Source organism: Coenobita brevimanus, chromosome 45, assembly GCF_032717465.1.
Source record: "Coenobita brevimanus isolate Jiangsu-jjx chromosome 45, ASM3271746v2, whole genome shotgun sequence".
NCBI classification, from domain to species: domain Eukaryota; kingdom Metazoa; phylum Arthropoda; class Malacostraca; order Decapoda; family Coenobitidae; genus Coenobita; species Coenobita brevimanus.
Window position 1 is genome coordinate 31051031 of NC_136998.1, and position 61466 is coordinate 31112496.

Here is a 61466-nt window from a genome sequence, read left to right on the forward strand (position 1 = left end):
TCCACCCGTTTTCCCTCCTGCAATCTCTCTACTTTCTTCGCAACATTATGCCCCCTCCACTTGTTTCTCTATTGCTTTTTTACTTTTTCACACTTTTGTAGGCGCTGCCTAGCATGAACTGCAGTTATCCTTTTATGTTTATTCCTGATAAATTTACATAATCATCAATTATGCTGCTCCTCAATGCCCAAAACACCTTAGTTATCACGTTCAGTCATCTGCACGGTCAACCAGAGTGACATTTTCATCCTACATGTACTGTATACCTGTGGATCAGTTGTGTCTGAAGAGAGTACTGACTATTACCAAGCCTTCCCGGAAATATCACTCACCAGAGGGACTTCCATTCCCATCCACTAAGTGGGTACACCATATTTACTCACTTTCACATTCATATTTCAAACAAGAAGCTCACTGTCAAACTTCTCCAAGCAGTCTCTAAATTTTTTTCACAACTCCTCCTTTACTCTACCCATCTGGTGGTAGGAGGTGGCGATCATCATCCACTCAGTTCACGTAGTGCTGCCTACTTCTTCCTCATCTGCATCATTCTATCTCAATGTTTGCGCTCCTCTCTTCCTGCTTCCCATTCCTTCTTGTCTTTCTCTTCTTTCCGCTTCAGGGGGCTCTCACTAGTGACAAACCTAATGGGGTGATGTGAAGCCTGCAATGGTACCGTACCCTGTAAATGTGTCGTCCATCCAGGAAACAAACCACACTTTTCCCCGTGCCTGCCTCACTGCCTCGAGGCATTGTCAGCCACAAGGATCCAGCGGTTTACTGCATTGGGTGGCCCTGCAGGGACAGTTGCTTGCCAACAGTTGATGGGTCTGCTCAGTCAGACTAGAGTTGATCAACAACTCAAGCCAACCAGTCCTGTCAGAGCATAATGTACACACAATCACCCATGCTTCTATTGTTATTTGCAGTCTTACTCTTACAATCCTTGATGGTTTAAACTCCCAAGTATTTCCCATCTATCTTCTACACACAGCATTGCTGGTGGTAGGTGGCAGCACCCACCAATCCACACACTTAGGGTGCGTGAAGGTCACAGCCTTGCCTTTAGATCGGACTATATGAGCTCTCAGCTCCCTTCCGGGAGGGTAAAATGCTGACGATCACGACCATCAAGTGATCCTGACCGACCCGGTGAATTACACTTGATGTGGTGTTACCTACGTCTTCCTTTCCCTTTCTCATTCGCTCTTCTTTCTTGCTCTTCTCAGCTTCAGGTGGTTCTACACTGAGTGACATGCCTAATGATTTCATGTAACTCAGAAAACCAGCGACAATGGTGGGGGATAATCATAATTCATAAGCAGTTATGGCATAAAGTGCAGCTTGCTATAGTGTCCATGCTAATTGGGTGGACGCAAATGCTGCATCCACCCAGGAACCAAACCTCCACACTTTTCCTCATGCCTCATTGTCATGAAGCGTTGAGCAACAAGGAAAAGTTGGTTCACTGCACGAGATGGACCTGCAGGAGCAGTTGCTTACCTGCAGTTGATGAGTCTGCTCAGCCAGAAAAACTGGGACTGACAACAGCACCCATGCACTCTGTCTCATTATCGTCCAGTCCAGCACAGACATCTAGTCCACATTCCCTTTCTCTAACTTCGCCTTTCCTTTGGTCTGTCAACCTGTATCATATCCACACTATAATTTCAAATACATGCATTCCGGCCCTTCATTATTTTATTCATGACCCTTACTTTGCAAGCTGCTACCCACAAAATATCCTGCCTGGTCCATGGCCATTATCTTGTCTTGTCTGACTCCCCCCCCCCCATAATAGATCACAAACATTTTTTATTGCCTCTGCAACATACAAAAAACTAGTGGTATAATGCAATCTGCTCTTTTTACCCAAATTTCTCCAGTTTGCCTCGCCACAAAAACAGTAAGTTACAGCTCTACCCACAAACTGCATATAATGTTCACTTCCTCATCCCTTTTTCTTAACCTACCCTCATTACCTGGTGAAACAACTTCAAATCCCAAAGGCTCCCAGTTATATGAATCTCCCTTCCCAGTAAAAAGTAGACATCCAAAATCATTTTCAGTTAATCATCCAGCCACATCTTATTTTGCATGTGGCACTTGTTTTCTATTCATATCCTCAGCCCTAAATCACCTGGATGTATGGATCCTGTGCAGGTATAGCTGTGCCTGTTATGCCTGTTCATCAACATTCTATTGATCTCCAAGCTATGGATGGGGTGAGATCACAAAAAAGAATGTACAGTAGATGATTATACAGGACCTGTAACTGGATACTGGGTCACTGCACTATAGTAGGACTCGCGCACGTTTGCGGCTGTGGTGTGGTCCGCACCTGTGTACAGTGTTGCCACGTTTTCTATACCGTTATCTCTCTCTCTCTCTCTCTCTTTCTCTCCTGGCGGGAAATGTGAGCCACCCTGAGTACTTTTGATTCTTTTATAAGTTATTTATAATTGTGCTTTCATCTGTTAATTTGGTTTTGTTATATTTAGTAGTAGATGGAGTGTCAAAGTTACTGTCTGCTGAGAGGTTTGTTACGTTACTGATTCATACACCCCGACGTAGTGGGGTGTGGGTGTAGGTGTGGGTGGGAGTGTGGATGTGGGTTTGTTGGGGTGGTGGTCCAGGGGGGAGGGGAAGTGTGAAGGGGGATTTGACCTGAGACACCCAGGAGGGATTAAGAAGGGAGGGAAGGGTAAGGGGGGGCTGGATTCACCTACCACATGGCGGGAAATGTGAGCCACCCTGAGTACTTTTGATTCTTTTATAAGTTATTTATAATTGTGCTTTCATTTGTTAATTTGGTTTTGTTATATTTAGTGATGCCGACAATGCATTCAATGCATGCCCCTCTCTCTCTCTGTAGGGAAGCTATCTGTCAGTGCTGCCACTCACAAGAATTATATGAATTATTTCTTTTACTTTGGATATTGGCATATTTCTTCTTTTTTCAGGCTCATTCTATTATATCCATAACTGTAATATTATTAACCACCCTAAAACTACGCTAAAAAACATTAAAAGTGACTGCTATTTCTTTTAGCAACACTGTACAATATGTATGCCATGTTTCTGTTACTGTATAAATATTTTATGCATAATTAGATTACTGTTGATTCATCCATCAAAATACACAAGTGTAAGTTTTATTCATCTGAATTTATCGAATTTGTGATGCCTTGTACATAAATAGCTTCCGTTTCACATCGCAAGTTGAGGAAGCGTGGCACCATTGTAAACAGGTGCGAGCCACACCACAGGCGCTTACGGGCGCAAGGCCGACTATAGTCACCATTAACTATTGGGGGGGGGGGGGGATCACTTTACAATAAGTTAACACCCATTTAATAAACTCCTCCATACCTCCCACTCCATATGCAGGAAAATATATTGAATTAGGATGATGACACGTATGTTCAGTACAGTATATTATCAGAACCAACATACATAGCACATTAAAGGATCCTTAAAATTAAGTAGTTGTAGGATAAATAATTCATGTTAAAAACCAACTTTCACTTTATTATTGCACTCTAAAAATCATTTGTGCCCATCAGTGATCAGTACAATACAGCAAGTTACACAAAACCAAAATGTAAACCTTTAAATTTACTCCACATGTTGACAATGACTTCTCAGCTGCCTAGGGTATACTACTCAACTTAATTCACTTGCAAGTGCACTACAAAAAATAAATTATAATAGAGTGGAAAAACTTTTTACTGGAGAAGGAATTTGAAACTGTCGTTGCTTTGCATCAATACCAGTCACACTCAGTGCTTAGGAAGCAGATCAATCTGTTAACCCTTGCTGAGCTGCAAACCTCATATGCAACACAATGAAGGCCTGCACAGACCAAGCTGCAAGCCTCATATGAGGTACAGGTTACCTATACCTATACTGGTTTTAAAACAGACTCAGAGGAGGCAAATCACCTTAAATAGAGTGTGTGTGTGTGTGTGTGTGTGTGTTGTGTGATATGAAAAACAGACTATGTTGGAAACTAATATTAACCTCAGTATAACTTACAGAAAGGCAATCGTACAATTCTTTTATACTGTACTGAGAAATTTGTTGGAAAACACTTGCAACACTTGCTACTAGAACAGAAACTTACAGAAGCTTCCACATGAGTCGGTCAACTGACCTTGACGCCACTGCACATCATCGGTGACTGAAACAGCAACACAGTGTGGTTAACAGGGTTTTATTGCCTAAATGGTGTTAGCAATTAAAACTAACCGCTCAGCTCTCATAATCAATGCACATGTGGCCCACATCCCTGAGGGTTGGTGATGCAGGAACTTGGCGGTACAGAATAGTCTGAATTGAGTTATGACCAGATTGGCCACCTTGCTCATCACACTTAACTAAGCTAGACACAAGAACTTCCCAACCAAAGTTGAGGCAAGTCTCTGCCAGCGGTGAAGCAGGCATCCTTGACGTATCCTCAACCAGGGTCCCTAGGGTTGTCTGGTGTTCTGCTCCTCCTCACGAAGGTTGCCCGTCTAGAGCATGCATGTCCCTTCTCTCAGACCTTCCCAGGGGCAGCCCACACGACCACCCCTAGAGCAAGCTTGTGCTGCCTTGTCACCTCGCATCACCTCACCCCAGGATTGCCTTCGCACAAGCTTTTGTCATCACGGCTCTTAAAATGGGTGATATTGAATAATAAATATCCTGATGAAAAAGAGAGATTTAATGTTACTTAATGTTCCAAATGGAATTTCACATCCTAGATTTTTATCCATCCACCCATCATCCAATCCTAGGTCACCCCACACTAAGCACAGGGACCCAGGGCTAGGGAAGTTGGTCCTGACAGTTGAGAATGACCAGCAACACTCATCCCTGAGTGGCATTACATGAGCAATAAACCCTAACCATTCCTTTGATATAAACCTACACAGGCTCAATCCAATTGGAGCACCTTAATTACCCACTAAACCACCAGGTGCCATAATTTGGTTATATGGTTACCAACTAGCATAGTTAATGGTTTCCTGGTGTACAGGAAACCATTTGGCTTGTCACTCAGTGTAGAGTTACCTATAGGCAGAAGGAAGAGGAAAGAAATTTATTACATTGTTCAAGTTACTGCACCAATAATTTCTTCGGTTTAAGAGAATTCTTGAAGGGAGTTTGGACACTATTAAGCCTTTCAGTATTACATCTTTGTACTTCATTCTGGTTACTGTCACACTTCATAATGCCTTGGCCACTCCCAGGAAATTCATCTAACACTACCATTTGAAAGGTAAAGCAAATAATAATCGAGACTTGGAAACTTTCCAAAAGGAAAATAGCTTACCAATGCAAGTGCACAAACTTCAACAGGAGTCATCCCTCTGACCCTGGCACAACACCGTCAACATCTGAAACAGTAACACGTGGCTACTAATTATTGTAACTTTTTTTTTCAGCACATAAACATGAAAACCAAGAACTAACCACTCAGCTCTCATAATCAATGCACATATGGCCCACATCCCTGAGGGTTGGTGATACAGGAACTTGGCAGTACAGAATAGTCTGAATTGAGTTATGGCCAGATTGGCCACCTTGCTCATCACACTTAACTAAGCTGGACACAAGAACTTCCCAACCAAAGTTGAGGCAAGTCTCTGCCTGCGGTGAAGCAGGCATCCTTGACATATCTTCAACCAGGGTCCCTAGGGTTGTCTGGTGTTCTGCTCCTCCTCACAAAGGTTGCCCATCTAGAGCATGTATGTCCCTTCTCTCAGACCTTCCCAGGGGCAGCCCACATGACCACTCCTAGAGCAAGCTTGTGCTGCCTTGTCACCTCACATCACCTCACCTCAGGGTTGCCTTCACACCAGCTTTTGTCATCACAGCTCTTATAGCAAATACTAAAAATCACCTTCCCAATCATTTGTGGGGGAGTGGGAGATCCAGAAATAAGGAAAAGCATAAAAATTTGGAAATGTCTATTGAGGTAGTCTTCACACATTCTTTCTCACTGAAACCTTTAGTCCTCACAACACCACTTCAAATGCATTTAGAAGTCCACATATATAATATTTCTTTCAATGCAGATGCACTTTACTAATGCCATTCCACTGACTATCCTGTTAAAAAGGGAGCACAACACTTGTCAACTGAAACTTCAAACTCTATACCATAATTCATTCGCTTCTCTGCCAATTAGTTTGCTTCCTTAACATCCACACCTCACTTTACCAAGTCCATTTTTCTTATCCAACCATCCTCTTGGCTTTGTACATCTTTCCTCTTATTCATACACCTTTTCACCAACTACTTGATGGTGGAAGGTGGTGGTGACCATCATCCACTCACCTTATGTTCAACTAAATGCACACCATACTAAACACTACAGTAATTCATTTAATTAAATGCACTCAGCAAATGTTTGGCAGAAGAGCAAAGTTCCTGGCAGTATGTACATGCTGTTAATATCCAGGTATTTCATTACAGAAAAATTACTATATAATTTCAGTCCACCTATTGCCATACTGTACTCTTTTCTTCTGGCTGAGATCTACATAAAGGGCTTGGGAATAATACCCATTTTCTCTTTCTGGTTTTACTTACTATATATTCTATCTAGAGCCTGACAATGAAACCTAACCATTTTCTATACATAGAAAGTGGCAAAATAAGATGGCTCTTACCAGTGAAAACACTAGCAGGAACTAAAGCAGAAGTCTGCCTTTTGACCATGACACTACACCATCAGCAGCTGAAAGAGCAACATAAGTGGTTATTAATTTTTTCTTTTAGAACTTACACATAACTGACCAAAAACTAACAGCTCAGCTCTCATAATCAATGCACATGTGGCCCACATCCCTGAGGGTTGGTGATACAGGAACTTGGCAGTACAGAATAGTCTGAATTGAGTTATGACCAGATTGGCCACCTTGCTCATCACACTTAACTAAGCTAGACACAAGAACTTCCCAACCAAAGATGAGGCAAGTCTCTGCCTGCGGTGAAGCAGGCATCCTTGACGTATCCTCATCCAGGGTCCCTAGGGTTGTCTGGTGTTCTGCTCCTCCTCACGAAGGTTGCCCGTCTAGAGCATGTATGTCCCTTTTCTCAGACCTTCCCAGGGGCAGCCCACATGACCATCCCTAGAGCAAGCTTGTGCTGCCTTGTCACCTCACATCACCTCACCTCAGGGCTGCCTTCGCATAGGCTTTTGTCATCACAGCTTTCATCATAGGAAATGTTTACTCCAATAAATCATAAGTTCTCACCTCAAGGCTTTAATATGCAGTCAGCTGCCCAAGGACTCCTGGTCTCTGATCCATACCCATGCCCTGTCGAAGTAAATTACTTTTCACTGGGACTGAAAAATAAACAAAACACTATTATCACTAAAAAAATGGCTGGATAGCACGCACACAATAGAAAATGAATGTACTACCACAGCTAGTGTACTTCAGTGCAAAAAGAATGGTCTATTTATGCAGTACACTTGTTAGCTATTACTGACTCCACCCCACAATTAAAGATTGCATTCAAATGAATTTTGAACAAATCTGTCAAACCCACAAGGCTGACAGGGTTGAAGACATTTTAACAACAGGCAAATTTTAAACTGGGGGTCAAAACTGTAACCTTTTTACTAACTTGGCCCAGATTTTCATCCTCTTGCAGCTTATTTCACAAAGTTTAGTGACAGAAAAAGACAATGCTATGGCTCTACATCCTTTCCATGGCAATTCTTTGTGACTAGCTCTGCATTATGGTGTTAATCTATTGTTACAACTGCATTTAAGATGGAGAGACTGCAATCTTAGGTCGTTCGAGTGAAATCAATATAGGCATATGCTTCATCATTATAATTTTATCATAACTTCCTTCCTCAAATGACAACAAACACCATTTTTGCACACATTAATACCATATTTAACTATCACCATCTCTGCATCCCACACTGCCTCCTACCCACAAACTTGTGCACAAATATCTGTATTCATAAACACCTATGTGCCCCTTTTAATCAAGAGTCCACTAACACAAATTCAAGCAGTCTTACTTTAAGTCAGGGATGTCTGATAATATGAAACACGTACTGTACTGCATACTGGAGGAAACTGGCATATCAACATTATAGGAAGCGAAAGGACTCTATACAGGCAATTTTTTGTTCTTCACTGTGGACTTCAAGGTACAAAAGAATGCTAACGACATGACATTCAATGAAGACTTAGACACTGTCCTTACACACTCAAAATGGCATACCAACTCACTAGTGCTGCTGAATGAACCACTGAAGCTCATCTGTATCTGCAAAAGTGTGAAACCTTTTTCACCACTATACTTAGTTATGTGCAGCTGTGACTGATCATATTTATCCCTCAGTTGGTAGTGCATGTCAATATTATCACGAGTCAATGAGTCGGTTTCATCATACAAAACTAAAGAGAGATTTCATTGTACAGAATATACACAAATAATGAGCTTGGTGAGTACACAAGCTGAAATAATGTGTGCCAACTTACCATGACTGTAGAAAGAGCTACTGATGTTCCATTCTATAATGGTAACAGCTGATCATTAAGTATCCCTTTGGAGACTCAAGAGGGTTTCAGGCTAGACTGCTGTACTCAAAGCAAATCTGCAACACAAATAGCAACTCAGAACTAAAGAAATTATTCCATATTCAGTACAGCTGTTATTGATCATCAGAAGACCTCAGTCAGTAGTGCATACTGTTATCATGGATGTCAAACAGCCTGTTACATCATCAAAATACATGTTTTTATGCTATAAAAATATACACATGGAGTCTTATCCTGACTCTAACTTCAATACAATATGCCAGCTTACCATGACTACTGAAAGAGCCACCGAGGTTTAACTCCAAATGTACAACACCACCACATCATCTGCAAAAGAGGAATAACAATTAAGAAGGAAACTCAGCAATTTATTCAGCTGAAACAATTCTGTCATCCCTCAGTTGGTGATGCATGTAAACATTATCATCAATGTCAAACAGTTTAGTTTCATCATATAATGAAAAATATTTTATTTACTACAATACTGTAAACCCCTCAGTATCAGACTAATCCACCGCACTCAAGCTGATTGTGGCAAAACCAATTTGGTCTGCATCAATCAAAACTGTAAAATAATCTGAAACTGTCCTAGACATCTTGCTAATTACATCACACAAGAAAAGTGAGCTACTGCCACAATTATTTCCTGGTAGAAATATAGCCAAAAATCTACCTTATTCATACTTCAATGGAGGAAATTCTGTAAGGGGCAAATAACACAATATTCAATAAAATTCTGGTCCATTAAGGCATAACCCCGTTCAATTTCCTTACTCACAATGGATGGGAAGCTTGCCAACTTCACCCTTTTTGGATGACAGTTCATAATGCTGAACCTCCAAGCAATACAGTGTAGAATTAGCACCAGAACAGTTATAAATTGACAAAAATTTCAACGAAATATGGAAAAGGATATGCCAACATCTTCCTTTTGTGAAAAACAAAACCAAAGTGCCATGTTGCTGGGAGGTTCGGCATTATAACCTGTCGCCCAAAAAAGGTCCAGTTGGCAAGATTGCCATCCACTGGGAATGTCTCAGGAAATTCTGAGTATGGTTATACAAGGGAGGGAGGGGAGTTGGTTAAGACCTGGAAAAATCACATTGTTATTCAGATGTACTGCTCTAGTTGCTCAAAAGAATAACTCTCAAGTCACAGCTGCAATAATGGTATCACTTCTGATGTGGTAACAATGCAGAAATAAAAGATTTACCACCTCCCTATTCTCCACATCAGATACACTGTTAGCAGATCTGAACTTCCGTATGTAACTGTAGACAGAATCTGAAACTCAAGTATTACTGTACACATATACTGAAACAGTCACAAAAACCAATGTCTACTCACCAATATTTTTGAATGAATCACTGAAGCTCAACTCAACATCTGCAACACAAAATTTAGAAAAATATTAACTAAAAGACATAATCAGTATTACATGCAGGTGTACCTGTACATTATCAGACCTCCGTCGGTAATGCATGTAAATATCATGAGTGTCAAACCATTTATTTCATCATATAAAAGCAAAAAGGTTTTCATGTTACAAAATATACATAAATATCAAGTCCTAATTTAACTATAACTGCAATAATATACAGCAACTTACCACGAGTACTGAGTGAACCACAGAGGCTCAACTAACTTTGCAACATAACCTTCACTACCTGCAATGCAAAGTGCAAAACTGTTAGGCACAACACCAGGGACTCTCATCCTTAAGTAAATACTGTCATCCTCCTCAGTTGGTAGTGCATGTAAAAATTATCATTAATGTCAAACAGTTTGTTTCATCATATCAAAATAAGATTTCATGTTGTACAATATACACATACATCTCATCATTACACAAACTGCAGTAACGTATGCCAACTTACTCTGACTACTGTATGTAATGCAGCTCAACACTCTGCAAAATATGAAAAACTGTTGAGATTTTATAGTGTGGTATATACTGCTGTAACAAATACCACCCCTCAGTTGGTAGTGCATGTAAATACTGTATATCATGAACGTCAAACCTTCAATTTCATCATATCACAACAGACAAGACTACGTGATACAACATAAAAGTTAGAGAAAATCGGTTTTATGTATCAATAAAACACAACAATATCTTTGTGGACTTAACAGGAAAAAAAAAAAAGGGGGGGGGAGGGGGGGATCAATAGACAACAACCCAAGTAAAGAGAGGGGGAGGAGGGGAGGAGCTTCTTAGTGAATCACATTTCCAAATTACAACAACGCATACTGAGCAAACATTCTGGATAGCTGCAAATACTGAACTGTGATGCTTCAAGTACTAAACAGTATACAATGGTTCTGCTGTACGAAAAATTAAGGCATACCTTTCTTTCAAAGCCAGCTGCCAAGCTTGTGATCCAATACTCCAATTCAAGTTTTGTACTACACTTCAGCCTGTGGAAAGAAAGGAATTTATAACAGGTATCAATTCCATGGAGGTATAAAATCATCAGTTCTAAGCAAGTGATTAGTTAACTCACATAAATTTATATCTAAAACAATTTTCATTACCTTTAAGGGTGTCAATAACAAGAATAGGGAATATCAAATCACTGCACACTGCCAAGAACAAGGAACCAGTGTACAACTCAGCCAATATGCTAACTCCCTGAAAGCCGAGTAGAATTACTCAAGAGCTAAACCAAGTTTCAGGACAGACTACAATTGTTTTTAGCTGGGCAAACGTTTTTTCCGGATTCTGACCACTCTCATCTTAAACGTCAGGACCAACCCGCCTAGCCCCAGGCTTCTGCGCTCCTCAAGGGGCAACATAGGATTGGATGATGGATGGACTATATTAATTCATCTGGGGTTAATAATAACTGAGATAAGGCAGTATGCTATGCTTAGGTGCCTATCTAGTAGTAACCAGAATAAACTCCTAAAAGCCAACCAGTCATTAAAAGTTAAAAACATACATACCTTACAATTGATGCAGATGATTATTTTGTAGTGCTGTATAAATTGTGTGTACTGATGGAATTTCAACTGCAATATAACTCAAGCTATTTTTAATTCTGACAAAACATTATACAAAATCTCAGCTTTTATAATAAAAAATATGCACTGACAGTTGTTACAAGCACTGTGTATGTAACATTTTACAGAAACGCTTGGACATTAAAAGAGTAATGCAGACACAAGGTTTATTAGCTTTCAACACCATATGACACCATGACCTTGGTGTGAGGCTCAACTTTCTTGGCAACCTTTTTCATAGCGATTTTCCTCAGCGTCTGAAAATGAAAGTTACATCATTAGCACCTTGTTCCCATCACTACTTGTCATTCTCATTATACAGAGAACCATACGGGAAAGGTACGTGAAAGTACACGACTGCGTACTGGGGGGAGGGGGGTGGGAGAATGAGGAAAGCTTTGATATTCAGAGGAATAATGCAGGCACTTTTAAATAATCCAGAAATCACTTAATGTAACACAATTTTAAAATGCTCCACATTTATCTTTTACACTTTTCTTCTACTTCACTTTTTCTCTACTATACTAATAACCTAAGATGAGACTCAGAGTGAAATGAAATTTATATGGTGGAGCTACATAGCACAATACTTGACAATTAGCGTAACAGTACACCTTATTCAACAAGACTATAATGAAGATTCTGATGGAGTAACTGAGTGAACCTAATAACTTACAGCAACGACACAGTATGTTAATGATTATGAAAATGCAAGACATATAAATCTGAGCACTGAGAGCAAACCAAAGATATGGTAATTTGCACAGCTAGAAGAAATTTGCAGACTGGTTACAACAGGTAAACCATGTTCATCCAGCAGTGGATGAATTATGTTTTTGCTGCTCTTCACTGTAATTCATCTTTAATAATGTTCTTTGATACTAAGTCCTCCACAATTTTCAGAAAAACTGCCAAAGTTCCACTGCTAGTAACATAGTTGATTAGTCAGTTTTGTCTAATTTACAAATAACTGTAAAGAAAAAGTTATACTCTGGAATATAACTGACAAAATGTCTAGTCAGTATTAGGCTGACAGGTGATTCACACTTGACAACTATAAATAATTAACTTACATTTTCTGCCTTTCTCTCCCTGAAGGCGACAGCATTCTTGACCTTTCTGCGAGCTTCCAGAGTGGCTACAATACCCTTGTACTTCCAGCCAACCTCATGAGACAGACGGTCCAGGAAGCAGTACTGGACGGGGGAAGAAAACACCCATGGTACAACTGATTCCCTACATAACTATTATTTTTTGCAAGACCTCGAAACAAGGGAAGAGTCTGCAATACTCTTTCCTATTCCTTCCAGCAAAAACAAACATATAACCCGATAATAATTTTCCCATCATAACCAAAATCTGTTTTCAACGAAGCAATTCTGCTATCTCTGTTCTGGGGAAGTTATAAGAAATCAGTATGTGTGCTTTTGGATCTGACTCCAGACCTCAACTTCCAACCCAACATAATACACTTGATTATACACAGTGTACTAAGAAGGGTTTCATTCAACTTTGGCAATGATTATGAAATTAGCATTGTTTTTATCCAACAAAGTACACGTAAATTTAAAAAAAAATTTAATACAGCTTCCTGATACCTGTTTATTATATACACAGATTTCTACTGCAGTACGCACATATTAACTATTTCACTCTTAGTTAACACAGTTCCTGTACTCAACTAAATGAATGACGGTTTCGGCAGCAGATGTTCGTATCATTTATAACGGCTCCAACAAGCTTGCACGTCAGTGAAACTATCAAGTGACTGTGTCGTGTAGAGAATAAGCATGTATGCACAATCTCTACACTCTAATGTGAGCGTATCTGTGTGTTCACCGGTGTTGCAGTGTGTAATGATCAATGAAAGTTTATCAGGTAAATGAGGATGGAAGCGAGTCAGAGACAGAAGTCAGTCCAGTATCACAGTGACCACTGAACATGTCATAGATCAAACACACCCACCCTTATATTAACCCATTCATGTACCAACGATGGCTTTGGCCATCATCCGAAGATTAGGATTTACAGGTGAGTGTGACCCATTATTTTTCATGTTTTAAATATGCTACAACAGTGTACACAGTACAACTACTCAATTTCAAAATGAGCCCTGACTGAGGTTATTATGATGACAAATAAGCTTGCTATACACATTTCAGGTAAAACAGTGCTGTGGTCAAGCCAGTTTTTCCCTTCCAGTTCATTTTCATTTGTCTGCAGTATTACTGCTCCAAATACAATAAATTATACATCAGTGGAAAGGAAATTTATTCAGCTACATAATGGGGCAAAAAATATTATTCTGTCAGAGAAATTACCAATATGCCGGGAATCGAACCCGGGACTCTCAGGTGAGAGCCAGGCAGCATACCACTACACCACGACCAGGTAAAAGTTAACTCACGTTGTCACAATCTTGTAACCAACGTCCCTCCGCCCCCACTGTGGGCATGAAGAGGTGTAGTGGTATGCTGCCTGGCTCTCACCTGAGAGTCCCGGGTTCGATTCCCGGCATATTGGTAATTTCTCTGACGATTTTTCCTGTGAAAAAAATACAGGTTCTCTCTTCATATTATTCTGTCTTGAATGTTTTTTGGGGGGCAGAATTTTTGTGAAATTTTTTTTACCCCATTTTATTTTGCATACATTACTTTTTTTGTTTGTTTGTTTTAGCATATTATGATAAAGTAAAATTACAAAACTTTAAAATGAGACCAAATTGAGCTCTCCATGATGAACAGTAACTCTCCTAGATGTGGTAGTAGTAAAACGTCTCTATGCGGCTGTTTGCACAGCATTTCAGCTAAAGTCACATGCCACAGCAATATTTTACAAGCACCCTTGAAAGGAAGGGTCAACATCTTTCACTAAAATCCTTACATAAAGATATATTACACAGATCTGTTTAGCTGTCAGTGGAGCAGCTCAGCAGAGCTCTCTATCTATGACCACAAGCATAGTTAACCAATACTGTATTTTCTCCCACCAGTGAGCACTGTCTTTCTTTTTCCTCATCAAACAGCAGAGTATTCTACATTCGTATACTACCTTGTGTAATTCATAACGACAAAAACAGCTTATGCAACACTGGACACTCTCAGCTGGTCTTGATATCAAGATTTTGCTCATGGTTGTACACATGTAATGACAGATGGCACTCAGCTGAGTAAATGTTGACATATGTTGATTTCGTCCCAATAAAACTCTTCTGCTGTTGTCACGTGCAATATATTGATGCTCTTTCATTCTTGCTATTACAGTAATCCCGCATATTTCGCGGTAGTTACGTTCTTGTAACCCCCGCGAAAATTCAATTCCGCGAATACTCTATTAACAATTGAATCTTACACTTGTGTCCACCATGCTGCCCATCACACAGTCCATGTCCATACTGATTGCGAGACAATTCGCCGTCAGACAATTCCCCGTCAAAACATGGACGATTCCCCTTCAGAACAATTCGCACCCTGGACGATTCCCCGCCATTCTATAAATATACTAATTAATACTTTTATCAATATACTTATTAATTAATCAATACTTTAATAACTATATTTCAGGGGGATCCAGCAAAGTCTATGTTCAGTAGCGTAGGTTCTGGATATTATTTATTAGTTGCTCCTTTTGTCAATAATTAACTTGTTTCTTCCTCGCTGTAGTTGCCTTTGAATTATATTCTAGCGTCACCCATAGCTATCTTCATTAATGAAGGCGAATTGTTTTGTGTTTGTTGTGACTGCGAATTGTCCCGAAACCTCCATACTCATCCCGAAATACCTTCTTACAAGATTGAAAGCACATACTCCATTATGAAGGAAAAACATAAACACCGTACTGTAATACACAATTATCTACACATTTATTCACAAAACAGTACAAAATAAAAAGATGCATTAACTGGTGATAGCACACACTCCCACGGTCGTTTCTTAGCTTGTCCAGTAACACAATTTTCTCTGCTAAGGTCATAACTTTTCTTGATCGTTTTGTCACTTTGGAGTTCTTACTAATTGTATTATTAGCCTTTGGTGAGGCTGGCTTACGTCCTGGGGCCATGTGGAAAGCAAGTGGGAGGCAAGAGGCTCGTATCATACTGCAGTTAAAAGTACACCAGACACGTGAGGCAGTCAGGCGTGGACTGAGGAATGCGGGGCAGAGCAGTGTTGCCATATCCAAACAACGAAATTATGCTAGGGCAATGAAAAAATTATGCTAGATTGAGCAAATTTGTTCCAAGTAAAAAATGAATTATGCTAACTTGAAGCTAAATGATAAAATTCTATACATATTCGTGCAACATATTAATTATGTATTGTTTACTATGAAAATATTTAAGAGGGTAAATATCGGTTTTCTGCCCATACTGCTTTTTCCCACGAAACTTACATTTTTCTGATGGATTTTGATGTGATTCATTCGATTTTGAGCATCATTTCCGTCAGAAATAACCAGATTTTGAGATATGACCCCCCCCCATCCCCCTGCAATAATGGGGGATCTTTGGGGAATCGGAGGTTATAGGGAGGGGAGGAAACACAGAAAATGGTCATTTCCGACTGAAATGAAGCTGAAAATCGAATGAATCATACCAAAATCCATCGGAAAAATCTAGGTTTCATGGGTAAAGTACAAAGCTCAAACTTATCCTAACCTAACCTAACCGAACCAAACCGAACCTAATCCAACCCAACCAAGCCCAAACTGAAAGTAACCAACTATTCAAACATCTTCTTACCTTATTCATCTCTCCCTCTCTCTCTCTCTGATTTGTAGCTTTTATAAAATTATTCCAAAAATATTCCATTCCATTCTATATTATGCTAGAATGATTCTAAAACTTCTAATATGCTAAAAAATATTCCAGACTCGAAAATTTGATCAAAATTATGCTAAAAGAATAAAATTATGCTAGATATGGTAACACTGGCAGAGGGGCCGCGGGAAAGGGACAGAGGGTGGCGTGAGTTTACCGCGCTACAATTGGAAGCTGCGGGAATTTCAAATTTTTTGTTTTCTTTATATTCAAGGATATTTTAGTTGAACTTATTAATGCTAAGAAAATCCGCGAGAAGGCAAAACCGTAGACAAAAAATCCGCAAAAAATGCGGGATTACTGTACAGGTAACTCGCACGGAACACGATCTCACGGAACGCGCTCGCAATTATACACGGTAAGGGCTGGGATACATATAAGTCAACGTAAGATTAAAAAACCATTATGAAAACCACAAATTAATGCAGGAGAGGCCTTTGAAAGATCAAATCCTCGAACATCACCGCAGAGCGCGGTTTGTTTTGATTACGTGACGATCTAGGCAGGAGATTATCCAGTCAGTGAGACATTCCCGAGTACAGTGGCACAGTATTTGTAAGTTAAATATTTACAGTACTGTACTGTTCTGGTAAGTTTATGTGCAACTTAAAGTACTATTAAATAACGTTAAAGCAAGAAATAAAGTCTTATAACCAGTTTACCTGATAGGCGTCAGAATATTGCCTTTTTTATTTGTTCGTTTTTTCCACAGTACTGTACAGTATTTGTAAGTTAAATATTTACTGTTCTCGTATGTACTGTACTTGTAAGCACTTAAATAAAGTTAAATCATTGAATAAAGCCTTGTAAACCAGTTAACCCGAATTATATGATTACCCATGATCAGCGTCGGAATATTGCCTTTTTTGTTTGTTCGTTAAACTCTTACTGTACTGCTTTTCTACAGTACTGTATTTATAAGTTTAATATTTACTGTTCTGGTATGTACTTGTAAGCAATTAAACCATTAAATAAAGCCTTGTAACCAGTTAACCTGATTTATATGATTACCCATGATCGGCGTCGGAATATTGCCATTTTTGTTTGTTCGTTAAAGACTTATAATCAGAGAAAAATACATTTTTGTCTGGGTATCTTTAACTATTTGCTCAGGTTTGCTGTAATGGTCTGGATCATTTGATGCAATGTAACTTGTAGAAAACTGTGAAAACTTTCGGGAAGTGAACGAAAATCTGGGACATGAAACTGACCTTGACTTCACCCTCTCATGTATCATCTGTCAGTTCACCACCTGCTATTGTGATGAGTGGATGTACGATTTTTACGCTCGTGGCCATGCCTAACCACACATAGTTACACCCATTATCTCGACCCAGACAGAAAATACAACCTTTTTCCTCCCTTGCAAAACACAATCAACCACCCTGTTTACGAGACAGCAATATATACTGCGAAAATAACAAGGTAAAATGATAAAGATGAATGTAAAATGATGGAGAAAGATGAACATGTTATGACGGAAGAAGTATGTTTTCCCCGTCTGTAAACGTATTTATTTCTGCTTTGTATCTGTATTCGTAATAATTAGACTTATTGTTAGTTCTGAAACTGCATTACGATTCTATTCTTAGCCATCCTCGCGGTGTGGGAGCTGGAAGTTGTGACACAACTTCCTTATTGCTAATCGGACTGACCCTCCACTTTATTCTCCCGTGGCAGAGTCTAGCCTTGGAGGACGTGCAGTTTTCTCATTTAGGACTGAAAATTCAACTCTTTCGCTCCCTTTTCCAAGCATGGGCACAACGATAACATAAAAAATAACTCGAAACTACCATAAACATATATCAAAAAGGTGAAAATGTATTCATAACATTTTTTTCCCCCCCAGCCATTCCTAACAGATTATGTACTGAAATCATTCAGTATCACAGTACTGCATTTCTAAGTTAACTATGTACTGTTCTGGTATGTACTTATAAGTTAAAGCACAGGTACCAGTTAACCTGATTTATATGATTACCTATGAACGGCGTCGGAATGTTTCCTTGTGTTTACGTACAGTATTTGTGTGTTGAAGTTTTGCTGTGGAGTACTGTGAGTTATAACATTAAATAAACCTTCTAACCACTTAAAGTGCTTTCTAGTGATTACCAGTGACAGATAACAGCAAAACAACACATTTGGGGGGTCTAGGGAGCAAAATACGGAGTAGTTTAAATATACGCGATTTCGCACCTAACACGGCACGGTAGGAACGAAACCCACGTGTTCCGTGCGAGTTACCTGTACTAGGAATGAAAGAACTTAGAATCTTTAATTTAAGGAACTCACCTATTAAGTCAGAAGATGTGGTTTTCATTTTCATTCAGCACTGTACCACCAGATATTTATCAACCACTCCCCCAACACAACCCCATTTGAGAAGTAACCCCTTAGTTTTATTCAAACTGCCTGGACGGGAGGGAGCAGTAAAGTTAACACTAGAAATCACTGGAACCTGATCTTGCCCTACCTTGCGGCCAGGTCTAAGCCGAAGAACTCTCAATGCCTCAGGAACCACCTTGCGTGCTCTCTTGTTGAATGGAGGTGGAATGCCCTCAAAGCTCTTCAAGCGCCTCAGCGCAATCCGTCCACGAGTTGTCTTGTATGGTAGCATTCCTTAATTAAAAATAAGGCAAGATACATTAATCTGACTACTGTAACTTTTTTTTTTTTTTTTTTTTTTTTTTTACTCCTTCAATCTGTAGACACATTCTATACAGAAATTCTTTTCAACACAGTCGCATGCATCCTGTTAAGGTGGACAATTTCTGTGCATGATGATGGAAAAGGTTAACAACCTTGAAATTCCAAGTGACAGGATGGCAATCAAGTGGAATTGGCATAGAGAGGTGAGGATGAGGTGGACAGATGCATGGGTTGGGATTTTGGTGGTGGGGTAACCCTATGATGATAAAAGTGCACTTAATGTCTGAATCAAAACATCCTCCTAGAATCAAGATCAATACCTGAGGTCTTGCAATGACAAAAATATAACAGACTTTTTACTGATTATTCAATACATTCTACCCATGTCATCAAATTATCTACTCTCTAAGCTTCCTCTTTATTAAAGGCTAAGATCAGCTAAAACACTTTTGAATCCAGCATCTCAATACTGTATTCAATTTCACAGTGATATACAGTTGTTATAAAACACCTTACTACTGGTGGCCATCAATATTCTTACCTAGCTATAGTCTGTTGGTATTTACTAGCAAGAAGGAAATAAGCAGAAAAAATAAAACAGTATAATTGGTAATGAGCATTAATAATCTGCTATTCACATAACAATACAAATTACAGTTTATAATATACTGATAATAGTTTTGCAGAACCATGAACTACGATACAATGCATGCAAAACAGATTATGGGTTGTGACTTGAAATTACTCTACAAACAATATTCACTGAAGTCAGGAATATGTCCCAGATATCATACCGGTAAATATTCCATGCAACCAATAATGTCTATCTATCTATCTATTGCCAGATGCCATAATCCCATAAGGTGTGCCATTTGACTCTGAGTTATTGGTTTTACGGGGAGGGGCACTAACCCTCTACCAACCCACTTGTTGACACGTAGGGAGCATGTATGGTTTGGTTATATGGTTACCACCCAGCGTTGATAATATAAATGGAACAAAACTGGCATATCAGCTTGACAGGTATATATACCATAGGACTTCAACTGGCAAGCTTTCTGTAATCTACTGTGGACTTCCCAAAAATAAATAAATAACATGAACTTTTAACAGCCCTAAACAAAACAAAGATAATACTCACCCCTGACAGTTCTCTCGAAGATCTTGGCTGGGGCACGGTGATGGAAGGGGCCTCGTTTGGGATTGACATTACACCGCTTTCGCAGGAAGGCCAGGTATTTCAACTTGTTACGGTAGAATGAACCTGAGATGTTGATCTTCTCACATCTGCAACATATGGACCAAAAGTTATGATGTAGTGACCCTAGGCTCATCTGAATGTGAGCCCAGACTGCGCAAGTTGCCACAACTAAAAATTATTAACCCTTTAAAAGCGGCCGTGAACAGTTGACCCCCCCCCCCAGAGTGGCGGGGTTGTATCGCGGTCTGAGTACCTGTAGGAAAATATTAGCCAAAAATCAGAGATTAACCCTAGAACATTATACTTGGTAAGGCAGATAGTACTTAGATTCAGCTTTCTCCAGAGACAGTGTTGAGCCTTCGTGGACTACCCAAGGACTTGTGGAGACTTGCAAAGTTGGGTAACCAAATCTTCACTTTCACACCTCCAGTAACCCGGTTTCCCCTCTACCACAGCCTCATTCTGTCACAGTAAACTTTATACTACAACGTAAAGGTAGTTTGGAATTCGTATTTGTACAATAAGCACTGAAAATAAGGCTAAAATCAACGGAGCGTACGGCCGACATGCAGCGGGGCGGCGGTCTTCCCGTCACTCAGCAAACATTTCCATTTTCACAGCTAAAAACATGTATACTACATTATTTTCAATCATATTACTTCCCAAAAGATCACCGCAGCGCGCTTTTTATTCTGCCTTACGCCCGTCACTTTATTCTCGTTCCTGTTGGCCGCTTGCACTGACTCGGAAGAGCTAGAACTCGCCATAATGTCACTTTGAAAGCCTGCGGTAAACTGACGCTAAACAGGGGCAAACCGTGCGAAAAAAAGCTAGTGTTACAACTGGGGAAACAAGCGTTTCCTATTAGCATAAACTGCTTGTGAGAGGAGAGCGCAGATTTACAGTTCTGAGAAGTCAGAGCGCTGCCATGTATCACAGCCAGGCTGGCCGGGCCGTGGTGGGGGGGGGGGGGGGGGGAAACGCGATACTTGGCAATAACGGAGGTCAGTAGTACAAAGTTAAAGTATGCTAATTGTAGCTAAAGGGTGGTGGTACTGATAGACAATACCAGCTGGAGCCTGCTTGCCCGCGGTTATTCAAAATTTACTACGAGGGGTGATTAGAAAGAAATGACAGTGAGTCCATAAACTTTTATTAGCATGAAGAACTATCAAACTATGACTCACATTCCTTCAAAGTACTCCCCTCCAACCTCTATGCAGCGTTCCATTCTCTTTCTCCAGTTCATGAAGCAAGCGTGGTACTCTGAAGACGGTATACTTCGGAGTTCTGAATTGACGGTCCGTGCCAAGTCTTGGATGCGATGAAATTGCTTCCCAGCGATGGCAGATTTAATTTTTGGAAACAACCAAAAGTCACAGGGAGCCAGGTCAGGGGAATAGGGTGGGTGGGGGAGCAGAGTTATACCTTGTTGTTCCAGGTACTGCATAGTGAGGCGAGCTTTGTGGGGTGCAGCATTGTCGTGGTGCAGCAAAAGGCGAGACCGACGGCGGGTTGGTGCGGTGTTGGCCTTGTGTTCCAAGACTTGTGGAAGGACCTGGTCTGTGTAGTACTGGGCTGTGATAGTGGACTTTTCAGGCATCACATCCACGCATATTGGTCCTTGAGAATTGAAAAAGATGGTGAAAAGGCGCTTCCGGCTGCGAAATCCTTCCTTCAAAATCTGAGGTCGAGGGTCTTCATCGCCCAACCACACCATGTTTGACTGCTTGTCACGGGTTGTGAAGAATGAAATCCAACACTCATCTCCAGTAGCAACATCTGAGAACCGTTTTGGACCATTTGGTTCAAATTCAGCAAGCCAGACACGACAAATCCTCACCCGTTCAGCCTTTTGCTCATCAGTCAACAAATGGGGTATCCATCGACAACACTTCTTCCTCAGGTGTAATTGTTCATGCACGATGTCATATGCACTCCCATAACTGATATCAAGCTCCAAGGCTAAGAACCTAAGAGTTACAGTTGGATCCTCGTCAATGATGGACCGTGCACGGACAGTTGTTGCTTCGGTCACGGATGTCCGGGGGCGTCCAGAGCGTTGTTCATCTTTCATTTCAGTTTTTCCTGCTGTGAAAGCACGAATCCAGCGGGAAACAGTTTCCAGGGAAGGAGTAGTGTCTGGATAAACTTGTAATAATTCCCCTCGAATCTCTGTTGCTTTCTTTCCCAGTTTCCACCTCGTAAAAATGTAGAACCTGCAGCCTTCTTTCGAGTAATCCATGTTTCTGGCCAGAGAGCAAAAACAAGAGTGAAGCATTCACTCACAACAATAAAACAAGAAAAGTCAGGCATACGGCGACAAGTTCAAACTCGTAAGGACAGGCAACTCTGCACTCTCCTTGCTCCCCTACCTCCCATCATTCAAGGTTTTCATGTTATAGCACGAACTGTCATTACTTTCTGATCACCCTTCGTAGAATCGCAAACGCGACGCTCCGCCGTTATGTCCTTTTCGCCGAGCGTTTAAAGGGTTAAAGGGGTTAATCAAAGTGGTAAATGAGGATAGACTGGGCATAAGTCCTAGTTATATGTAAAGAATTGACTACAACATACGAACTTCTTTTATACAGCTGGTTCTGAAAACATAAAAAAAGTGGTAAATCAGATTCACAGGTAGCAACAGAACTTTAATTCAGTTGGCCTGTTTTCACATGACAGAACTTCACCATTTGCAAAACTCATATACTGTATTAAGGAATGTCATGGCTGCATTAAATTATATGGGTCTTAATTATGAGGTAGGAAAGATTCTCCCAAGTTACTAGCCAAATCTACCTTCCAGTCTGACTGCACTTTACCAGCAACTAGGCTGATGGGCTAGAGATCTTCTTCAGGTTAGAACATCCAATCAAGTTACTCAGGACTAAACAGCAAAACAGCATGCCAAATAGGGTGGCATATAACAGACATCTTGTAATGAATAAAATTTTTGCCACAGCCACTCACCTGACAACAACTACACGCTGACCAGCGAGTAAGGTCTTGGCCACTATAGCTGCCAGGCGACCAAGTAGGTGCCCGGAGCCATCAATCAGGATGGGCTGTGGAGTAAATAGTATTAGAAGTGGAACACAAGAAATATAGACTAACCTAACAAAAGTTAAAACAGCATACTCTTAAAAATCCAAGGTCTTGACGTCATGAACATGGGATACAGCATACAGGTGCTGCTGCTCAGCTATGACTAATGAGTAAGAACTCAGGCTGCAAGTTTTTGCTGCAGCTATTCTTCTCCTGAACACATGTATATTTTAAAGTGGTATGTGGTACGTCTGGATACTTTTGACAATGAAGGGGTACGTGATGCCCAAGCACCTAGCAATTGCTCCAACCTGAATTGTGAATGCTAATATAACAAGAGAACCCCATCTTTTAAAGGGAAAAGGAGAAATCATGTAACCATATCCAGTATAAAACACTCCTCCTTCAACTAGGTTAGTATGCATGCATTTTTTTCTTAGCACATTCACTACAGTGCAGCATCTGTTGGAGGTATTTTTTCCACTAACTCATAACAGTCCTACAGTATTTTCAGTGTCTCTAGACACTTATCAAAGTGGGTAGGTGGGGGGCTATGGCATTCCTTAAGTAATGTCAGGGATGGGATTACAAGCGGGAAACCAAGAAAGACTTGGGACAAGGTCGTAGCGACCTCAGGGATGAGGGACTGAATAGGGAGGCTGCAAGGGATCAAGCAATGTGGAGAGCTGCCATTTGGTGACCAACGCATGCAAGCACGTCAGAGCCTTTATAAACAATACGATACTTCTTTCTGGGGTGTTATGTCCGTCCTGAAATTATTGTACATCACATCCAAGATGCTAAGCATACATAAGGTTAAGACTTTCTACATTAGGTTCTGTGGTGGTCCAGATGGTTAATGCTATGGGAAGGAGGGGAGGGGCATTTAAGTAACCCCTCCCCCCCTTTTAATGCTTAATTTGTCAAAAATACCCTACTTTGCACTACATGTATACCCAGGTTTAGCAATGCAACTGGTTAGGTAAATACCCATCGTTAGGTGGAGTATCGTATATCGGGGTAGTTTTTCAGCCTTGGGTTTCCCCCACAACCAGGTCCAAAACTCACCAAAATGAGCCCAAAAACAAGTTTAAAACCAATCTACATGGCCTAACAGCTGTAAAAGAAGTTAATGCAAGCCTAACACTGGTAAATAACTCACTAAAACCAACAAATAAAAACTGAAAATCGTCAACTGCCTGGAAAAAAATCAAACTTAGTAAACTGTACCCCAAAATGACAATGTTCACCCCACCTATGACTAAAACACATTAATCTTAAGTCTAAAAACTGTTTATATATCAACCTAAACACACAACTTTAGTCTAAAATATTATCAAAAATCGGCAAAAATCAAAACTCATCGTTACTCTGGGGTTTGGCCATTGTTAGGCAGGGTATGGTAGTATTTCTACCTCCAACGTTAAGCCAGAGTATCGCATCTAGGGGTACTGTATATCGGGGTATTACTGTACTGTACAGTTGAGATGCACAACTCTGAGGTTGTCATTATCGTACCCTGGCAACCTACCTGTAAACTGTGCTTCCAATTTTGTGTATGATACGTGTGTGATTCATGTATAATATGTTCGTGTATAATGATACAAAACTGGATGCACTGTTGACAGGCAGACTGCCAGGGTACGAAAATGACCTCAGAGTTGTGAGCCACGACTATAGTAATCATGGGAGATGGGGAAGAAAATACAATATTGGAACTTTGCAATAGAACTGAACAGAAACATACAAAACACATGAAAATCCATCACAAAAACAGTAAACAAGAGAAAAATAATGTCTATCTATCTATCTATTGCCAGACACCTCAATCCTGCTTGGGGTGGCCACAAACAAATCGCCTCCACGTCGCCCTGTCCCCCGCCATTTCACTGCCCTGCTCCCAACTCTCACCCCCCTCTCTCATATACCTCTCCACCCCATCCCTCCATCTCATCCTCAGCCTCCCCCTCCCTCTTCCCCCCTCCACCTCACTCACATACAGTCTCTTCGCCAGTCTCTCACCCTCCATCCTCTCCAATTGGCCAAACCACCTCAGTGTGTTCCTCATAACGCTTCATATCACATCTACATCCACACCACAACGCTCCTTTATATCCTCATTCGTCAGCCTCTCTCTCCATGTAACTCCACAGGCTCCTCTTGAATACTCATTTCCACTGCTCTCGATTCCAAAAAAAAAAAAAAAAAAAAAATCCATGCAGCCCTATTTCTGGCTGTATAACAACCCACAGCTAACCAGACCTAATTATCAATGCTAAACTACCTCATTTCCTCTTTTGCCAATGAAGAGAAAGTTGTGGCTATCAAATGCAGTGTGTCCAGGCATCTCTAAATGTATGGATTTTGAATTTGACACTTATCTTGTTTTTGTTATCCTTGGAGGGAGCAATTTGCAGGCCCCAAGCCTTTGGTTCCTTCTTCCTTGCATAAAAAAGTTAGGTTTAGTCTGTGATGTCTGCTTAACATGCTTTGTCACACATTAATGGCATCACACCATCATACTTATTGATTTTTACCTATACTGAAATCCCATATGAACCTTCTAAGTTCAATGCACAACGTTTATGAAAGCTTTCTCATTAACCTCACTGACAAGCTGAGGCTACTTGGGGTCAGTGGTTCCTTGCTAACTTGGATCTCTGACTTCCTGTCCGGCCGCACCATGCAAGTGTCTGTGTCTGGCTGCGCCAGTTCCTCAAGGAATGTTCTCAGTGGAGTTCCCCAGGGATCGGTTCTAGGCCCCTTGCTATTTCTGGTATATATAAACTTTCTACCCGCATACATACGCTCCAAATGTAAATTCTTTGCTGATGACATGAAGATTTACCTTAAGTTGCGCCAAAACACTTGTTCCACATTAGCTGCAGACATAAGTACATGCCAGAAGGACATTGATATGGTCTACAATGTCGCTGAGTCCTGGGGTTTACGTTTTAATCTTGACAAGTGTACTGTTCTGCGATGTCAGAGAGGTCCAGTAGACTGGAATTCTATTGGCGCACTTCAGTACTATCACATGAACAACACCAGGCTCTCCGTAGAAACTACACACAAAGACCTAGGTATCTTGGTTGACAGTTCACTAAAATTTCATTCGCACATAAGAAATACGGTAAAAAAGGCAGCAGGCCTGTCAAATAATTTACTTAGGTCCACCCTCTGTCGAGACCGAGATTTTATGTTGACTTTATACAAATCCCACATCAGACCCATCATGGAGTTTGGCTCCACTGTATGGAACACAGGCTACCACGGAGATCAGAGGCTCCTGGAGTCTGTACAGCGCAGATGGACTAAGCAAATCAATGGCCTGTCTGAACTCAGCTATGCTGACCGTCTGAAAAACCTGGGCCTGTATTCTGTAAAAGGGAGACTGATCAGAGCTGACCTCATTAAATGCTGGAAAATCTTCCATCGCCAGTCCCCAATTGCACCGCCTGAGCTCTTTTCTCTTCCTTCATTAACTCACACCAGGGGCCATAGATTCAAGGTGGCCAAGTCCCGCACTTCAGTTGAGTGTAGACGCAGGTTTTTCAGCATCAGATGTATAGACCTCTGGAACTCTCTTTCAGATGATGCTGTTAGTGCTGACTCAGTTGCATCATTTAAAAAGTCCCTCCACTCACAACTAGGTCACATCCTGTTCGACTATATAGAATAACTACGACTCTTAATTCGAAGTCCTTCAAGTAGTGCAACTACCGTGCATATGGCACAAAACTCAGCCTCTAATCACTAGTCTATTCTGATGATGATGTATATAGGAAACGAGGCTGGCGTGCCAGCAGGTATGGGCTGCCCTACTTCTTGTAATGCAGATTCCTACCGAGCCATACTGTTAATTGTAGTAGGGTAGCCAACCAGGTGAGTAAACCAGGTGAGTAAACCCGACGATTCTTGGCAGTGTAGGGAATCTCAAATGAAAGGGTCATCCTAATGAAACTCACTCCTACAGTTCGATAGCCTTCCGAAGTGGAATAAAACCGTCTGGGCAGCACGAGCTGAACCAGATACACATACTGATGGATTTAAATCGCCTCAACTAATCCAACTGCGGTGTTATTCGATCACGACTTATCAAATGCATTTGCGAAACACCACTGCATATTCAGTAACAATAAGCGGTAATCTGAAACAACGAAATACGTCATAAAAACTTTAAAATATTATTAAATACATTCATGAAAACGGTAAACATACTACTACTGTACAGGAGCTAGGGCCACATCCCACACAACACACGCGGACACACGCCACTAGCACACCTCTATACTCTCGCTACTTACCAACAATTAACGCTAAATTATTATCATTCGTGAACATAACTACCTTCATATCACATTAAGCAACAAATTCTAGGATCGATATGCAACCACTCAAACTACATACTATAAATATTCAACAAGACAAGACGCACCCTCTCGTGGAAGCCAGGCATGGTGCCGCAAAGAATGAAGAAGGAAATATGGCGGAGGTGCAGCAAACAGTGTGCGCTCATCCACGAAAATTTATTTTCAGAAAATAATTCCCCAAACTTACTCCCCACAATTATACATTACCAGTATTTTGTAAGCTAAATGAGCAATTACTTCAGTTTACAATATTTAAGTAAAAGCGACCTTAGCTAAAAGTTGCTTGACTAGAATATTGGTCTTTTTTTTTTAGTATTTGAACAAATATTCTGAATCATATAATATTTTTCTTTCATTTTAGCTACAGTTTGCAATACAAATAATTTGTTGTCGGTTTTGTTTACTTTGCCCAGCTGGCAGCTGCTGTCATGGCGGCCACAAACGTCACTTTCCGCTGGCTCGACATATTAGAGAAGGAATTCGATAAGGCTTTCGTTGATTTGGATTTATTAATAGGTAAGTGAGCATGAGCACTTGAAGCAAGCAGGTGGCATACAGTTTTGCCATCAAACATAGGAAAAGTGAAGTGCTTGCACAAAATTTAAGTTGCATCATGTGACTTCACTAACTTCTGAAGGTTAATGTTCTCATATATTGTTTTGTTTGTCTGGTTGACTTTATTATGCTACACTTAATGGGTTGTGTCATCTACTGATTTTGACAGTGTAACACTGCCAGATAAAATGAAATGATGATGAGGGATATGATTGACTTAAAGTTTTGACTATCCACTGTTTATTGGCTGGTAGTTTATGAAGCCAGTGGCAGCAAAGCTTTCACGTTTTCATAAGTGTTTAAATAGTTTATTTTTGTATTAATATAAGGAACCATAGTTGACTGGGATATGTATTTGGTATTCCTATAAATTCTGAACCTGTTGTAATGGATGACAACCTTGTGGTGATGTGGTAATGGCATTGGGAGACTGTGATTTATATACATACCGTATTACATTGACTCATGTGATATAGCTTGTACTAATGGATCTTTAGTAGAATCTCGCTCATGTGAGCAAAGTTGACATTTAAGAAACAAGTTATGGAACATATCATAGAAGTGGTGTAGACCATTTTTTAGGGAAAGGTCTTGTTTATTTTTTACAGCTCATGTTCTGCTTAGTTTCTACAGCCCCTGTTTCCCCAGGAATGTAGTCACACAGATCTACCAGAGCTGTGAATAAAAGGAAAAATGCAGGATTATAGTAAAATTCATTCCAGTAATAAGTTCTGGGTGGGAGATGAATAGTCACCATTGCCCTGAGAGGTAGTTTAGTGGGATTGGTATGGCTTGAAAGCCTGCTGGCTGCAGTTGCACAACATTCCCATTTGGGGAACTCAGCCATGTTTACACAAAGGCCTGTGTTGTTTGCACGAAGTGACTTTATGCAGGAAGTTACCGTTCCGCTAAGTGCGCATATGCTGAGTGCCCTTTAGTTGTTGTGCTGAAAGTATCTGCATGTTATCTCAAGTATTGTGCCATTTATCAAAAACATTTTATGAAATATATGTGTCAGGGAGATAGTTGGATGTCTTATCGACATATATACAATATAACTATAGGTCGATATATAAATATATATAAATAAATATACATATGTATGTCACAGGCAGACAGTGAAATCAGTCATTTCATGAAGTAAGGTTAGTTTAATTTAGGCTAGGTTGATCTAGGATAAGATTAGGTTAAGTTAGTTCAGGTTTGGTTAGGTTAGATTAATTTAGGCTAAATAGAGAGGGGAACGGTAACTTCCTGCATACAGTCACTCTGTGCATATGACACCTGGCTGAGGTTGCTATACATAACATAGGCCTGTTTTTTCTTTGCAGTAACAGTTTATTCACTGTGGTAGGCTGGACTCATGGAGTCATTCCTCATGGATGTCAGCTGGCCTAGAAAGAAAAGATAATTCAAATCAGAGGCCTTGGGTGATGTTTAACAACAGTATGGGCATATTATCAATAAAATATTTATCCAGGCATATCAGTGGTGCTGGAGCCACATGGGTCTCAGTGTTATTGTTAATTACCATCACCAAATGTAAAAAATGCTTACAGTTTTTTCATGGCCAAAGCCTTCAAAAACGTAAGCATAATAGGTCACGCCCTCTTCTTTGCTGCTTGAGCTCAGTTACTGAAGATGGCTGTTATGTTACAGACTAGAGGAGTGCATGAAATCATCAGTCTTATTTTATCCTTTGACCAGCCAGCATCAATATGTTCTTTCCTAAAGCCTTGAATGAATAAAGATTTTCATTTGGTGAAAAAATTTCCCCTAATTAGGTGGTAGGTGGGAGCTCTCACCATCTACTCGATGTGGTGCTAGCTTGGTACCCATCTTGTGGCTTCCCTTTGCACTTTTTTAGTCTTATCTATGTGTTTTTTGAGATGAGGGTTCCAGACTGCTGATGCATACTCCAGGGTTGGTCTGATGAATGATGATATTATCTTTCTCAGCAAGTCTTCATTTATATATGTGAATGCTATTCTTATATTAGCAAGCAGTGTACAGTAAGCCCCCGCGTTTGGCGATCCAATTAGTCTGACGAAACTACCGCCAAATTCGAATTTCGCCAAACGCGAGTTCTTTTTACCATATAAATTGCTTATAAAGTGCCTCAATTAGTCTTTGGTCATTGCCAAAGTCCCCCTTTTGACCCCTAAAACACCATCTTTCGAGCTGAAATAAAATCTTTTGCCTTCACATATTAATACACATGTAGAAAACAGACCAATAAACAATAAATAAAGCTAATAAGACATGATATAAAGGTTGTAACTAACCGTAAATAGAGTGAAGATAGGCTTGCTTGGCTGGGGACGTCGGAGTGGCAGTGGGGGCAGCTTAGTTGCTACTACCACTTTCCTCATCACTCTCCCCCTCCTCCCCCATAACCCCCTTAGCAACCATTTGTCTCGCTTGATCATCCACTTCATCGAAGCCAGAAAAGTCAGCATCCAGCTTAAAGAGGGCAGCGAAGCTTGGCTGGAGTGGTTGGGGAGGTTGGGGTGGCTGGGGAGGTTGGGATGGCTGGGGAGGTTGCGGCTGTTCTTGTGGCTGCTTTTGGGGCTGTTCTTGTGGCACATCGAGTGGGGGGGGTTATCAATGATTTCACAGTTATCATCGTCTACGGGAATGGTGGCAATGACGTCTTGGATATTGCGTTGTCTGTCCAGATTCTCTAAGAAAACTTTGTTATTTTTGCCTGCTTTGACATTTTCAATTTTTCTTGATATTGTTCAACGTGCGGCCACCAGGGGACCGCCAAGTTTGAATTCATATCGCCAAGCGCGCATTCGGTGGTCCGTGGCCACCCTACCGCCAAAAGTGAGTTTCGCCAAGTTGAAATTCGCCAAACGAGGGGGCTTACTGTATACATGTTACATACTTTCTCACTGATGTGGTCAGCCGGAGATATTCTGTTATTGATAATCACTCCTAAGTCCTTCTCCCTTTCTAATATGTGTAGGGTTGATCTTCCCAACTTATAATCCCAAGCTGGTCATTTCTCACTCTTACCAAGCTTAATTACATGACACTTATCCACATTAAATTCCATTTGCCATTTATTGCTCCATTCATGAAGTTTATTTAATTCTTCTTGTAGCTCTCTGCAAGAATCTTTGTTAGTAATTTTCCTTTGTATTTTTGCATCATCCACAAACATTTATATAGCTTCCATTTCTGGTGTTACTGTCTTTGTCATATATATATATATATATATATATATATATATATATATATATATATATATATATATATACTAAAAACATAATTGGTGTCAACACTGAGCCCTGTGGAACTCTGCCAGTCACTTCCCTCCGTGTTGAGTATATTCCCTTTAGTACTGTTCTCATTTCTTTTTTTTTCTGAGAAAATCCTGCATCCAACAATACAGACCTGTGAGGAAATCCAGCATCCAGCAGTACAGGTTGCCTTGTATACTTCCTTGATGGTACAGTTTCCATAAAAGTCTTTGGTGTGGTACCCTGTCAAATGCTTTCTTGAAATCTGAATACTATACCGGTAGATACTGTCCATCCATCCATCGCTTTTCTGAAATGTTTCTCTAGCTCTATCATTGTAGCTTAATAGATTAGTAACACATGATTTTCCCTTTCTAAAACTGAACTGCCTTTCTTTTATCATACTGTGTTCTTCTAGATGGTTTACTCAACTTTTCCTATCAGGTTTTCTAATATCTTACTTAAACACTGATCATTGATACTGGTCGGTTGTTGAGTGGATTCTGTCTATTCCCTTTCTTGTGTGTGTGTGTGTGTGTGTGTGTGTGTGTGTGTGTGTGTGTGTGTGTGTGTGTGTGTGTGTGTGTGTGTGTTCATGCATGCACACTTTGCATTTATGCATATGTATAAGTGTGTAGTCTAGGGTCTTGAATAGAGGGTGAAGAGTGTGTGGCCAGTTCCACTTTGCATGCTTTTCAGTAGGTCTCCTTCAGACATGTTTTTTCATGATCCACATTTTGGACCCTGATTCACCCTGTCCTTAGGTGAGAAAAGGAGGCAGGGATGGTGTTAATAATAATGAGGATGAGGATACCACTTTTATTTTGCCTCCAGGTGAAATCGAGCACTATGACATCGAGGAGCATGACTTTCAGGCCCAGGCTCGTTCTCGGCTGGAAGCACTGTCATCATGTTTTGCTCAGCTCACACACAAGGCTCAGACTGTCTTCCAGGCTAATGCCAAGTTAGAGGTGAGTTCCCCATTTTAACCCCTTCAGTTTAATAATAAGCTTTTGCTTATTTTCTTCCTACCTTCACATGATTTCATTGAGATATGGAGACACTTAAAACTGAAGGTAATACATATAGCCATCAATAACCCTCTTGGTACAAGTAACAAATATTCAGTAATTTACATGATGAACCTGAACCACTTCCACATTTCAGTACTCAGTTTTGATTTTATGAAATTCACTGAGCCATAGTTATGAGATAGAAATGGGTCTCCTTGATTTTTAGTCTAACCTACTCTCCAGACTGACCACATTTGACCATGAACTGAGTGGGAAGGCTTAGGATCATTTTTCAGGTGAGAAAAAGCATGCCATATTAATGTTAATGCTCCTTAACAGGCTGAGCTAGTGCACCTGCGACTTGAGTGTGCTGAGGCAAGAGCGTTCCGACAGGTGTGTGAGGCAGAGAACAAGGAGCTGCTGATGAAACTGCACTCAAGCCAGCTGAAACTCCATGCTGCAGGCCGATCACCTCAGTCACAAGACTCTGAGAAAATCAGAGAGCGATTGGTAATATTGTATTTACTTAACTGGCAGGTGTATGTGAAACATATCTCTAAGAGAAGAAGAAAAAAAATAAAAGGTGCAGATGGTTAGGCCAGTGATCCAAAGCCAGGGTTCTGGGAGATTGAGTGATATCTGATTGATTATCTGGCCCATTTCGCTGAGCATGTTGCTAGTAGTTTTCCCCCCCCTTCTGCATGTGCATTCCATGTTTGCAGGACCCTACCTCTCCCGTCATGTTGTCCTTAGGTGGGAAAAGGTCAGGATATTGATGGTGATGATGATAGTGATTGGTTATTACATCATTGATTTTGCTGTTCAAGTTGCAGTATTGTGTGTACTTACTTTCCTGTCATATATCATAAAATCATGACAGTGGTTGAATAGAGCTCTTTTTCTTTTGCTGATTTCCAGTACCATCTAAAGCTTACATTTCACCAGTTTGCTTGTCAAATTACGAATGTGTAAGTTAGGTCGTGTTTTTTGCAGTACTCTATGTTTTAGTTACAGTATATCACCAGGTGCTCCAATGGGATTGAGCCTGTGTAGGTTTATATCCAAAGGGTGGTTGGGGTGTATTGCTCACCTAATGCCACTCAGGGATGAGTGAGGCTGGTCACTCTCATCTTAAATGCCAGGACCAACTTGCCTAGACCTGGGCTCCTACGCTCCTCATGGGGCGGTGGCCGAATCAGTAAAGTTAGCTTGCAGTCTTAATGGACCCAGGCTCGAATCCCTGTTGGGGCAGGGAAGAGTTTAAGGATTTGAATGTCATTAAAGCAGACTTTACTGATCTACCTGACGACCCGCTGACATGTCATAAAAACACCCCTGATAATGCCAGTACACCAGTCTTGTATGAGACAGCTCTATCATATGAGACAGCTCTGTCATGTATTCAATATGGATGTTGGGTGTTAGTGCCGAAGTAGTGATATGTGGAGATGTGTGGATGTAGGAGGACTACTGGGCCATGGTAACAGGCTATGAAGCCTATGCCCAGAGTCAAAAACATAATAATAATAATAATAATGAATAGGTACTGGTAAATAACAGGATGAGGAAGAAGACTGCAAGACAAACTGATAAAATGAAATGCTGTATAGGGAATGCAGTTATGTTGTCAGTACTTTCACCATGGTAGTGTTGCATGTGAAATTTTGTTAAGATAAGATAAGATAAGATGAGATGCACCTGAATGGAGTTGCACCCATTTTTAAACTTGCCTGTCAGCAATATGGCCTCTGTTTCATATGCATTATGAAGTACACCTTTGTGTGAATGGTTTAGTCTGTGAGAATGAGCTGAGAATTCCAGAGGCCTAAGTGGTGAGTGAGTGACTGTATGGCCAATTTTATTGGGTGCTGTATTGGTGGTTCTACTTCTGCAGTGTCCCCTTCTTTTTTCTAGATTCCTTCCACACTTCATAGTAGGGAATAAAGTTAGGTTGATCATGATGAAATGCTTTATAATTATTCAGCTGTGTAATACAAAATATTTTTTTTGTTTGCTGCAAATAGGAAGACTTTGTAAGTATGAAATTAATGTTTGTACTGTTTACATTTAAGGCCAGATAATTGGATAACTACAGTAGCTAATGATAGCTATTTACATGCTTAGCATTCTGGTATATTTTGAACATAGATATATTTTTGAGTGGAGTGGATTATATAGTACCAAGTGATGGTACGCTGATCATGCATGTCAATATAATTATGGACCATCAACAGTAGGATGTTGCTTCAAGCATATGATATGAGCCACTGATCTGGCAACGCTATGGTGGAGAGAGGACTGCTTTATATGGTCAGTTATTTACTTCTTGGGAGTTAATCTGTAGGTTTTGTGTCCAGGAAACAGTATCCATTGAAGTGGCCTCCTGTGCTATGCTACCATGTTGAAAATGTTCAGACCTCACAAGCTACAGTACTGTAATCACAAAGTAACCTATAATAAGTTATAAAAAAAAATAGGCCTGTGTAGTATGGTAGGTATGTGGAGTACTGTAACTTGATGGCTTACTGGTTATGTTGCAGACTGACATCCTGCAGGACACCAGGTGAATTTGGCCTGTGTGGGAATGATTGGGGTAATTTCTTACAAAATGCAGCTTAGGGGTAAGCAGTTGGTCACTTTCAGCTTAAGTATCTGGACTGACTAGCCTAGCCCCAGGCCACTGTGGTCATGATAAACAGAAGCAGTAAAGGATGGGATGATGGGTAGATGGAATAGGCTATCTTGATGATGATGATGATGACAGAACTGAGATATCTAGGTGAGGAACACAATAAGTATATGTCAGAGATATGTGTACAAAGTACAGTACCACAGCTTTACAAACAGTACAGTAAATTGGGGAAAACTTCTAAATCATACTTCTGGGTAGCAATGGATATTGTATAAACAATTTCTGTTAATTACTGTGGACTTGATAGAAAAAAAAATCAGAAGAGGCAATATATCATGAGAACTTTCTATACAGTTTTGCCTTTTGTGCAGGAGAAGGATTTGGAGGAGCAGCGGTGTGAGAGTATGAAGGTGCATATTGGATCCCACGAGGCTACAATGCTGAGGAAAGAGAATGACACCCTGCGCCGGTACATTCTGAGTCTGCAGGGGGAACTGTATGGGGCCAAACTTGCTGCAAAATATCTGGACAAGGAGTTGGCTGGCAGGTATTTCCATCACCAAACTCCTGTGCATTTACTGTCACATGCGAAAGTTTGCCAAGAATCCTTCACCAGCAGTGTCCTGCCATCCATATTTTTCTCTCTTCCTCAAGTATGAAATGGAATTCATTCTTTTTATACTCCTTTTTTGTGTTCTATGACGGATGATTATAGGGTTTAATTTTTGCCACTTTCATGTATATATGATGTAGCTTGTATTATATACAAGAAATGTCACAATTCTTGTAATTGTGAAAATAATGTATGTGTGTCGAGCGCTAGTGAATTCCAAAAAGGAAGAACTGGCGCTTTTGAGAAACAAAAGGCCAGATTATTATTATTATCATTATTATTATTATTATTACATTAAATTGCTGTCACATAAAAGTGTTTTATGTACTATAGCACCTTCCATCACCACAGTTGGCAGGAAAATGTTGGCAAACATTTCACTGTGATAGTTCTCTGGATCCCTGAGAGAACAGGACAGTACAGTACGTCCTCCACCAGTTGGTAATGTCATCTCTGGCAAAACTGTGTCACTGTTTAATTGATATTGAGGGTAGTCTAATATGCTCTTTTGGGCATTATCTTTTTACTCCTTACCAAACTGTATGCATACTACATATTACATAATTTTACAAAGTTATTTCCTAATACCGTACATTGACTATCACAGTATTGGAGTTCCCAGTATAGGGGACCATGTAGATCCCTATGTGGGTCATTATATTCCTATTTCCTTCAGTCATTCCAACTCCAGTTACCTTGGTCAGAATTCAGCAGATCCAGCTTCTTGGTCGAGACTTGCGCGGGGAGGAGCATGATAAGTTGTGGCGGCAGCTGGAGGCAGAGATCCACCTCCACCGACACAAAACTGTTGTCCGGGCATGTCGTAGTCGTCTCACACACTCTGCACAGGTATGGAGGGAAGATTATTTTTTTTATAAACTGGAATTACTCAGTACACGTAGTAAAGTAAGCATACAGGTAAACAGTGAGTTCTTGATTAAAGTTGTTTCATTATTAAGATGTTTATATACTGTACTGACATGTATTCATCACCAAGAGGTACTTACGATTCAATATAGAGTTTTTTTATATCTTTTTTTTTTTTTCTTTCTTTCTTTCTTTTTTCAGCTATGAACCAAAAAGTTGTTTCACATAAAGTAGTATTTTGCTTGCACACATCAAAGCCTTTGAGAAGTGACTGTACTGTACAGTATATAAAGAACTGTCTATTGTGTTTTGATATCTTTGAGCCAGTTTTATGACAGATATGTAATTCAGTTCAAATTGAAACTTGGAAAAGTTGACTTTATTTATTTATTTTTATTTTATTTTATTTTTTTTTTTTATAAAACATTAGACTTGCATTATGTTGTCTTCATAAATTTCTGTTGTTGTTATGATTTTTGACTGTGCTAGTTTACATATTCAAGCTACAGATAAATTTAGGTAGGAAATTTGTAGTACAGTTTAATGATTTATGCATTTACTGTTGGATCTTAGCTTGCATGACTTTAGAGACCAAAAATACCATGAATAAGTAAAACTTGTGTAAGCCGAACTTGACCATTTCTGAAGAAAATTAGTTGGGCTAGAATATACAGGACTGCTCTGATTTATGTGCAGTATGTCATGCAAATGGTACCTCAAGTATGTCAGATATAGAAAATATTTGAAGTATTCTAGTACTGGTTATTATCAGACAGAATTACAGGGCATAATAAGAGGAAAGAAATTAAGACACTGGCTTTCTTGTACAAGTCATGTCAGTCCCTGTTAACACCAAACATTTTCATCCTAGAAAAATGACCTCACCTAATAGTCTGACATAGGATATCTAAACCCATTGTTTTAGTATTCAGAATTCATAGTACCAGGTAAGAGAAATGGTGGCACCAGTAACTCACCCCACTTGTTTAAAATGTATAGAACCATACACAGTATTGTGATTACTTCTTGCATGAGTGGGAATAAAATGCTCTGATGCACAAGTATTCCTCAACTCCATCTCCGTCCACAGGAAAACAAATGCTTCATTGCACCGGTAAGAGACAACATTAATCTGCACTCCCATTATTGTTTCTTAGAACAACTTGAAGTCATCCAGCTGTTGATTCTTTCATCTTTGCATGTAAAAAAACATCCAGATGAGCATAAGGCTGTAACAGCAACAGCAAAAATAAGTGGAGATCAATAAATTTGCATATAACAGCAAAAATAAGTGGAGGTCAATAAATTTGCATATACAGTACTACCCTTTTGATATATGAAGAGCAAATTCACAGTTATTGGTGACTGGATACTGAATCTCAAACATTTCTTTATGTAAGTAATGAAGGAATTAATCATTTCTTTATAACCTGTGTGTGCATCAGGTGGAGGGTGAGGGTGACAGTGGTGGGTGTTTGGTGAATGGTGCAGGGTCAGGCCGACCAGGACGAAACCAGCAACGCAGGATTGTCACCCTGCAGAAACCACCACATGAGGGGCTTGGCATGTCCATCACAGTAAGTAAGGCATCAAAGGTTTCATTTCAGAGGATGACTGGGGTGTATTGCTCATATAATACCACTTGGACAAGTGACTCATTATTCTTGACACAAATGTTTGGACTGAATAACCTATCTCCGTGCTTCGTTGCATTTATGTTTTTGATGCAGGATTACAAGCACGGTTCAGTTCAGCGGTACTGTAACTGTAGATAATGTATCTAGATGCTGAACCTAGGCATATACTTGTTCAATAATGTGTTTAAGGCATAGTCTAAATTAGTATGTTTGTGTGTGTCTTTGCCAGGGTGGGCGTGAACATGGTGTGCCAATCCTGGTATCAGTGATCCACCCTGACACACCAGCTGGACGCACCCCTCACCTCTATGTTGGGGATGCTATTCTCTCAGTCAATGACATATCACTTAAGGAGGTATGTAAGGGTCTAGCATTAAAATCAATAGTAGTAGTAATACTACCTGTATTAATATTCGTAGTAGTAATACAGTAGCTTTCTGTACTATAGTAGAAGCAGTTACAACCCCAGGTTCTTCTGGATGCGAAGCTAGTGAACCACACAAAGCCAGCATTTCAATTGGTGCTTTCAGAGAGATTTAATTCTGGTTATGTTGAAGGATTGTCTGTGCTGTTTTAGTGTGGTGCATGATTTAAAATTTTGGTAACATCAATATATATGAGAAATACATAAAGACACACATTGGCTGGTCAGTGACATTATTTACATCATCCGAAAAACTCCCGTAAACTGGCCAATGACGTTATGTCATTGAAGTAAAATATTTGCCAAAAATCAATATATTTTTCTGCGTTCATAGGACTAGATTTAAAATGTGCACCAATGTCTTCCCATTCTTCGTCAATGCAGTAGCACGTAAAATATTGCCAGAAATAAAATAAAATTAGGGTATACAGTAATCACTCTAATATCCGGACGCCCAATAACCGAACATCCCCACTAACCGAACCTTATCGTCCTGGGATCAAACATTCCCAAAATGGTCCGAAAATCCAAAAAAATTGGAAAAAAAAACGATTTTTTGCCGTCCGTAATTTGAACTTGCCGCGCGCGCCGCGTGAGAGCATTGTTTTGGTTCGTCATTCCTCCGACGTCCGATAGAGCGCCGCTGCATCCTCCCCACTTCCCGCCTGTCTCTCACCGCGACTGGACCTGCGCTCTTCGTAATGGCTGCCCACGTGCTCGCTTTTGTGGTGGTGCCGTGCCTGCAAGGCCTCCTGCTGCTCTCTGCCCTACTCTTAGTGTGTGTGATGATGGCCCCGCCTCCTGAGAAAAGGAAGAGAGTGGTGTTGACTCTGGAGAAGAAACGGGAGATATTGGAGAAGGTTGATGCGGGTTGGTCTTCCTCTCGCATTCTCCGCGAGTTCAACCTGGCCCGGTCGACTTTGTTTGTTTGATATCAAGCGTTCCCGAGACAAGCTCATGCAGTACACGGCTGACTTCTCGTCGAGAAGCAAACGCAACGTGGAGAGGAAGGTTATGTTTACTCCCAAGTATGCAGAGATCGACCGCTCCACGTTGATTTGGTATCGACAGCAACGTGCAGCTGGTGTGATGGTACGTGGAGCGGAGCTGAAGGCTGCTGCTGAGAAGTTTGCAAGGCTTCACGACGCCCTAGACTTCAAGGCATCCGAGGGTTGGCTCTTCGCGTTCAAGTTGCGACATGGCCTTACTAACCGTAAAGCACATGGCGAAGCATTGGACGCTAACGAGATGGAGTGGACGAGTTTCGGCACAAGGTGAAAGGCTTGATCGACAGGGAGGGCCTCACTCTCGGTCAAGTCTATAACGCTGACGAAACTGGCCTATTCTATCGCTCGGTGCCAACGAACACTCTCGCCGATGAGACGGAGAAGCGTGTACCTGGCCGCAAGCTTTCTAAGGAACGGATATCTGCTTTGTGTTGTGCCAATGCTAACGGCATGCACCGGCTTAAGCCCGTTATTGTTGGCCGTGCAAAGCAGCCTCGGTGCCTTCGTGGGGTGATGGATGTCCTTCCTGTCGTATGGTACCATTCTTTGAAAGCATGGTTCACAGCTGTGATTTTCAAAGACTGGTTTCACCATCACTTCGTCAAGGAGGTCATACATTACCAGACGAAGACACTGGGAATTCCTCGCGACCAGGTAAAGGCTCTCCTTCTCCTCGACAATGCACCTGCCCACCCGTGCGACAAGGACTTGGTTGCTGAGAATGGCCGTATTAGGTGCATGTTTCTGCCACCTAATACGACTGCTCTCATTCAACCAATGGACCAAGGAGTGATCGTGGCAACAAAGCGCCTGTACCGTCGGAAGTTTCCTGGACGAGGTGATGGTGGTTCTCGAGGACGAGGACGAGCGCAGGGAAGGACGTGACACTCGAGGCAAGCGGACTTTGGAAAACCTTCGCCGCTACAACATCAAGTCTGCGCTGTACAACTGGGCTAGTGCATGGAAGGAAGTCCCTGTGAAAACTCTTGAAAATGGTTGGTCTCGTCTGCTTCTCGGAACAGATGTGGAGTACGATTTCCTAGGGTTTGACGTGGATGACTTCCATGCACAGCTGCGTACGCACGGCGACGATGTTGATGTGGACGATGTTCGTGAGTGGTTGGACGACGACGAGGGCGATCCTGGGTATCAGACGTTGTCTGATATCGAGATCGCGTCTTCGGTTGCTGGTGTCAGTCCCGAACTTGAAGATTCCGACGTCGCAGGCGATGATGATGCAGACTCCGCCCAGCAGGACACTCCTCCAGCCATCCCCAAGCTGAGCGCACTCCGGGAACATCTAGAGTTCGTCCCTAGACTACCTGGAACACCCGGACTGCGACAGGGAGATGGGGCCCTTGGGACTCGTGGAGGAAGTGCGTGCTTTCCGGCAGCGCATCATCAATCGCCAGAATCGTCGGGTCCTTGCGTCAGTCAACGATTGACAGTTTTTCAGGCCCGTGACCCCCGCTGTGCCAAGCCCTGGTTCCACTCCGTTGCCTCCCCAAGACAGGCCCTCATGCTCCGAGCCACAGCCCAGCACATCAGCTACAGTGGAGTCACCGCTCGACGTGAGTTTGCGGCTGTCTTCAGAGTCTTCTGTAGTCGGTACGCCATCACCACTACCCACCGATGCACCCCTTGGACGCCTGCCAGTGATACTCTCGGGCTCTGACAGTGAATAAACAGCAAGAACTTCTCCACTAGACCACACGGGAATTTTGAGTGTTGTGCAGTGAAAAAAACGGTGTGTTGTGTTAAGGTTTTCAAGTTGGGAGAAAAGACTAAGTAGAAAAGAAATTTAACGTAACTAACCTTCTTTGTTTTGGCTTTGGAAACTTAAAAAAACTTGGGAAAAGTTAATGTGCAACACTTAAATTTAATGGAACATTATTTGGACTAAAGTGAACACTGTGAAAAGAACGGACTTCTGTGTGTTAGTGACTAAGTTCAGTGCAAGACTTCAGGAAGAGTGTAGTGCAAGTGCTTCAGGAAATCGTTCTTACTGTCAGAGTCCGAGGAAGGAGGCGGTTATTCATCAAGGTGGCCAGGGACTTGCTGTAAGTAGCCAAAATGTTTCATGTTGTACTATTTTCCATACTATATTTACCAGAATGTTTCATATTGTATTTTTCCCATACTATACTTACCAGAAAGTGTCATACTGTACTTCTTTCCATACTAAACTTACCTCATGCATGTGCAGTAGGAATGGGTTTTTCAGAGTTCGGTTAGGTTCGGTTAGGTTAGGTTCGGTTAGAGTCCATAAGTACCAGAATGTTTATTAATGTATGAACATACTTCTAAACCCACATTTTATGTGTCTATTGCATTTATTTCAGTCATTTATGTGCCTTATTGGTGTGATTTGGGTGTTAAATAGGTGCTATGCATGTCCGGAGGGAGTTGTATAGGTGTTTCTCTGTGTTAGGGTCCGTAAGTACAAGTCCATAAGCTGGGGCCCAATATCCGGACAAAACCAATATCCGAACCTACCGATGGCTCTATTGATCCGGATATTGGAGTGATTACTGTACTGTAAATATTTACAAGACTGCGTGCCAGTGGAACGCACCAGGCCTTCCTTATGCTGTTTTTCTGGTGTTAGTAATAGTGATGTTGGTTGTCTACTTATTACTTTATACATATTTTATTGTAGAACAAATGCTTGTGAACAGAGAGAGACTAAATTGGATGAAATAAAACAGTAATGTTGAAAATACATAAAGAGTACAAACATTTACACAAACTGCCTACCATATGTCTTTTCACGTTGTTGTACGTTCTGTCATAGTATTAGTAATGATAGTATTATATTCAATCTTATATGCATATATAAGATGTGGATGTGGTTGAAAAGATTAGGAGAAATACACTGAGGTGGTTTGGACATGTGGAGAGGATGGAGAATGAAAGACTGACTAAGAGGGTGTATGTAGGTGAGGTGGAGGGAGGGAGAGGGAGGGGTAGACCGAGTATGATGTGGAGGGATGTTGTTGAGAGGTATATGAGGGAGGGGGGGGTGAGTTGGGGGGAGGGGAGTCAAATGGTGGGTGACAGAGTGACTTGGAGGCGTTTTGTCTGCGGCCACCCTTTGCGGGATTAGGGCGTCGGGCTATAGATAGATAGATAGATATGCATATATCCTTATAGAAAAACCTATTGCAAACAATTTAATATTAAAATGATTAATGTAGCATGAAAAATAAGGTCAGAACTAAGAAAAGAGTATAAACATTTGCAAGCAACTATGTGCTGCCTGGCAACTCCCAGCCGACCTTGGGGTGTAACGGGCATATGCGCGTGGGGTCAGCCTAAGTGTTAAATGTCGTAGTTGTCACAGTTTCTTTACATTTGTATTTTAATTTGTGCACTCGGTGAAATTTTAAGGATTTCCCTCCCCCCCCACAATTTCTGTATTCTTGTAACTTAATATCAGTAATCACAATTTTTATGAAAAATTTTAATTTTCATTATGTCATAGTGTCTCAGCACAGTACAGGCAGGTCCGTTATGTGAGTGGGATACTGTATTTTAATGGAGGACTGCTCGGAAAGCGAAACACATATAACGGAGTAAAAAATAGGATAGCAAATATTCATATGACGGAGTACATAACTTATGGGTAAAACAGGGCAAGGTTAACTAATCATGCTTGCATCACCGAATTTGGGTCTAAACTGCCCTTTCTCATATCGTTAGTTTCTCATGTAGCGGATGCTCGTATAACGGGACCTGCCTATACTGTACTTGTTACTTAATTTTGGTACAGTAGGTAAAACTGATTGCTGATATGAAATAGCAGTGGTGAGAGAAATCATTAGCCAGATTATTTCATGTATCAACCTCTGTGCACAGCTAAGCCATGCAGAGGCAGTGCAGGTGTTATCATCACAAGAGGGCACCATAAGGCTGGAGGTTGTTTATGTCTCACCTGAGGATGATGACGACGAGGCCTCCTTGGGCGATGACCCTTACAACTTTAAGTACGTTGGTGCAACAAAACCCTAATACTCTTGCATGATACAAAGTGTAGCCAAAAATCACTCTGGGTGAGAGTCAGAGAACGTTGATAGAAAGAACGCTATGTGCTTGTGGTCAGCTGTATATTGCTGTCTTTTAAAATAGTTCACATATTTGTGCCATTGCATTACTGCTTATCAGTAAAATTACCCTAGAACTGAAATTAAGGTTTGATATTACAGTAGAAGGTACTTTTTAAAAAACTGGCTCAGATTGTATTCTTTATGTTGGTAAGAGTTTCATTATAAGATAATGTTGAATATAATTTTCAACAGATACAAAATTTTTGATGAAGATGTGATCAGCATGACCAGCAGTCAGTTGATGCCAAATGGGCGACTTTCACGTGCATCCATAGAAAGTGTCCGAGGTTCCACTGACAACATGTTGTTAGACTCTCCAAGGTAAGTTGAGCTCACTTTCATTGCAGGTTTCGTATAGATTTGTTCTGAATTTCTTGACAAAGTCAGGAATGGATTACAGAAAATGTAAATTATTACTGTAATGATGAAGTATGGGGCATTAGTTTTATGGTTCATAATTAGTTGTACAGTTTTTTTTTTTTTTTTTTTCCAGCTCATGTAGAATTGTTTTGAAATTTTTGGACAAATTCAGAAACTTTGCAGAAAACAGATTTTGTTAGTGATTGAATATGGTGCTTTGATTTTTTAAAATTAATCTTTTGCCCTTTTTTTTTTTTTTTTTTTTAATGTGAATTGATTTTGTGTTGTCTGATTTACATTTGTCCGAAAATGACAGAAGATATTGCTTTTCCAAGAATATATGAGACTCAAGTTGTGTGTTTAGGTTGATTTATAAACGGTTTTTAGGCTTAGATTAATGTGTTTTAGCCATAGGTGGGGTGAACATTGTTATTTTGGGGTATAGTTTACTAAGCTTGATTTTTTCCAGACTTAATATTGACAATTTCCAGATTTTATTTGTTGGTTTTAGTGAGTTATTTACAGGTGTTAGGCTTGGGTTAGCTTCTTTTACAGCTGTTAGGCCATTTAGATTGGCTTTAAACTTGTTTTTGGACTCATTTGTGTGGGTTTAGGACTTGGTTGGGGGGGGGGGAAACCCAAGGCTCAAAAATGCATCCCTATACTTTACATGTTAAATCTACTCTGAGATATGATACCCTGCCTAATAATGGGTTTTTACTTGACAGGTTATACCTGTCCTTTTTTTATATGGTGACCGAAGTAAAGAAGAAAGTTTATGTAAGGTGGGTTCATGTTAAAGATGTGCCATACCAAAAAAAGCTACAAGAACATATTCTCAGGTGCTGCTTAGTCTTGTAGGATGGTAGATAAAACTGAATAAAATTAATAGGGATTTATTTATACGACAAGTAACTTAACGGGATAAGATCTATAATCCAATCTGCAGCATATGTCAGCTTTGTATTTGCTAAGATGCACCTGTACTGTGCATGAGAAAGGTCTGACGCAAGCATTGTTTGCGTGCCAGTTAGTCAGCATGAGTTAAATTTAATACTGTATATATGAAAGCTTTACTTAATTCTGATAGGAGGAGGCTTGATGCAGAGGTGATTGAGGAGCATGCAGAGGACGGAGCAGCACACAGCAATGGAACATATGTTGGAGTGATGGGTGAGGCTGTAGCAGAAGAGGGGAATGGTGTGGTGGAGGATGGCGAGCTGGCGGAGAGGGATTTAATGGCAGGTGGCAATGAGGGCACAGATGACGTGACATCACTGAATGGTGCGACTGCTCACCTCGAGTTTCACAGTGACGTCTTAGGTAGGGAGTAGCAACATTGTTGTACAGTACGTTGATCTGCTATACTGTTGTAAACAGTAATATTGCTCCACTTTTTAGTCAGACACATATAGAACCTGTACAGATACTGTATTTTGAAAAGCTTACTGGGCTTCAGAATTCACATGGCTGGGTTGTGAAAGTTATCGCATACTGTTTTGTTACAAAGTGTATTAGTATTTATGTTCACAGCTGTACATGTACAGCTTTATCGATATTGAATCTACATTTTGCATAGTTATTGAAACTGTAAGTAAAGCAGAATTCTCAAATGTTTTTAGTTCTATAACAGTGACCAGATTTAAATATTAATATGATACTTTGGTTTGGTGTGATTTTAAAATCTGATTGGGAGTAGTAGAAAGTAACTATCCAGGAATGTATGTGGGTTATGTAGGTGGGTGAGATAATAGGAATAGATCCTTGAAGGATGTAGCACAACAAAGTTTGTTGATCAGAAGAGAGAAGAAAGTGTAGTTAGATGGTATAGTCATTCAGAGAGAATGGATGTGTACTTAATAGTGAAAAGGTACGGTATATCTTAATGAGTTCTAAGTGGAATGGGACGTGGAAAGCCAAGAAGGTGGCACGACATGATAATAAATGAATGTGTTGAGTAAGTGAGGTATGGAAACTGAAACAAAAAAACTAACAAAGGCTAGAAGCCTGTACCATACTGTATAAGATTGCAGATAACGGTTTCATTCATATACAGTGTACCATATTTAACTTGGTGTTTGATAGAGTGGCTTTCCCATAGATTTTATGAAATGCATTGAAAAACACACACACACACACACACACACACATACTCTGTAAAAAAATGTGTGTGTTGACTTTGCTGTGAATGATAGTTCTCCTAGTGTTACCTTTTATATTAGCTGCATTGGTATTTAGAGCTTTCACACCTCATTTTCATTTTAGTGGAAAATAGGATTTAGATGATGATGAGAATGTGATTACTTCCAATCCGTAGGTAAAGAAAAAGGTAAGATGAAGGTGATGATGATGACAACTAAATTTTTGTGTATCTTTTAAATACTGTAGGTAGTGATGATGAAGGAACCACAGAAAGCATTCAGGCAAGGACTCCACATAATAAAAGTACCAACAACACTCCAAGCAGAAGTCTGGAATCCTCAATAGTCATGGAAAACCCCCCTGGGAATGAGTCAACCCCAGAACCCCTTGGAGAGCCACCCTCAGCTCCCATCACCACCACCATCACCCCCAGAGAGCACCTGATCCTAAACCCACAGGATCTCAATGACACAAGCTTTAAGGACACCCAGGATTCAATTACGGAATCTTCACTCAGGTAGTTTGTGATCAGAAGTAGTAGTGGGTATCACTTTATATGTTCAAGTTTAAATCCCTTGACTCTTGGTGACTTTCCTTTTAGTTTAGTCTTGCTGCTCCCAGATGATTTATTTCAACTTAGGAAAGGCTTCTGTTATTGAAGGAGTTTATTAAAACTACTTTTAAACCCTCCAGTTCAAAAAATCTCTCCTTAACTGAATGGAATCATAAAGAATTGGCAATAGTAAATTGAAATTTGACATCTCAGGACTCAGTGGGTTAGGATACTCATTGTGAAGTTACAGAAGATTCTCATAGGTAGACGGTGCTGAAGTATAGTAGTGGAGATCACACAATATACTCATCTGTTGCCAAATACTGTATTGTGTCATATATCCTAGGTAGACCTCCATACAGTTCTGCTCAGTAAATGAATCTGTCACTTGGTTGCTCTCATTCATCAGTTGATATGCCTGCTTTGACAGTATTTAGATATATCTGTAAAACATAATGTTTTATTCAAGGAAGTAAGATTTCATGTACAGTTCACTCTCCCATGTTATGCAAGGATTCCTCTCTTGAGAGCTTTGCAAATGTCAGGATTTGCACAACTCTTGTTTCAGCACTGTATGTACACATACTGTACATAACCAGTGATTGCATGTACCATACACACTGTAATAATAAGGGTACTGTACATGCTGTACTAAACAAATTGAACACATTGATGTAATGACAAGTAACATACTATACACACTACAGTAATAAAATAATCATAGTAAGCACAATATAAGGCTTCCATAAGTATCTGTTTCTGAAAGCTGGGGTTTGCATCACATCAGGAATGTCGGTATGTCAGTGATTTTGCATGTGTTGAGGAATGATTGTCATTTTATTTTAAACATTAAAATTTAATATGATTTTGTATTCAGGTAAGGAAATAGATCACAGGTTGATGTATTTATCCAGAAGTATAGCATGAAGAGTTATGCTGAATTGACCTGCTTACCATCTAAACCTTTTGAATGAAATTGACTCCACCACTTTCCCTCTCTTATCTCACACTAAACCCTTCAGTTCAAAAGTCCATTACAAGGCAAATAAAGTTATCTAGAGATAAGAGGAATACCTGCAGTAAAAAAATCATCTTAGTGAAGTGAATTTGACATGACAGTCACTTAGATCTTTTGAATGAGATTAATGCCCACCACCATCTCTTCCTTTTTTGCAGTTCCCCCTCACTTGATGAGACAGAAGAGTCTCTCCACCTTGGCTGCCGCACTCCACTTGAGGACATAGAACAGAAGCTCAACACAAAGTTCCCAATGTAAGGATACTCTGCTTCATGGGCATTTTGAGTTAAAAGCAAATACAGTAATAATGGTGTTCTGGGATTTTGTTTCATGTCGCATGGTGGAATGGTTTGGATCCTTTCACCTTAACTCTTAGTCTTATGACTGTTTCATTTTGGTCTTGCTATCTGCAGAGGATTTTATTCACTTTATGAAAGAATTTTTTTTTAACTGCTAGGGCGTTACATATAGCTTTCATTAACCCTTCACTGCTTGATATCTTTCTTAAAGTAAATAAAGTAATTTTGTGATACCAAGACTTCACATGCAGATTACATCAGATTGGAGGGGTTAAGGCCACTTGCACAGTCATAGCTTTTGTTAAGATGGAAAGCAACGAAACTTTCACTCCTTACATTCCATTTCCAGTCACCTTTGGCAGTGATGTTAGTGAGCGCACAAAACATTAACCTAACCATTGTTATACAGTTACTGTAGAACCCTGAGTGGACTATTTACATCCCGAGTGAAACCTTTTTTTTTTTTTTTTTTCTGAGATGCAAATAAATCAACTCTTGAACAGCCATTATTTTGGGAACCTGGGCCTGGTTGTAGTTCTGAGTGATGAATATTATGTACGTAGACCAATTGGAGGCTACAGTACCTTGGAATCCATAGGGAGTTCCATACCTTTCCAGTGAAGCCAATCATATGGGGATTCTTTTCACTGAGATGCAAACAAATCAACTGGGGAAGCAGCCTTTATTTGAGAACTTGGGTGTAGTTCTGGGTGGTCAGTATTATGTATAGACTGACTGGAGGTGCTAATGTACCAAATGCAGAGAACCAAGTGTAAAAGTAGGCATAGCAAGGCCTAAGATCATTTGGTGAGAGCTTACAGTACAGTCAGTTCTCGCTTAAAATATAGGATGTTTACAGGCAGATTGCAGTTTGAACCCCCCATCTCCCTCATGGTGTCTTTTATAGCTCGTTACTTCTGCTGCTGAATTATTTTATTCAGCTTTGGAGAGTCTTTTCAAACTGAAGAATATAGCAATTATTAAATCCTTCACAATTGGAGGTTTGTCCTAATCCCACTAAATTAATGTCTGTTGATACGAAAAATAACGCAGGCAGATGGGTAATAGGTTTGAAAAGGTTAAATGAAACAACTGTAGGTGACATAGGCCTCTGGTTCATGATTTAAGTGTTGAAAAAAAAAAATTAATATGTACATCACAAGCAGTTTATTAGTGAAACAACCGTAAGTGAAACTTTGAATGAGGACTAACTGTATGGTATATGCATTCCGGGGATGATAGGTGGTACAGTTACAATGCATGCAAGTTATTTTAAGCTGTGGTCAAGTTCCTTGAAATTGCATGATTTTATTGCATTAGGTTGTATTCAAAACTATACAGATACTTCAGGAAGGGTAAGAGTTTGCTCATCATTTATTCAAAGATAGTTTGGTAGAAAAAAATTATATTTAGAATTGAGAGGTTCAGCATACTGATATATTTTGTGAACCCTTAAAGAAATAGTTAACTGATTCACATACTGTATTTTGTCTTTGAGAATAAGCTTCAGTGATTGTAAGTACTGTTGCCTGTAATGTTGTTTGACCTAATAAGGGATAGCATTTTCAAATCATTCACTTTGTGCTTGTCATTAATATCCATTTGCTATGGTTGGCCTTGCTGCTTGAAGATAAAATACATCATCATGAAATTCATCGTTGTTAACAGACTGCACTTAATCCTTCAGTCCCACTGTATGCAGTGTATAGGTGCTTGCTTTGTATGGCATGATGAGTGATAGTGACAAGATTGAGTCTGTTAGATAGAATAAAAAATTTTAAAAGTATGACTGATGGGTCAGTGGCAGCCACTGTGGTCTAGTTTATTAGAGTGCATGTTATCAGCTAAGGAGCCAAGTGTTTGATCCCAGGCTAGGTGCATTGGTTGACATCAGGAAAGGTATCCAGTTGTGAAGTGTTATATATGCCAACAGAAGGCCTCTGAATAGGGGCAACACCTTGGCTTATCAAAGATGGGAGTGCATGGCATAAAACTGCATCATCAGTGAAGAGCGAATGCATGTATAGCATGGGCCTGTTTTACCCTGCATCCTCTTCATAATTTTTCCTACTTGGGTATCTGGTTTTCCTCTTCTTGATATGGACCATTCTCATCACTTTGTGCATTAGTCATAAGAAGTTGGATTATTGTTATGATGATGATGATATTGTGCTTTTTTTTTTTTTTTTTTTTTTTCCCTGCAACATAGTGCTGTACAGATGACATAATTGCTGCTGATATTCTTTCATAACTTTATAGAGGCTAAAGGTAAGCAAAGACTGACCACACCGGACCTTGGGCTTCTGCAGAAATACATGTATAGAATCAGAATAAGCATTAGGGACTTTTTCTTTATTCAGATTGGAAGAATTTTACCCATATCAGGAAAAGCTGGATATTCATTAGGTACAACAGTATCTTCTGAATAGATGACTCTTCCTCATGTAAATACTATATAATTCTTCCTTTTGAGCAGTTATCTATCAGTCTGTCTATCTGTTACCAGACACCTGAATCCTGTAAGGGGTAGCCACAAACAAATCGCCTCCATGTCACCCTGTCCCCCGCCATCTCACTGCCCTGCTCCCAGCTCATAACCCCCTCTTGCATATACCTCTCTACTCCATCTCTCCATCTCATCCTCAGCCTCCCCCTCCCTCTCCTCCTTCCACCTCAGTCACATACACTCTCCTCGTCAGTCTCTTGCTCTCCATCCTCTCCATATGGCCAATCCACCTCACTGTATTTCTCCTAACGCTTTCTATCACATCCAAATCCACTCCACAGTGCTCCTTCACTTCCTCATTTGTCAGCCTGTCTCTCCATGTGACTCCACATGCTTCTCTCAAATAACTCATTTCCACTGCTCTCACTCTTGACTTGTGTCCTTCCAACAAGGTCCAAACTTCATTTCCATACATTAGAGTTGGTATCACAATACTGTCATGCAGCGACTCTTTTACTTCCATGCTTACTTCCCTGTTTCTTATCACTGGCTTCAAAGAACCAGCAACCTTTCTTCCCTGTTATACCCTTTCAAGCACTTCACTCTCTAAATTTACATCCTTACTCATCAGACTACCCAGGTACTTAAATGCACTCACATTTTCCATTTCCTCCTCATCCTGCCTTATTGTACGTTCAGTGACTTCATTTCTCTCGAAAACCATAACCTTACTCTTTCCTACATTCACCTTTAGATTCCGTTTCTTACACACTGTCCCAGACTCTTTCACCAAGCCTTTATCTTCACTTAAAAACACAGTACTGTATTATCTGCAAACAACAGTACAGGAAGTTTCCAAACACTGCCCTCTCTCATTAGGGCTGCTCCAACATCCACTACCCTACTTTGTATCTCTTTTATATCCCCATCCATATATAGATTGAACAACCATGGAGACCTGACACATCTGTGTTTCAATCCAACCCTCAGATAGAAAAATTCACTTAGTTCATTGTCCACACGCACTGCAACATTAGCACCCTCATAGATACTCTTCACGGCATTCAACAACTTCCCATTTACTCCATTTATTCTTAATGCCTTTCATATTCCTTGTCTATCCATCCTGTCATATGCTGTCTCCAAACCCATGAAGGTCAGATGCTTTCTCCAAATCCATGAAGGCTGCAGACAATTTATTTCCTTTCTCTGGAAACTTTTCCACTAAAGACCTAAGAATGAATATCTGATCTACACACCCTCTTCCCTTCCTAAAACCTCCCTGTTCTTCTCCAACTGATTCCTCTGTAGAACAGTTATGCTGATGTGAAATGAAGATGCCTTTCTTTCAATTTTTTACTGAAATAGACAATTTATTTTTTACACAAATCAAATATCCCATAAATATTTAGTATTTTTATCAGCTTTTATTGAATTTTTTATTATGTTTGGAAATTGTCCATTGCAGATGGTAGAGTTAATTTTGATTTCCTACATACTGTACTTGTTTTATGTGATGTAAAAAGAGCACCTATTACACATGCATGAGCAGTTAACTTTTGGCACAGCATTTCAGATCTGGTTAGATCTTCTGTTTACTGGATGCCATTTCATTCTCTTTTCTTACCTCTTTGGTGTGTAACCATTGTGCTATCATACAGATAAGCAGATGCTCTTATCGAGACTGTGCACTTTTCACAACAGAGTTTGGAGTTTTGTTTTGCCAGGTTGATTGAATGTTGCATTTTCAGTGCTGGTATCATGTTGTTGAATACTTTCACTACATGATACAATGAAAATATTCTCATTTAATCCATTTTAAAATTTCACCATAAACTGCACTTTGGGGGACAGATAAGCTAAAAAGATTGCATACTTATTTCTTTTATTTATTAAATCAACTAAGAGTTTCTGTTACATGAACAGGAGCACCTGTTGCTTGCATAAGCATTGTATTTTGTGAAAAAATATTAAGGCCATTGAAATGTACTAATGTGCTGAGGCAAGTTGTAGGCAAATAAACGCTATCCCATGTCTGTAAGCAAGCAGTCCAAATGAACTGTGGCATCCTGTAATATGTATTAAAGTTCAGTACCACCTTATTTTTTTGTTGTGGTAATGTTTGTTTATTTTCTTTGTTGTTTTAGTGAAGAGTGTAGCAAGAAAGCAGGAGAGGCAGAAGAGGCACCACAAAGCACTCATGTGTTTAATGGCAGTTACTGAAAGGCCAGAGTCAAGCTACCATGACACCAGATATTGGCAGTGTTCATATGTAATCTTAGTCGGGGTACAGAGTGGACAGCTAGGGGACTGTAGTGATGAACAGGAACATCTTTATGTGCAAATGTTTCATGGTAACTTTTTTTAGGGACTGGTATGCAGTAATGAATTAGCTGGGCTGTTTGTTCATGGGTCTTGTGGAAGCTAAGTAAAATCCATTTTAGCAAAATTAAATCCACCACCTACACCAGGGTACGGTACTCATCAGCCATAATGACCTGTGGAATGAAGGTGTTGCTGTTCACCACTTAGCAAGGTATCCTCTTCATGCAAGCTTGATAGCTTCTACAACCATACTGTTAACTTCAGTTATCCTATCCTCAGCCAGCCATTCATATTGTATAGGATTTGTCCGAGTAACACCCATGTTATTTATTTATTTATTTGTTTTTCTCAAGAATATATGCAGTGTTGTACCATACATTACTTTTTTCATTATGGTCCAGTCACAGAAATCAGACATTTTAATGTGCACAGTACTAGCATTTTTTTTTTTTTTTTTTTTTTTTTTTTGCTATTATAGTTATTGATAATTATTCAGTATGACTAGTTACAAAATGAAATAACAAGATTTATACCAGTGTTCTTACATAGCAGCCTGAAGTTTGTACAGGTCATTATACACCTGTAATATACATGCAGTTTGTAGTGTTTTACATAGAGAAAGAAGTTTGTTTAAGGGCATTACCAGGATTATGGCAAGTCTTACTGTCATATTCTTATCAGTTTAAGTGGCTTTTTAGCTCCTTGCTCACCAGGTTATTCCTGTACATGACACATTAACATTGTCTAGTACTTTATTTATGTAAACTGTGTCAGTATTAAAATTATGCATGTAAGAGAAGACTAAGGTGTAATACAGGATATGTAAACTAAATTGCTAAGGCAGAGTTGCTAGAATCCCCCTAAACTCACAGAGATGCAGCCCTTAATATTATGCTGGTTTATTTTGCATTTTTGTATTGATTTGAGAGATAATTTGTTTCAAGTTCAAGAGGCATTCCTAGCAAAATTTGTATTAAAGAAAGATAATTTTTGTGTATTAAAGAGTGACAGTTATATCAAAATTTGTATTTAAAAAGTGTGTGTGTATGTGTGTGAGAATCATAATGAATAATGGACTAGTGGGGCTTTCATATTTTTAAGCCAGTCCAGTGTTTTAGCCTGCACTTTGAGTACTTAGTCTGTTTAGAATTGTGTGACTGTGATTGCCTGTACCCGTAGATGCCTGTACTTTTCTTTTTAGTAGTAGGAGATGACATTCTTTCACAACATATGAACAGTCTACCATGCTGTCACTGTAATGCAGCCTCCTGCACCACAAAGCATTTACCTCATGCACTTTACTCTCACTACATCTGCTGCCCTCCCATTAATGCAGGTTCTACATCACAACATACTCACCTCATGAACCTCACTTACACAGCACACACTGCCCTCACCATAATGCATCCCCCACACCACCACACACTGAAATCGCCTCATACATCTCACTTTTGCAACACATACAGTCCTTAACATTAACAGAAGTTCTTTGTGAGTGCCTAACTACTGTAATGTGGTAGGTTTCCTTCAGTCCACTAGGTTCTCATTCATCTGAGACAGGGGCCACAATAGCAACAGTAACATGGTGGTCTTTAAGAATCATTTGCTAGCTAAACAGTGCTGTGGGTGGTCCTTATTATATTCAAGAGTTGTGATCTGAAAAATCATAACTTTTTCCATATATTTGGTGCTGTAAATTAAGGAAACTGTCAGTACAACTTCGTTGGTATCATGGAGACTTGAGGTGGTATTGCTTCTGTAATTTACTAAAGATTTAACAGCAAAAAAGAGCATAAAGGCAACATACGAACGAGAACTTACTATATACGAAGTTAGAATGTCTCTAACTTTGGAGTATGCTTGAATGTTTTTTGTGATATGTAATACCAGTCAAAGCTCAAGTATGTGTGAGGTAATAATGAGGATAACAATGGTGATGAGAAAACACAGAAAAGAACATATGTTCTTTATTGCTCTGATATTTTGAATTACACACTTCTGACATGGGCCGGTAGTTCAATGATTAGCACAGCATTCAAGCCGTGTTTTATGGATTTTGAAGGTCAGCTGAATTGTAAGAGGTATTGGCATACATTGTTCTATAACCACTCAGTAATAATGATGCTGGTGGTGAGTCAGAAAGTAGTGGTCATGAAAAGGTGTAGAAACTCAGTTTCTTATAGGATTGGGAGAAGGGACACTATGCACTGCCCACTTTAACGTGGCCTAAAATTGTCATCTCTGTTGAATGCTGAATTGTATCTTGGGATCAATACTAGAAAATGGTGCTAGTCACAAAGAAGTGCTTTGAAGTGAGTCTGGTAGCACAGTATTGGCTTATTCTGCCAATGAACCATGTGGATTAAGTTTCAAAAGGATGAAAATCTTGGCTAAATTGAGGTGGATGCCAGTACTAGCCTCTCATCCTCAAGAGCTCCTCCACTTCCCATCTTTTTATTTTGTTCTCATTTTCGTAGCTTTAAGAAAATGTATACATTTTTGTCCTTCATGTGCATATAAAGTAAGCACTTGTGATAAGTCAAAATATTATGTCCCAACTTTTTCCCTAAGTTGGAGTAGGTTGGAGTAGGGGAGAATAGGTGTTTATCACAGTGATTGAAATAGCGGTTCTGTGAAGCACACTAAGTTGGAGCTTATTGCCAGCAGGTTAAGATTTTTAGAATATTGTGAAAAAAAAAAAAAATGGAAATAGAAACTGAGGAAGGTTGAATTACTCCACACAGTAAATTTGGTGCTTTGTGTGATGTAAAAGTTTAGTATTATGTGAGACATTGAAATGGGCTCAGGTGGAACCTGAGGTAGGAGGTTCTGTGCTGTTTAGTACTATTTTATGAGAAGTTTTTTACTTTTGACAGTTGTGTGACAACATTGTTGGTGATTTGGATTACAAAATATTAAGATAAACCCAGTTAATTTGAGGCTTTGAATACCAGGCATGTTCAGTGGAGGCTTAGTTACATAAGCTGTTCACCACAGACTAATTTTCTGGAAGACTTATGAGACATCAATCCATGAGGAGAGGAGTCATACTTGACAGCATGCAGTGTTTGAGCCTGGAACAACATTAGTGTGTAATGGAGGTCTGGCAGTTGGAGCACATGACAACCTTAACTTGTTCATCTGTTTGTAGATGGCAGTAAGGTGAATGAATGGGGTTCCATTTATTAATGAAATGCCTATGTAACTGTGATGCATGTCTGGCAGAGAATGTAGAGAGAGACCTCCACTCAACATGGTTGTTATCCTAGGTTCAGGTGTGATATATTGTGTGTCATTAACTACAAAAAAACAAAATACTTAAGAGCTTTGTTTGTTAGTGTTCACCCCATTACAGTATTTCAGTTTTGGAGGCTAGATTTGGTTGTTTGATTGATTTGACTATATACAAGCATGTTTGATATGGTAACCCTATTAATTATATTATAAAACTAATTTTGTATATCTCTTGTTTGGGAGAGGTGAAACAGTACAATGATGGTGCAGAAATCTGACATTTTTTATTATTTGTGTACTTGTAAGAGATTGAAAATGCTATCACAGTATTTATTGTTCAACAGACAACTGAAATACAAGGTCTGCCCAAAACGTACACCAACTAACAGCCCTATTTTGGTTGCGACAGGAGCACTGTGTAGTGGCAACTTTGAGCTTTAGTCTAACAATAGCAGCATCACGGCACATCGCTTAGTCATTGATGTACACATGCATGAGTGAGCATGTGTTTAGCGCGCTTGATGATTTGTTGCAAGTTGAACAGTGAAGGATCTTGACGAGCAGTGTGTTTGCATAAAATTGTGTTTCAGATTGGGAAAAACTTTTCTTCCTGAAAAGTGTCATAACAGGTGATGAAATTTGGGTGTACGGCAATGATGTTGAAACAAAAGGGCAGTCATCGCAGTGGGTTGGAACATCATCACTGGAGGGGGGGGGGGGGAAGCAAGTCAAAGGTGCTCAGATGTTAAGGTGATGATTGTCCCTTTGTATTGGAAGCGTGTCATAATTCATGAGCTTGTTTCCATGTCAGACAGTCAATAAAGAGTTTTGCTTGGACATCCTGAAGTGTTTGAGGGAGGCAGTGTGAAGGAAGAGGCCGGAGGCATGGACAAACAAATCCTGGATGCTGCACCATCACAGTGCACATGCTCATGCATCACTCCATATCTGTGACTTTTTTGGCAAAGCAGGGAAGAAAGGTTGTTGGTACACTGAAAGCAGTGATGAGAAATAGGGAGGTGAGTATGGAAGTTAAGAAGTCACTGCATGATGGTATTGTGATCCCTACCCTGACGTATGGAAGCAAGGCGTAGACCTTGCAAGAGGGGAACAAGTCAAGAGTGAGAGCAGTGGAAATGAGTTACTTGAGAGGAGCATGTGGAGTGACGTGGAGGGACAGGTTGACGAATGAAGAAGTGAAGGAACGTTGTTGGGTAGATGTGGATGTGGTTGAAAAGATTAGGAGAAATACACTGAGGTGGTTTGGACATGTGGAGAGAATGGAGAATGAAAGACTGACTAAGAGGGTGTATGTAGGTGAGGTGGAGGGAGGGAGAGGGAGAGGTAGACCGAGGATGAGGTGGAGGGATGGAGTTGAGAGGTATATGAGGGAGGGGGGGGTGAGTTGGGGGGAGCGGAGTCAAATGGTGGGTGACAGAATGACTTGGAGGCGTTTTGTCTGCGGCCACCCTTTGCGGAATTAGGGCGTCGGGCTATAGATAGATAGATAGACGAGATGAGTATCATCCACCAGCCGCTCTGCTCCGGATTTTGCCCCTGCAGACTCATTTTGGTGAAGCATGAAGTGAGTGTTGTCCACCAGCCGTTCTGCTCTCCAGATTTGGGCCCTTGTGGACTCCCCCCTCCCCCAGTTGAAATTCGCCCTGAAAGGTCGCCAATTTCAGGAAATAAAAGAAATAGAAGAAAATTCGCCAAGCTCACTAGGCACACGTTCACTCAAGCACGTGTACTTCAGTGGCTAAGTGATGTCGCATGATGCAGTTGCCAGTTGGTATGAGACTAAGCTCAAAGTCATCATTACACAGCATTCCCATCGTGATCTTGAGACTGCTGCTAGTTGGTGCATTACTAAAAAAGTTTTGTTTTATTTTGGACAGACCTTGTATAGTATTATTTAAGTTTATTAGCGTAAGATTGTATTATACATCTATACCATGATGTAAATTTCCATTGGCTAAAGTTTTTAGCATTATGTACAGTTATATTGTACTAAAAATACTTTAATATCAAAATCAGAAGCTGCCAACACATCCCTGCTAACTTTCATGATGAAAGTTGAAACTTTAAATCTTTATATATGTTAGTAGTAAGAAACACACAACAGAAGAGTATGAGAAGGAAGGGTACTCTCTGATATTCAGAGAGGAATGAAGAATTCGAAGGCAGGAAAATAGGATTGTTTGCAATCATTTGCTTATGATAGTACACTAATTTATGTTCATCATGCTGGGTTACAATGATCACCACCTGTTACTTAGCTGATCACAGTAGTTTGCAGAGTTTATCACATTTATCCTTTTCATTTAAATCTTATTATCTCCAGTAGATTTTGCTCAGGTTTGAGGTAACATTTTGAATGAGTGGATATGAATGGATATATGTGACCTTCATTTATCCTCTTTGCTACTAGCTGGTGAGAGCATGAGTAAAATTAACATTATTTATTCTAATGAAAAAGTTAAGTCTTTATTCACTTTGTGGCTGACCTGCCTCATTGTAATTCTCTCCCTTTTGAGTTGTTTTCTTGCTTCTTACATTCCATTCTTCTACATGTACAGTGAACAGTCTGAGAGTACATTAGAATCTCTTAAATTTTGGAGTTTTTCCAAATTAGGACATTTATCTACTGAAGCAGAATTATGAGAATTTTTTCAGCTACCAGTATCAGCAATAACCTTATCAATCAATCAATCAATCAATCAATTGCCAGACGCCATAATCCCGTAAGGGGTGGCCATTGACTTTGAGTTATTTGTTTTACGGGGAGGGGCACTAACCCTCCACCAACCCACTTGTTGACATGTAGGGAGCATGTATGGTTTGGTTATATGGTTACCACCCAGCGCTGTAAATGGTTTCTTGGCTTACAGGAAACCATTTGGCTTGTCACTCAATGTAAAGCCACCTGTAAAGGAAAGAAAAGCAATAAGAAGAGACAGGAAAGATGGGAGAAATAGGAAGAGAGGAGGACAGGCACAGAAAAAATAAATAAATAAATAAAGGCCGAGGAAGAAGTAGGCAGCACTACATAATTTCCATTTCAGATTGGTTTGATTATGAAGAAACAATATACTAAACTGACTAAGAAAATATGAGATAACGGTGCATGCTTCAGGAAAACACACATCAGTTGGCAGACATGAATAGTGAGTGTAAACAGGTGAAAGTGTTAATGCAGTAATACTGCCTTCAGTACAAGAGTTTAGTATACTGTAAATACTTGTACAAAGCTTACTTAACAATAAATCATCATATATATCTCTGAAATAACATCAGAACAACTTATCTAAAAATGTGGGCTGCAGTAAGTATGTGTGTGTGTGATTTTGTCATGCCCTGCATATTTCGTAATTATGCTGGGTCAGCTTGTTGGATAATTCGGTAAATGTATTTTATAGAGGGTAGAGTTAGAACACCAGTCATATCAGATTAATGAGGTTCTACTGTACTATAACACTTTCTTGTACATATTATAGTATGCATTTTTTTGCATGCGCTTACTCTCTTATTATGTTTCTCATTTCATACTTCTCATTTCATGTTACAAGTGATAGGCTATCTTATCATTAATGAGCTCATGTCATTACTTCTGGTTACTTAATTATTGTTGTCGTACTTGTCCCTCATTCATAATCGTGGTCCTGGTTAACACTGCAGTTTGATGATGTTCAGATGACATTATTTGGCTTCAGAGATATCCGATAGAAAAAAATATCAATATGCTAGTTTGTATATCGGATCACCCAAGCTTGAAAAATCCCCCGTAATTTAAATATTTTTGTTAGTGGATGGCAAGAATACAACATGTGAGTGAGGTATTAAAATTGTGCATGTACATTTATTTGGCTGGAGATAGTTATTGGGGTGTTATAACCATGCATTGCTTGGTAGTTGTGCTGACCGTAGAAAGAGAGCTAGCACCATCATGATCCTCACTTTATGGAGCAGTGAGAAGTCATACAGAACTAAATCAAATCAATATTGTGGATGTGGGGCTAAAGGAATTATTTTCTTGGTTGAAGACTGCTGAGTTGTGAGTGCTGTGTACTTGGGTGAGTTCTTATGGTAAAAGCACCCACTTGCCCTTCCACTTCTCACATTGTTTATGTCTCACACAGATGTTTCAGCACTTCAGTACAGTAATGTGTTGGTTTTGTACATATTGTGCTCACAAGGCTGCTCTCTCTCTCTCTCTCTCTCTCTCTCTCTCTCTCTCTCTCTCTCTCTCTCTCTCTCTCGCATAAAGGAACAGTCATAACTTACCATTGTCATCTTACAAATATATACTGCCATGCAATAAAAAGAGTAGGAGGTGTTGATAAAAATTGTTTATTGTCAAAATAATGGTGTTACAATTAAGGGTACGTAGATCATATTAAGTTAGGGTTTCAGTGAAGCATCTCTTTCAGAATGGTTCTGTAGTTTCCATTTGTTTGATGTATATAGTTTTTATGTGCCTGGTAATAGCTTCTTGAACTGTACCACTATGCATCCATGTGGTAATGTGCACTACAGGATACATTATAATATTATGTTGAAAAGTGCCCATACTTCTCATGTTTATCTATATTAGATTGCCTGTAGTGTTTAATATATTAGTTTATTTGCAGATATTATAATTTAATGACATTATGTTGTGTCATTCACATGATTTGTTGGTGCACTTTCTGATGAACGCCTGGTCACTGTGGTAAAGTACATGGTGTAAGTGCATTTAGGTGATTGATGCATTTAATTTTGACTTGTTCATGGTGCTCACATTTGTTTTCATACCACTCACATTGCATCAGTAACATTGGTACTAATTTCTTATTTATTAGCTTGTGCATTACATACCCTGTTTATCACGTCAACAATCAAAACACTAAAAACACAATACTATCAGTGACAAAGGTCTTATCATCTCATGTTTTTTCCATGAACTTTGAAAGTTTCTTATTTGTTGAAGCTGATGGTACTGATGCCATCTGTCTGGGGCCAAATAAAGTCGTCAGTATTAGAGCTGATTTTCAAAGTCCGTGAAGAGGTAGAAGCAATCAGATTTTTTTCTACCCATAATTCAACCAATACATTTTATTCAGTTTTAAATTTACCTGTGATCAGCTCACTCCTGTACAATAGTAACATCTCATTTGAGTATAGAAGACTGTTATCCATAATCATACATGGTACACTCCCATGGTATCAGTTTGCAGAATTTTGTGTGTGTAAATAATGCAGTCCATATGACTTGCTTAAAATGTTTCATAAAAGAACAGAACTTGATATTATGATCAACTTTTGACAGCCAAACTCGTAAATTATACCTGTTATATGAT

General features: G+C 39.9%; 2 protein-coding genes across 2 annotated transcripts; one reads left to right on the forward strand and one right to left on the reverse strand.

Annotated features, from left to right (window-relative positions):
• Window positions 1-11717: 11717 nt before the first annotated feature.
• On the reverse strand, window positions 11718-27755 carry RpL13A (ribosomal protein L13A). The gene is made up of 6 exons (XM_080271205.1): window positions 27714-27755; window positions 23201-23295; window positions 20171-20316; window positions 18854-18999; window positions 12638-12760; window positions 11718-11821 (listed from the first exon to the last, which is right to left on the reverse strand). Exons 1-6 carry the CDS (start codon window positions 27732-27734, stop codon window positions 11735-11737), a joined length of 618 nt encoding a protein of 205 aa, XP_080127331.1. The 5' UTR covers window positions 27735-27755; the 3' UTR covers window positions 11718-11734.
• A 321-nt stretch (window positions 27756-28076) lies between these two features.
• On the forward strand, window positions 28077-52969 carry LOC145398483 (Golgi-associated PDZ and coiled-coil motif-containing protein-like). The gene is made up of 13 exons (XM_080271359.1): window positions 28077-28164; window positions 32286-32422; window positions 32804-32974; window positions 35468-35643; window positions 36414-36558; window positions 38022-38153; window positions 38443-38568; window positions 43503-43630; window positions 43943-44071; window positions 45201-45433; window positions 46499-46769; window positions 47982-48077; window positions 52716-52969. The coding sequence occupies exons 1-13, from the start codon at window positions 28077-28079 to the stop codon at window positions 52789-52791; spliced, it is 1908 nt and encodes a 635-aa protein (XP_080127485.1). The 3' UTR covers window positions 52792-52969.
• Window positions 52970-61466: the final 8497 nt, after the last annotated feature.

Excerpts from the sequence above, each read along its gene's own strand:
- RpL13A (XM_080271205.1), bottom strand. The coding sequence starts at position 27,734 with ATGCCTGGCTTCCACGAGAGG. Across the intron at positions 20,317-23,200 it reads CAGCGTGTAGTTGTTGTCAG|ATGTGAGAAGATCAACATCT; the intron begins GTGAGTGGCTGT and ends CATATGTTGCAG. Across the intron at positions 19,000-20,170 it reads CTTCGAGAGAACTGTCAGGG|GAATGCTACCATACAAGACA; the intron begins GTGAGTATTATC and ends TTTTTAATTAAG.
- LOC145398483 (XM_080271359.1), top strand. The coding sequence starts at position 28,077 with ATGGCGGCCACAAACGTCACTTTCCGCTGGCTCGACATATTAGAGAAG. Across the intron at positions 35,644-36,413 it reads GACAAGGAGTTGGCTGGCAG|AATTCAGCAGATCCAGCTTC; the intron begins GTATTTCCATCA and ends TACCTTGGTCAG. Across the intron at positions 44,072-45,200 it reads ATGTTGTTAGACTCTCCAAG|GAGGAGGCTTGATGCAGAGG; the intron begins GTAAGTTGAGCT and ends TAATTCTGATAG.